The 72,089-nt window shown below is 36.8% G+C and overlaps 4 protein-coding genes and 1 non-coding gene across 5 annotated transcripts; 2 read left to right on the plus strand and 3 right to left on the minus strand.

Moving 5' to 3' along the window:
* Positions 1-3,291: 3,291 nt before the first annotated feature.
* Positions 3,292-5,196, minus strand: LOC110930904. Its single transcript, XM_022174303.1, has one exon. The coding sequence runs from the start codon at positions 5,194-5,196 to the stop codon at positions 3,292-3,294; it is 1,905 nt and encodes a 634-aa protein (XP_022029995.1).
* A 6,784-nt stretch (positions 5,197-11,980) lies between these two features.
* LOC110939624 lies at positions 11,981-12,519 on the minus strand. The gene is made up of 2 exons (XM_022181203.2): positions 12,311-12,519; positions 11,981-12,232 (listed from the first exon to the last, which is right to left on the minus strand). Exons 1-2 carry the CDS (start codon positions 12,473-12,475, stop codon positions 11,981-11,983), a joined length of 417 nt encoding a protein of 138 aa, XP_022036895.1. The 5' UTR covers positions 12,476-12,519.
* A 3,229-nt stretch (positions 12,520-15,748) lies between these two features.
* Positions 15,749-25,194, plus strand: LOC110876907 (phosphoglucan, water dikinase, chloroplastic). The gene is made up of 19 exons (XM_022125072.2): positions 15,749-16,198; positions 16,622-17,228; positions 17,592-17,678; positions 17,766-17,897; positions 18,574-18,699; positions 18,786-18,964; positions 19,042-19,126; positions 19,237-19,404; positions 19,580-19,632; positions 20,090-20,298; positions 20,397-20,515; positions 20,635-20,705; positions 21,393-21,510; positions 21,647-21,733; positions 22,586-22,672; positions 22,797-22,873; positions 23,035-23,167; positions 23,257-23,368; positions 24,172-25,194. The coding sequence occupies exons 1-19, from the start codon at positions 15,981-15,983 to the stop codon at positions 25,068-25,070; spliced, it is 3,567 nt and encodes a 1,188-aa protein (XP_021980764.1). The 5' UTR covers positions 15,749-15,980; the 3' UTR covers positions 25,071-25,194.
* A 619-nt stretch (positions 25,195-25,813) lies between these two features.
* Positions 25,814-31,110, minus strand: LOC110876899 (MACPF domain-containing protein At1g14780). Its single transcript, XM_022125057.2, has 7 exons — positions 30,619-31,110; positions 29,554-29,792; positions 29,251-29,452; positions 29,083-29,160; positions 27,959-28,142; positions 27,490-27,656; positions 25,814-26,705 (listed from the first exon to the last, which is right to left on the minus strand). The coding sequence occupies exons 1-7, from the start codon at positions 30,877-30,879 to the stop codon at positions 25,995-25,997; spliced, it is 1,842 nt and encodes a 613-aa protein (XP_021980749.1). The 5' UTR covers positions 30,880-31,110; the 3' UTR covers positions 25,814-25,994.
* An 18,851-nt stretch (positions 31,111-49,961) lies between these two features.
* Positions 49,962-50,067, plus strand: LOC118483069. The gene has a single exon (XR_004869538.1). It is a non-coding gene; the product is annotated as a small nucleolar RNA R71 (small nucleolar RNA).
* Positions 50,068-72,089: the final 22,022 nt, after the last annotated feature.

Raw genomic sequence — 72,089 nt, forward strand, 5'->3', positions numbered from 1 at the left:
GAGTACTGCATCGATTACGTATGGGCCTTCCCATTTGGGCGCCAGTTTTCCGGGCTTTTCTGCGTTGGAAGCTTCATTGTCTCGTAGGACATAGTCTCCCGGGTTAAAAGTGCAGACTCGGACTCTGGAGTTGTAGTATTTCTCCAGCTTTGTTTTGTACTTGGCCTCGTTGATTGCTGCCATCTCTCTCCGTTCTTCTAGGAGGTCCAGGTCGATCCTCATTTCCTCTTCATTGTTGATTAAGTTCATTGAGAGCATTCGTGGAGATGGTAGCCCGATTTCTGCTGGAATGACTGCCTCAGACCCATAGACCAGGCTGAACGGTGTCTCGCCGTTGCTTGTCTTTGGCATTGTCCTATGGGCCCACAATATGCTGGGCAGTTCGTCTACCCATCCTCTTCTTTTTTCGCCTAACCTTGCTTTGATACCATCAACGATACTTTTGTTGACTGCCTCTACTTGACCATTCCCTTGCGGGTGCGCAACCGAAGAGAACGTATGCTCGATATGTAGTTCTTTGAACCATCGTTCGAGGTCGTCTGCTGCGAAGTTAGTTCCGTTATCGGTGATGATTCTGAGAGGTAGGCCAAAGCGGCATATGATTTGCTCCCATATGAATCGCTTGACGACTGTCGATGTGGTTGATGCAAGTGCTTTCGCCTCCACCCATTTGGTGAAATAGTCGACTGCGACTATTATGAATTTGACCGCCCCTGGTGCTTCCGGGAAAGGACCTACCATGTCTATGCCCCATTGTTGAAAAGGCCATGCGGTTGTGACTGGTACTAGTTCATTTTTGGGGCGCATGGTCTTGGGCGCATGTCTCTGGCAGCCACTGCACTTCCTCAACTCTTTCACAGCGTCCAGATGCATCCCGGGTCAGTAGTATCCGGCATTCATCACTTTTGCTACCACCATTCGAGGCCCGGCATGAATACCACAAATTCCTTCATGAACTTCCCGGATTAGGTAGTTTGCGTCTTCGGCGTTAACGCATCTTAGCAGCGGGCCGAGATACGACTTTCGGTACAGTATCCCATCTGCCATCTGATAGTGTTCTGCTTTGTATTGGATCTTTCGCGCCTCGGCTTTGTTTTCGGGACGTATCCCTGACTGCAGGTACATGATTATCGGTGTCATCCAGGACGTTGTTCCCGTCTGGATGACACTTACTTCTCTGAGTGGAACGGATGGGTTGCTCAAAACCTCTATGCGCACATCCTTTGCTAGGTGCTGGAAACTTGTTGATGCGAGCTTACTCAGCGCGTCTGCTGGCTTGTTCTCGCTTCTGTTTATGTGGTGCACCTTGTAAGAGTAGAAGGTTTGTAGTAATGTTTTTGCTTGGCTGAGGTAGAGTGCCATGACATCCCCTTTGGCTTCGTATTGGCCGTTGATTTGCCCCGCTACCAGCATGGAGTCCACATGTGCTTCGATGTGTCGGACCCCCATTTTGATCGCCAATCGTAAGCCAGCCAGGAAAGCTTCATACTCTGCTTCGTTGTTTGTACTTTTAAAATCCAGGCGTATGGCGTACGTGAATTCATGTTTATCGGGGCTTACCAGCCTTAGCCCTGCGCCTGCTCCGTCTTCGTTGGACGCTCCGTCGGTGTATAATAACCATGGCTCTTCTGTTTGCTTTTTCTCAGCTTTTTCCATTGCTTTACATTCTCTTTCTTTGTCATCTGGGACTTCTGTCATAAAATCTGCCAAGACTTGGCCTTTGATTGATGGTCGTGGTCTGAAAACCACATTGTGACCTCCCAGTTCTATCGCCCATTTGGCTAGCCTTCCTGATACTTCTGGCCTTGCAAGGATGTTGCCGATGTTGTAGTTTGTTAGCACGTGGATGACGTGATTGGCAAAGTATCTGCGCAGCCGCCTTGAAGCATGAATCAATGCCAGGACTAACTTTTCCATGATTGCATATCGGGTTTCTGGGTCGGTCAAGGTTCGTGACACGTAGTAGACTGGTGTCTGAGTACCTTGACGATCGACGAGTAAGACTGCTCCGACTGCCCTATCGGAAGCTGATAGGTAGAGTACCAGAGGTTCGCCTTTGTTTAGTGCGGTTAATGTTGGCAGTTTGATGAGACAATCTTTCATTTCGCGGAACGCGCTTTCTGCTTCCGGAGTCCACTGGAACTGGCTTTTCTTCATGTAATTGCGCAACGTTTTGATGAACGGGAAGGATTTTGCAGCATGATTAGCTAGGAAATGATTGAGCGCGGCTAGTCGCCCAGCTAATTTTTGCATGTCTTTGATATTTGATGGTGAAGGCATCCTTTCTATGGCTTGGACTTTTTCTGGATTCACCTTGAAGCCATCTTTTGTGACGATGAAGCCTAAGAACTTTCCTTCCTCCATACCGAATGAGCATTTTGCTGGGTTTAGCTTGATACTTACGCTGCGCAGCGTGTTAAAAGTTTTCTGGATGTTTTCCAGCATCATGCTCTCTTCCTTGCTCATAATCACCAGATCATCCATGTACACTTCTATGTACTTGCCGATAGCATCACTGAACGTTTCGTTCATCAATCTTTGGTACGTCGCACCTGCATTCTTTAGGCCAAAAGGCATCTTGGTATAGCAGTACAACCCCGTTGGCGTGCGGAAAACGGTTTTATCCTCATCTTGAACAGCCATTTGAACCTGGTGATACCCCTTGTAACAATCAAGAAAGCATTTCCACCTGAATGTTGCCAGGGAGTTGATTTTTTCGTCTATGTCTGGTAAGGCGTAGCAGTCGCGTGGGCATGCCTTGTTTAAGTCTTTGTAGTCGACGCACATTCTCCAGCTGCCGTTTGGTTTCTTCACCATCACTGGGCTTGCTACCCAAGTTTGGTATCTGACTTCTCTGATGATGCCTGCATTTAGTAGTTCCAGTACTTGCTCTTTCATGGCGTCATGCTTTATATCGCCCAGGTGGCGCTTGGCGTGCACCACTGGTTTTGCATTTTCTGAGACGTTTAGACGGTGCTCTGCAATGTGCCGTGGAACACCAACCATGTCAGCTGGTGTCCAGGCGAACACGTCCATATTCTCGTGTAACAACTTCGTGAGCGCTACGCGTGTTAGATCGGACATCGTTGGTCCCAGGGTAACTGTTTGTTCTGGGTGAGTGCTGTTCAACACCCATTTCTCTGCCTCTGCGAGTGGCGCTGGTTTACTTGCTTTTGTAGGCCTTATTTCATCTGTTGCTAAGACTTCCTTGCTTGCGTATATCAGTGCAATGCCTGTTTCCGTTGGGAATCCGACGGCCGAATGTGGTGCAGAGCAAATCATACTGAAGTCTCATTGGGATTCTCTTCCTAGGAGGATGTCGTGTCTTGAGTGTGCAGGCAGCACCATGAACGTGACTTCTTCTGTTCTTGAATTTCGTCCGTCCGAAAGTAACACCGGGAATGATATCTGTCCCAGGGGAAAAACGGCCTCGTTGCAGAAACCAGTTAATGGGTAGTCTACTGGCTCCAAGCGCGCCTTGTCCTCCTGGTCAAATTGATTGAAGCATTGTTCGTATATGATATCCGCGGTGCTCCCCGGATCGATGAAGATGTAGTCTGTCTGATAATGACCAATCACTCCTGGGATAACTATTGGTCGTTTTTCCCTTGGGCCTCCTCTAACAACTGGGAAGATGACTTGCTTCTCGCGCCACGAATCATCCTGTGTGCGCTTGTTGTAATTTTTCTTTGGTCTTCGTGGACCTCCTTGCACCATGTGGGTTTCCAACTTCCTGAGTTTTTTGTTATCTGGTCCTTCGTCTCTTCTTTGGATTTGGCGGTAGTCGCGCTTTCCGCCTTTGACCAGGTGAGTGAGCTTTCCATCCCTTAGGGCTCTTTCAATTTCTTGATTCAGGCTAAAACAGTCGTCGGTGAGGTGACCCGTATCCTTATGAAATTCACAGTAGAGATTGGGATCTTGACCCCTTTTGTTACGCGTCTGTAGGGGTGGTTTAAATTGGTGATTTTTAGTGGCCAAGACCTCCGAAGGGGTCTTGGTTAATGGCGTCCACTGTTTCTCTCTGTTTTCTCTCTTTACTTCTTTTCTGTGTGCTATCTGATTGATTGTGTGTCGCGCATCTTCTCTTGGTGGGCTTCTTTCTCTATGACTGGAAGACCTCCATGACTGGCCTGTGCCTTTCCTGCCGTGTCGGTCATTGGAGTTATGTGCGCGTTGACGGTGGTCGTCACCGGTCAACTGTTTGTCTGTCTGTGCTATTGTTTTGGCGGCCTCAATGAAAGTTTCCCAATCTTTGGGTCCTCCGTCTCTTCCTTTCACGCGCTTGATCAGATCGTCGCACTTAACTGCCCTCATGAAGTGTGCGTGCATCATTTTTTCTCCCACATCTCCAATCTCCAAACATTCCTTGTTATATCTTGTGATAAAATCTTCCACGCTTTCGTGGTCTCGACGCCATATGTTTAGGCAATCTGTTGGGTCCCTGGCGTGCCTCCGCTGTTGAGAGAAGTGTGCCAGGAACTTCTCTCTGAAGTCAACCCATGATTTGATTTTTCCTGCTGGCAAGCTGTCGAACCAGACGCGCGCTGCGCCCACGAACGTTTGTGCGAACAGGTGACACCAAGTTGGTAGGTTCCATCCACCTGTTGCTCCTGCGCCTTTGAAAACCTGGAGATGATCATCCGGATCTGTCAGTCCATTGTATTTGCCAACGTTGTGCGGCAGCTTGGTTTTGTCTATGGCGGCTGTGGCAATCTCCCTGATGAATTTCAAATCTTCAGCCATGTCGTCTGGACGATAGCTTAAGGTATAATCGTGTTCTGCCTTTGGGTTGTACCCTGCGCGCTTTGCGGGCTTGTATGCTTCGTGCTCTGGATGAAGTCTGCTAAACACTGTGGTTTCCCCTTTGTATGTAGGGTCGTCTTCTTCTTCATCCCATTCTGTGTTCATATTGCGTGCGCCCAAACGAGCCTGGATCGGTTTTCTTTGCGAGTTGGGATTTTGCACAAAGTTGCTTTCTGTTTCGCCAAACGTATCGCGCGTGTCGTGCGCGCTTGGTCTTCTCACATTTTGAACTGGTCCTTTCTCCGGACGTAGGTTCCACGCGTTAGTCTGCTGAGTTGTATGTGTACTCAGAGACCTTGGTTGTGGAGTTACAAATGCTGACTGGTTAGCTTGTGCTTGGAGTAGAGCTTGCTGTGCGCTGAGTTGTGTATAAACTAGGTTTATGGACGCCATATGTTCGGCATACCAGGAAGCTAGAGTTTTTCCTTCGGGTAGCCCTAAAAGTGCGGAGTAATTGAGTTGTGCTTGTTCCGATGGAGCTGAGGGGCCAGCTCCATGGCTTGGTGTCAGCATTGATGGTGGTGTCTGTTGCAACGCCCCGGTCGGAGTTTGGAATGCGGCTCCATTTGTGGTTTGAGTGATAATCCTTGCTGGTGGAGTTTGGAAAGTGGGTCCAGTTGTGGTTTGGCTAACAACCCTGGATACACTTCCAAAGATAGGAGGAAAATCGTTGTTCAGTTGTCCCTCTTGGATGGTTTCGTTCCTTTGACCCCTTTGGACGTGTGCTGCGTCCGAAACGAGTTCGAAGGAAGAAACTTCTCCGTCGACTGGGTGTGAGGGATTTTGTTCGGCCATTTTTGACGAGTGTTTTTCAGTAGAGAAAAGAGGTGAGATTGGTTTTGCAAAAGCGGATGGCGCCAATGATGAAACACCGATTAACACGAGGTTTATCGATGGGGTTATTTCGTCTATGGGGTTCAACCTCTTTCCTTACTCGTATCAATGGATCGAGATCTGCAAAACAGTAAACACCGTCAGTCTCGTTAAGAGGGGGAGAAAGGGGATTTCCCTCTTAACCAGGCTCCGGCGTGAGAATAAGTACTGTTCTGAGAGAAATAAACAGTGTGTGTATAGAGTGAGTATGGAGAGTAAAGATCCTGAACCTGAATGATGAAGGGTCCTATTTATAGCCGGAGGGTGAAGAAGGAAGGAGCAGCTGTGCCAGCTGTGGGCGCGTGCCAGCTGTCCGACCAAGGGGAATATCCTCTTGGTCTGCTCTGTCACGGCAGGTGTAGTGGTACACGTGGCGTCCTTACATTTGACCACGCTGGAGACCTCGTACTGGTGTTGTCAGCTCTGCTCCCTGATTTGTCGCAGGCCTATGTGGCGTCCTGCGAGTGGTGACACGTGTTGTCCTTTATGTCGGATAGAGCATCTTTGGCGCTAGCTGTAAGTCTTCCAGAAGTTTCTAGAAGCTTTTGGATTGCTTCGCTGATGTGGACGCCTTGTATGCTCAAAAGTGGTGTGGTCCCTGCCGTGTAGGCAGGGAATTGGGACCATACCTCTTCAAAACATGAGGCTCAAAAAGAAATTTTGTCTAAAAAAAGTTGCCACCGACATCCTACACTTTGGAAATAGTCACGCTCTTCACCCCCTACAGTATTCTGCCGTTTTCTTCTTTGGCATATGTCTTCACCACCAGAAGTGCTATTCATGCTTTAATCCCACGCATCTCTACTAGAGACCCTGTTCAGATCTGAAAGTATGTTCTTGATTTGAAAGTGGGGTTGTCGTTCCTTGAGCACTAGGCTACGAACTCACCGGAAAGCCGACCAGACACGTTTCAGGCAGTTTCGGAAGTACAGAAATCAAAAGCGTTTCGTACGTTTCAGATCTGTGCAGCAGCGAATCAACTTGCGTGTTGCCTGTTTAGACAGAGCCTTTCGGTATTTAGGTTTAATTCACTTCGTGCTAACCTAACTTGTCTGGTCAATATAGGAAGCCATATAAGAAATAAATTGAAGATACACGCAAGGCTCTGGTCAATATAGCAAAAATAAATTTAAGCCATCACTAAGAAAGAGTGTAAGCAAAAGAAGGTTAGCAATTTATAATAACCTAACCTTCTTTTGCTTACACTCTTTTTTAGTCATGGCTTAAATTTATTTTTGCTAATCTGCATGTATGAAAGTTTCTTAGTAATTTCCCTAAGACATATGCTGATCTATAAAATGCACAAATTACAATCTGATGGGCACTACAGTACCTGAAAAGTTTATTGATAACTTTTTTTGATATGAAAGTTTTTTATTTTTATGTTTGTTATAGTTCAACGGGTGATTGTTGTTTATCAGGTTGTAGAAAGTGGTTCATCTTGTGCATGTAAGAAGACAAAAGTCTGATGAATCTATAGATGCATTGCCACCTGACATAGATTCTATTCCAAATAATATTTTTCAGATGTTTAGACTGAAAAGTCAATATAGGAAGCCATATAAGAAATAAATTGAAGATACATTTATTACTTCGTGCATTTTACCCTGGGGTTTCTAATTTGAGCTTTGGATAACTGGTTTGCTGGCTTATTATTTACCAGTGTGGTGTGGGTTCGAGTCTTCAACATGCCTTTTTTTTTGCCATCACCACTTTGGTGGGGTGGTAGAGGCTTTGTGCCTCTTGGGGAGAGACCAGGGTTCAATTCCTGGCATGAGGTAAACTTTGTGTAATTTAGAAGTAGGGATTATGTAACCTTCGTCATTCTAAAAAAAAGGGGAAATGGACTATATCACCCTCAACTATGCAAAATTGGCCGATATCACGCCCAACTTTCAAGTTGGCTCCCACCACTCCCTACTGGACAAGTTGGTGACACTGTCACCCCTTCGTTAAAAAAACACTAACTGAGTTAGTATTTGAAGCCTATGTGGCATTTAAATGATGACTTGGAAGCACACGTGGACAGAACCTCAATAAATACCCCCTTTCCCTCTCTAATCAGTTGCATTTCCAACTTACCCAGTTCACCAGTTCACTTCGATGTTGGCGATCAAACCCTAGTTCCTTGATCATCGACGATTGCAGGCAACATTCAGACTCTCAAGAGGTAAGGTTTATGTTAGGGTTGATTGCATTGTGATTTTACACACTGATTTAAGTTATGGAGCGTATAGATGTTATGCTTTGGTACGGTGGTTGTCTTGATTTCTCTTTTGATCTACCTCAGTATATTGATGGTAATTCTAAGTTAATCCAAATGGATTTTGATCATATCGCATACTTTGAGCTAGTTGATTATGTAATGGAAACCAACGAGTATGAAAATAGGGATTTTTATATGTATGGGATGGATGCGGATAATGGTGATTTTAAACTGTTTCGTGATGATAAAGATGTGTTGGAACTTGCAATTAAGGCTAAAAATTGGAGTGAACCGTTCATTGAAGTGTTTGTTCAACATAGGCCAATTATGTCTGAACATAAGACCCACCACTGTTCCCAACCCAGTAAACCAGAGGCCCAGCCCAGTTGCCAGTCCAGTACCCAGCCCATTAAACCTAAGTCTAGTTCCCAGCCCATTAAACGACAAGCCCAACCCAAAAAACTAGTACCCAAGCCCAGAAAAAAAGTAGTACACGTGAAAGTGGGTAGGGCATCTGGTAAATGTTTTACAACTCCTGAAGTCCCTAGATCTGGAAGTACATCAGCTGTTAAACAGGTAGTTGAAGAACCAGTACATGAGGCTTCATGGGCATTTGATATAGATAAGGAAACAAATCTTAAAGAGGTTGTGAAAGAATCAGTAAAAGAGGTTGTACAGGAAGAAGTCTTTGGTAAACATAGTGATAAAGAAGCTGTGTTAGATCAGGACAGTGAAGACAGTGAAGACAGTGATCACAATGAAGAGTCCAGTGTGTGATGATGATGAGGATTGTTATTCTGATGAGGATGAGGTTTTGGAAGAATTGGTTGGCTTAGATTCAGACAGAGAAGATTTTGAATGGAAACAATCACAAGATGCAATTAAACAAGCTACCAAGGATGAAGAAGCAGCCACAAAGAAGATACTTGAAGAGTGTATCAAACATAATGAAGAAGAAGGTAATTTGCATGAAACTAATGATGCAGGTTGTGCACATGTAGAGGGATACAGTAGTTACGAAGAATCAGATGGTGATATTGCCACACCAGGTGATAGTGAAGAAGATGATATTCGAGGTAAAAAGTTTAGGGAAACTGCTCCTAGTGTAAGTGCACAAACTAACTGGAAGAAGTTTGTTTGGAAAGTTGGGACAAGGTTTGCTTCAAGGGATGCCTTTAAGGAGGCAGTTAGAAGATATGCTGTGTCTAATGGCAGGAATCTTTTCATAGCAAAGAGTGATAGCAAACAACAAGGTCGTGTAGTAATCAAGTGTGTAGCAGGGTGTCCTTTCTATCTATTTTGTTCAATGCACACAGGGAAAGAGTGTTACATGATTAAAAGTGTGAAAAACCATCACACTTGCCAAAGAAACATGATAAAGAACAGGCAACTAACTGCTAAGTTTATAGGTGATGAGTTCCTACCTTTATTTAAGGCCAAACCACACTAGTCTGCAAAGGAAATCATAACTGCTGTCAGACAAAAGTACAAGGTGATTATAAGTAAGTGGTTGGCTTATAAGGCTAAGAAAAGTGCACATAAGAAGCTTCATGGATCAATGAGAGATCATTACAGTAAGATTGGTTCATATCTGAATGCATTAAGGAAAGCAAATCCATCATCAACTTTCAAGTTGGAAACTGGTCCACCAGGTTTCATTAATCTAGATCCAGAGGCCACATGTGAAGCATTCTTCAGACTGTTTGTATGTTTTGATGGTCTTAAAAAAGGGTTTCTAGCTGGATGCAGGAAGGTGTTGTGCTTAGATGGATGTTTTCTAAAGACCTTCCTTGGAGGAATGTTGTTAACTGCTGTTGGGAGGGATGCTAATGACCAAATGTATCCTGTGGCTTGGGCAGTTGTTGAAGGAGAAAACAATGACAGTTGGGAATGGTTCATGCATGAGCTACTGCTATGTTTGGAAGTAAATGATGGTGGGCTTTCATGGACATTGATTTCTGACCAGCAAAAGGTTGTCACTCAATTCTGTCTTCTTAAATCAGTTATTTAGTTATTCATTACTTATGTTTAAATGCTTTGGCAGGGTCTGTTAAATGTTGTTTCAATGATGTGGCCCTATGCAGAGCATAGAAACTGTGCAAGGCACATCTATGCAAATTGGCACAAATCATTCAAAGATGAGGAGCTGAAAGAGTTGTTTTGGAAATCAGCTAGGGCTTACTCTGAAAGTGACTATCTACAAGCAATTGAAGACATGAAAGCAATCAATCCTGATGCTGTAGAGGCCTTACTGAAGCAGAATCCCAACTGGTTTAACAGGTGCTATTTGAACACCCACACCAAGTGTGATGTAATAGTAAACAACATGGCAGAAACCTTTAATGGTTTTATCATTAATGCAAGGTCAAAACACATAATTCATATGTTAGAGGATATAAGGATTCAGGTCATGAGTAGGTTAGTGACAAAAAGGACAGAAATGGCTGCCAGAGATGTTATTATATGCCCTAAAATCCAGGAAAAACTTGAATTTTCAAAAGCTGCTTCTTATAGATGTGAGGTGTATCCCTCATCATATCAAGTTTTCCAAGTAAGGGATTTTGATGATGTCTCTGTGGATCTAGAAAAGAGAAGCTGCACATGTAGAAAATGGGATTTAAGAGGATATCCTTGTAAACATGTATGTGCTGTTGCTGGTTTTTTACATAAGAATGCTGAAGACTATGTTGATGTGTGTTATCACAAAGATACATACATGAAGGCTTATGAGTTCTCAATACCTCCATTGCCTAGTGAAAGGTATTGGACCAAGATCAATCAGCCAATGGATCCACCACCAATCAAATCTGCTCCTGGTAGGCCCAAGAAGAATAGGAAGAGGGATCCTCATGAAGATCCAAAAAGGCATGGGAAACTCACAAAGCATGGGGTTATAATGAAATGTAGTAACTGTGGGGCTAGAGGTCACAACAAAAGAAAGTGCACTGAGAAGGAGAAAACAACTGAAGGTAAATGTGATTAAGTTTAAGTTTATTGTTTTGTTAATTACATGGCTTAAAGTTTGTGTCTCAGGTGGTTCTGCTCCAAAGAGACAGAAAAAGTCAACTAAAAAGGCAACAAAGCAGTCCACTCAAGAGGCAACCCAACAGTCCACTTATGAGGCAACCCAGCAGTCCACTCTTGAGGCAACCCAGCAGTCCACTCAAGAGGCAACTCAGAAATCTACTCAAAAGGGAACCAAGTCAAGTCAAAAGGGAATCAACAAGTCAAGTCAAAAGGGAAAGAGAAAGACCAATCAAGGCTGAAGTTATATGTGATCTTTTGTGTTTGTGGCACTGTTATGTATGACTTAATTAAGTAGACAATGTTATGTATGACTTAATTAAGTAGACAATGTTATGTATGACTCTAATATTTTGTCTAGTAATGTGGGACCAAAATTCAGTTTACAGTTTGGTCTCCTGTTTCTACAAGTTCACTTGCTAGTGCAGTTGCACTTTGCTTCATATTTGGCCAACTATGCACCTAGTAACAGTTTGACTGCAAAATTGGTCAAAGTTTGGCCAAAAATCAACTTACAGTTTGGTCTGCTGTTTCTACAAGTTCACTTGCTAGTGCAGTTGCACTTTGCTTCATATTTGGCCAACTATGCACCTAGTAACAGTTTGACTGCAAAATTGGTCAAACTTTGGCCAAAATTCAGCTTACAGTTTGGTCTGCTGTTTCTACAAGTTCACTTGCTAGTGCAGTTGCACTTTGCTTCATATTTGGCCAACTATGCACCTAGTAACAGTTTGACTTCAAATTGGTCAAACTTTGGCCAAAATTCAGTTTACAGTTTGGTCTCCTGTTTCTACAAGTTCACTTGCTAGTGCAGTTGCACTTTGCTTCATATTTGGCCAACTATGCACCTAGTAACAGTTTGACTTCAAATTGGTCAAACTTTGGCCATTTTGGCTTCATATGCAGTTTGTAACAGTTTGACTGCAAATTGTTTCTACAAGTTTGTGAATTTTGGCTCAAACAGTTTGACTGCAAATTGTTTCAGTCACTTACAAGTATGGTCAACATGTACATTAAGTTAGATGTCCAGTTGAGTCAAAGTAACAAAACACTTCATTTCATTATCAATAAACACTAAATACACAAATACAACAATATGACAATTGCAATTACAAAGGTTAGCAAATATGGTGTCTTCGACTTCGTCTTTGTGTCAAATCTCATTGCTTTCAAGTTCATGTTCTCTTCTATTAACAACATATTCTGTAATTCAAGGTTCTTTATCTTCAGGTCTTTAAACGTCACTTGAGTTGAGGTGCCGTATGAACGTTCAACGAACATCTTATCAACATCTTCTTTCCAGAGGAAGAATTTGCAATCCCCTCTCTACAAAACACAACAACTATAAGGAAATTGCAATGAAATATCTCCTAAACACCAAATTGATATGCAATTTCAACTTACAGGCCAGTGAGAACAGCCGTAAAATTCTTGACCATGTCGTTCACTTTTACGACCAGCTACTCGAAGAACAGCAACAACATCGTGATGACAGTACAAATTGCCTTCCAAATCGACCTTGAATACTTTAGGTTTTCGAATTACAGCAGATGTAGAAGAAGACGACATCTTGACTGAATGTTTCAATGGGCAATTGGGGCTAGATCGGCTATGGGGAGGAGGTATTAGGGCAAGAACGGCGATGACCCTCTATCTGCAATTGATCTTCGTCACCAATTTGATGGGGGAGAAGATGACTTTGTTTAGGAATTAGGGTTAAATGGTTACTGATGTTAAACAGATGATATATCAAGTTCCTGTCCACGTATGCTTCCAAGTCAGCCTCTGCATGCCACATAGGCTTCAAATACTAACTCAGTTAGTGTTTTTTTAACGAAGGGGTGATAGTGACACCAACTTGTCCAGTAGGGAGTGGTGGGAGCCAACTTGAAAGTTGGGCGTGATATCGGCCAATTTTGCATAGTTGAGGGTGATACAGTTCATTTCCCCTAAAAAAAAAAAAATTTACTCTGAGGTTTAAAGATTTTGTAGGATGTATTTATTGCATGTGTTTTACTATTGTAATATAGTAATATATGCCAACTACATTGGTAAATCAAGAAAAGTTAGAAAATTGTGTTTTTGTGACAACATCCTCTCAAACATCAAATTATAGTCGTGTGTGTTTTCCAGCAGATAAAGAGAGATGTTATGGTGTGCTCGACAGGGATGATGTACATGGTATTATACTCGATGGTGGTGATGTACGATGTGTTAGGACTAACAATTTCTAACATGAACATGTTGCGATGACACAGGTCATAGATATATATACATAGATGAACAATTATAAGACTTTGAACACATAAAAAATTTTGTTCTGGAAACGAATCGAGTCAAATAGTTGATAGTATAAATTCAACTTAATTTAAGTTTCGACGCCAACAAAAAAAAAAAAACTAGTTTGTCATAAAACCAATGCAAAGATGGATAAAAATGATATTGACAAAGAGGTGAAAGACTCAATGGAGATGGGGCTATTGGGCCACATGATTTGTGTTATTACGATGATACCCTTGAGTCCTTGACCATGCTAGTATTGACTATTGAGCCATGATGATCCATGGCAAGTGGCAACGCTTATTTTGGAACCTTTTATTGACGTTTTTTGTACTCTTGGATTTACATTATCTAATTAGATTTATCATAAGTTATTACATTTTCAGTTCACATATGTATATTAATAATATCAGTACTTGCTTGACAACTTTTTCTAGTAAAGCAGAAATAAATATAGAGACTAGTCAGGAGCTAGATACATGAAACTACCTAGACACTGTTAGGCTATATATGCGTGAAAACAAAACTACTCCAATGGGACCACTCCAAGTTTGGTATCTTTAACCTGTTTTTCACCCACAAATATTTGATTGTTCCGATTTTCCTCAAAAAGTCTCATTACGCAAACGTTCTTGTTTGAGAAGATGAGTTCGTTGCGAGCTTTCCAAATGCATAAAAATAGCCAATAGGATGACCGACTGCACCATTCTTTTTGTTAAATAATTGGATTAAGTGCTTTTGTGGATCTCCAAAGGGTCAAGAGTTAGAAGACATAGATAGGTGGGATTTTGCATCAGTTACCATCTTTTTGGTATAATACGGTGGATATGAAGCAAGGTGTGAAGATGTGGTTTGCGGTTTCCGGTCCATCACCCCGTAGAGGGCATAAGGGAGGAAATGATGCTTAATCATCTTTTTTAGCAAGGCTTCTCGGGTGGCGATGCAATTCATTTTGGCCTGTCAACCGAATATGTTGATTTTTAGAGGAAGCCATCGATTCTAATCAAAAAGAAAGATTTGACGGCTTGTATTGTAAAGAATCACACCCGATGTAATCACATAAATCAAAACCCCATGTCATACCAAACCACAAAAACACAAAAACCCAAATCCAACGTAACTCCATTGTTTTCATGTAACACATTAAGCAATGTTTTAAAAAAGTTTGGATTTTTTTTTTCACTTGACTTGTATTATAATAGATATTGTGTATATTTTAAATAGCTTAAATACTGTGATAGATATGTTATATCTAGTCCACAAATATAGGTTCTTGATGTAATTATATATACGTGTGAATGCAATGAGAAAGATCAACGATCTTACCATCTATTATGCTTAATTATATATACAGGCTAATACAATAAGAAAGATCAACGATTTTACCATCCATTAACTTGATTAGAGACCGAGCAATTTACATAGACAAGTTGTTCTCGATACCAAAGTATTGTATTTTTTTTTATTGTTAACTAACTAGCTAAACCGAACTAATTAAGAGATAGAGTCATTTTGCATTGAACACCATAAATACCATACACATGTATATAACTTGATTAGAGACTTACGCACCAGCCCAGATTCTTAAATGGATAGACTCGTTGGCTGGATTGAAAGATTAGAAAAATGTCATCATAGCAATTGCTTTCACTACACTATGGCAGATTTAGAAGGCTAGAAACGACATAGAATTCGAGCAAAAGTTTATTCCGATTCACAAACGGTTGAAAACATCAAAATGTATTCTTCTTATGGATTAAAAATAATTTGAAATTCAAAAATTTGGAGTGAGATAGATGGTGCAACTTTAATTTAAGGGATGTAATCTTGTAATTGTCGTATTTCTTTGGGTTTTACAGCTTCTTGCTGGCCTGTTATATATAGCTTTCTGCCGTTTAATATATATATATATATATATATATATATATATATATATAATATATATATATATATATAGGGGAGGGTTTAAATGAGAACGCTAAATATCGCGAGAACCGTGAGAACGAATCTAAAAACCACAAGAACTTTGTCAAAAACAATTCAAATTCAAAATTTCTTTTTACACTTATCATTATTATTCGAATATAATGTTATAAAGTTCATTTATACGTTTAAATTTACGTGAATTCGTAAATAAAGAAAATTTACACATGTGTAAGTTTGTCATTTACACATGTGTAAATTTGTTATATTTACACATGTGTAAAAATTCTAATAAAAGTGATTTTGAGAGGATAAATGAATTATTTGATGTTGTAAATTCTTTTTTTGATGTTGTATTTTAATTACAATGAGGTTTGTATTGAAAACATTGGTTTTGATTGGTTTTTTTATTCGTTCTCACGGTTCTCGCAATATTTAGCATTCTCAAGATAACCCTCCCTATATATATACATATATATATATATATATATATAGATGTTTTCTACTAAAATTGTAATAATTGGATTGGACAATTTTCTTGTAACAATACAACAATAATTCAAGTGGACATGGTTTTTAGGGGAAATGCATCACGAGGCCATGAAATAAAGTGACAAAAGACGCCATGATCATACTCTTCCATATAAACAAATCCACAAATGTAGGGTCATGACCCCTTCACAATTAACACAAAAAAATCTTTAATAGCTTTAGATCTTTATGGGGATTTGATTTGATAAACCCACTTCTCCACGTGTTCATCACCATCTTTCTATCCTCAGTTCTTGATCACAATTCTTCTTCTGTCAGACTCTCTCTCTTTCTAAAGCTTTACAAATCAAGAGTTTTGATACATTTTCAAGATTCTGTAATGGATACTCTGCGTGTGCTCAATTGTTACTCTGCCACCAAGAATCCTTCATCTTTAGAAACCCATTTATCAAGGGAAGAATTCAGATTCTTTCGTCACAATAACCGGCAAAGAACTTTTCGCCTTCTGGGGTTTTCTAAGCCGGTATTTACTGGCCATAATTTGGGATTTCAACACCAATCGTTTCCCATTGTTTGTGCTGTCTCCACCCAAACCAGGTTTTATCTCGTTTTGATGAATTTAAGGTGTTTTTTGGGGTTTGATTTGGGTTCTTTTATGAGGGTATATCAGGTGTTTGATAAAATGCCTCAGACAAACATTGTGTTCATGGGAAAGAGGGAGTATGCCATTTTTTTTATGTTATGAAACTAATTGATTCATACTCTTTCTCACCCATGAAATTTACACTTTTTCTTTTCTCTTTGGGATGTTTCTTGTTACCATTTAGGGCTGTTAACATGGCCAAAATTACTTCAAAGTATTAAACTTCAATTGGTTTTTACAACATGTTATTTTGGGGATTGCTTGTCTGATCATCTTGGTTTCTGTCCAAGTCTATGACTGTAACTATTTTAAAGATATTATGTTTGTAATGATGGAAGAAGGTGTATAAAACTAACCCGAAAGTATGTGTTTTTCAGAGAAGGGGAGACAGGGGAAAAAGAGATGAAGTCGAAGGCACTTCGTGGGATGGTGCAGCTGAATCTCCGGTTAGACCACCAGGTTAAATTCGGTGAGCACGTTGGAGTCTTGGGCTCGACGAAAGAATTCGGTTCATGGAAAAAGAAGAAACAGTTAAACTGGACGGAAACCGGTTGGGTATGCAACATGGAATGTAAAGGTGGCGAGACTATCGAGTTCAAGTTCGTTGTTGAACAAACAGACAAAAGCATGATTTGGGAAGGTGGGGATAACCGCGTATTGAAGCTCCCACAATCCGGGAGTTACGAGATCGTTTTTCATTGGAATATGACTAATGAGCCTCTGAATCTGTTGCCTTTGGATAGCAATGAATATGAGGTGGAAGTGGAAAGTGTAGATGAGAAAAAAGACGATAACGGGTCTCTAGTTGTAGAGGGTGCAACGAGCCCGTTTGTGGATAAATGGCAAGGGAAAGAAGCATCGTTCATGCAATCAAATGAGCACGGAAATAGAGAAAGAGAGAGACACTGGGATACCTCTGGGCTTGAAGGGGTGGCGTTAAAGTTGGTTGAAGGTGATAAAAGCGGCAGGAATTGGTGGCGAAAGGTACCCTTTTGGTTCATGTTGCAATAGTTGTCAATAGCGGTCACTATGGTCGCTATAGCGAATAGCGTAGCGTATAGGTCGAAGGTTTCTACAGGGTATGTAGCCATAAATAGCGGGATTTCAGTTTTTCTTTAAATATATACAATTTTTAAATTTTATTTTCTAGTGTATCGCTATATATAAAATAGTGCCCGCTATTTATCGCTCTTCGCCATGTAACATAGGTACCTTATCGCTATTTGTCGATATTCGCCATTAACAACTACTAGCAGAGGGTGTTTGGATGTGTGCTATAACTTTTTATTTCGATACTAATCTTTACGTGATTTTGCTTTTGTATTTGCGATCATGCCACGGGTGTAGCTTGAAGTTATTCGTGATCTAGTGGTTGAAAGTAAGGATGGGGCCGAACGTTTGGATGCTCTCATATATTCAGCCATTTATCTTAAGGTTTTGTGCTCATTGTGCATCATTTATTTCACCTATCGCGTTCTATTAACTTCTATTGTTATTTTAACGTTTAGTCGTTTACCGCAGTGGATAAATACGGGTCAAATTCCTTGTTTTGAGGATGGGGGTCATCACAGGCCAAATAGGCATGCGGAAATTTCTAGGTTTATATTCCGGGAATTGGAAAGAATATCTAGTAGGAAAGATACTTCCCCACAGGTGATTTACATAATTCTTTTGAAAAATTGGTTCATTCTATTTAGGATTGCAAACGAACATGAACAAGACCTTGTTCGTGTTCATTTGTTAAGAAATATATGTGTTCACGAACTGTTTATGAACACTTACCGAACGAGATTCTATGTGCATGTTCGTTTGTTAAGGAAATGAACTTGTTCGTGTTCGTTTGTGTTCATTTGTTAATTTTAGGCAACAAACGAAAATGAACGTTCATGAACACAAATGGAAACAAACGAACACAAACAAGAAGCGTTCATGAACAAATATATAAAACACTGACACTTAATAAATATTTTATTTGTCGGAATTTTGAAGTATTTAAATAAAATATAAAATATAAAATGTAAAAAGTAAAAGCACTATGAACCGTCGAACACACTCGAACATAAACAAGGACCGAACATAAATGAACGAACGCTGCCTCTGTTCATGTTCGTTTGTCTAATAAACTAAACGAACGTACACAAACGAACTTCCCGCTGAACAGTTCATGAACTCTTTGCTGAACGTTTGGTTCGTTTGCAGCCCTAATTCTATTCGTTTATATCATTTTCTTCAATATAAATGCCCCCCACAAACGGTAAAACAAGAACATAATTGTATGATGTGAACAAATAAAACCTTATTTTATATCCTTTTATTTGACAACATGTAGGAGCTACTTGTAATCCGAAAAATTCATCCATGCTTACCATCGTTTAAAGCAGAATTCACTGCATCTGTTCCTTTAACTCGAATACGAGACATTGCTCACAGAAACGATATCCCACATAACCTCAAGGTAATAACCTAACTGAACACTTGGTTTTGTATGGGTATTTTGGTCATTTAACGATGCTAACTATTTCGATATTGTGCACATTCCAGCAAGAAATCAAACATACGATACAGAACAAGCTTCATAGGTGTGCGGGCCCCGAAGATCTAATCGCAACTGCCGCAATGCTTGAAAGAATCACCAAGAAACCAGGAGAATACAACGAAGCATTTGTCGAACAGTTCAAAATATTCCATCATGAACTTAAGGATTTCTTCAATGCTGGAAGGTTTGCTATTTTTGGATCCCATTTTCATATTTTTTATATTTAATCAATGGGTCCCACAATTGAACATACTTTTGCAGCCTTACTGAACAACTTGATTCGATTAAAGAATCTTTTGACGAAAAGGGTAAGTCAAGACTATCATCATTCTTGGATTGCAAGAAGGTAATTATCAGGCCCGTTAAACGTGTTTCATAGTTCTTCTCTACATATATATCAAAAAAGCATACATCTTTAAATCTTTAATCAATGTGTTGGTTTGATTTTTTTTGTAGGCTTTGGACAATTTCCAAGGTACACCTGATATTTTGAAGGGCAATGGGATAGAAATATTAATCAATACCATACAATCGTTAAATGGTCTTAGAGAGATAATCACAAAAGGTCTAGAAAGTGGTATCCGTAATGACGCCCCTGATACTGCAATAGCAATACGCCAAAAGGTCATGTGCTTTTCTAATTGTTTGGCAATATCTTAAAGTTCATTTGGGATTTTTTTTTTCTTCACGATTGTTACTTCACTCATATGATAGGGATTTAAAGTCGGGACCTTTAGGTTAATGCGATGCATTTAGAAGAAAGCCTCACTCATTGTAAATCTTGTTTTCCTATTTACAGTGGCGTCTAGCTGAGATTGGACTTGAGGACTATGCATTTGTTCTAATGAGTAGGTAAGTAATACTATAGTAGTGTGTGTTTGTGGGGTGTGTGTGTGTGCGCGTGTCTGCACGCTACCTAAATCTCAATATGACTAAAAGAGTGTTTCTTACACTATGCAGTTAATATTGGTGATATATCACCGATATATTGGTTATCGGTCCCCATGTAAAATATCGGTGTCAAATATCGGTCAGAATATCAGCACCGATATTATCAACGATATTGACCGATATTTGACTGAATTGTTAGTTTTAAATTGCTATATATAATTTTGCATGATATTAAAATTACTGATATCCCACCGCGATAACCGATATCTCAAATATAGGTCCTTTGACCGATATCCGATTTTTTACCGCATTAACTGCTTAGTTCTTACATTACATTGATGAAACCTGCAAAGTGAAATGTTTAAATGGAGGTAATGAATAGGAATCTCATGCATTTGAATACGATTGATATGTATAGATATCTCAATGCACTTGAAGCTGCTGGCGGAGCGCAATATCTTGCAGAGAAAGTTAGTTCAAAAAATGTTAACTCATGGAATGACCCGATTGGTGCCCTTGTTGTCGGCATTCGTCAGCTAGGGTTATCCGGTTGGAAATTAGAAGAATGTAAAGCAATTGAAAATGAACTTCTTGCTTGGCAAGAAAAAGGTCTTTCGGAGAAAGAAGGTAACGTTTTCGTTTTAATATCGGTCTTTAAATGATATAGTTTACGTTAGTTCTACTAACAAGTAACAACCATTGTATGATTTGTATGTATTCTTAAGGTAGTGAAGATGGGAAGACAATATGGGCATTAAGGATTAAAGCCACGTTAGATAGATCTAAGAGGCTCATTGATGAATACTCCGAAGCACTTCTGCAAATTTTCCCTCCGAAAGTTGAGGTACCGTGAAAAGCACAATTTTTTATGGGATATCCATAATAGTTGATGGTAATAATGAAAATGGGAATTCTAGAATAATTTTAGATTAACTAAACTAGACTTGCGTATGCTTCTTGTAGCTGTTGGGCAAAGCTCTTGGAATCCCGGAGAATAGTGTGAGAACATTCACCGAAGCAGAGATACGTGCGGGGTAAGATGAGAGGCTATTTATACTGGATAGCGTATGAGGAAAATGGGCAGGTCATGCGTATCGGGTAACGGGTCAAGATGGGTAATTTATGGCACATATTAAAGGTTTAGGCCGGGTGACCAGAAGTACTATTATTCGATTGTCAAAAACTTTTTTTATAAACAGTTTGTATGTGGGATAATATTTCAATAATAATATAATTATTTGAAGACTAAAATGCCATTTTTCATCCCTGAGGTTTGGCCACTTCTGCAACTTTTGTCCAAGGGTTTGTTATTTCGCATCTGGATCCAAAAGGTTTGAAATCTTGCCATTTTTATCTGACTCGTTAACTCCATCCATTTTTTAATGACAAGTCAGGGGTATTTCCGTCATTTAATTTTGCCATTTTGATATAAATAAACAAAACAATAGCTAAAATGACGAAAATGCCCCTGATTCAGCGTTAAAAAATGGATGGAATTAACGATTGGATGAAAATGGCAAAGATTTCAAACCTTTTGGATCCAGATGCGGAAAAACAGACCTTTGGACGAAAGTCGCAAAAGTGGGCAAACCTCAGGGACGAAAATGGCATTTTACGTTTAAAACCCTTCTCAACCAAACACACACTTTTCAGTGGATAATACAGTAGGTACATCTTACGTCATTAATTATCAAACTTAAATGAATTTCTTTGGTCTCCAGTATAATTTTTCAGGTTTCCAAACTCTGCACTATGCTTCTAAAGGCGGTTCGGACCACACTCGGGTCTCAAGGTTTTGATGTTCTTGTTCCTGGGTTGGCTCATGGAACTTTGATACAGGTGAGCTTATAAACTATAACCTAGGCCCAATTTATTTAGATTATGGAAAAAGGGATGTAGTTGGAACATTCTTGCATTTAGTCAACTGAAACATGTTTTAAGTTTGATCCTTGCATTTCTCCATATGTTTTATCAGGTTGAAAAAATAATACCAGGTGCACTGCCATCATCTGTTGAGGGACCCGTTATTCTTGTCGTCAACAAAGCCGATGGTGATGAGGAGGTATCATGTTTGTGTATGGATTTTGCGTTTTCGATATGTTTGCTGCAAACGAACTGAACGTTCAGCGAACAGTTCGTGAACCGTTCAACGGGAAGTTCGTTTGTGTTCGTTCGTTTAATAAATGAACGAACACGATTTGTTCGTTTAGTTAAATGAACGAACACGAATAGAGGCCGTGTTCGTTCATTTATGTTTGTGAACGCTCATTAATGTATTCGTCTGTGTTCAATAGCTCATTAGTGTATTTAATTTATGTATTTTACTTAAATACTTTAAAATTCCGATAATTAAAATCTTTAATAAGTATTAGTATATTATATATTATGTCCATGAACTTCGTTTATTTTCATTTTTGTTCATGAACATTGGTTTGTGTTAGTTTGTGGTGATGACCGTTCGTTTGCGTTCGTTAGCCAAAATTAACAAACAAACACGAACATGTTCATTTCCTTAATGAACGAACACGAACAGAAAATCTCGTTCGGTAAGTGTTCATGAACATATATATTTCCTTAACAAACGAACACGAACAAGGTCTTGTTCGTGTTTGTTAGGTTCGTTTGCAGGCCTAAGTTATTTTAATGTTTGAAAAGAGTTTACCCGCTACTTACGATTATACAACTAATTATCTAAACTTTTTAAACATTTGAACATCTAATTATCCTATTATTACAACTTCAAACAACATAAGCACATCCAAACACTATCTTCTATGGTTTGTTTTATCACAGTTGATTATCTAATTGTTCTTATTTAACATCACATATTCAATATAAAACACACACATAGACGGTTTGGCAACTAAGATGGTTAATAGTTTACAATCTCATAGACGGTAAACGCGATTTGCAGGTAACAGCTGCAGGGAACAACATAGTGGGAGTTATTCTGCTCCAAGAGTTGCCTCATTTATCTCATCTTGGTGTCAGGGCCCGACAAGTAAGTCTTACGGTCCATTTTTTTAGGTCTCCCAATCATTTATTTTTTTATTTATTTTTCTCTTTTTTATCATTACGATTTGTTAATATTGTCGTTTGGATGATCATTGCTTGTAATAACTCAGGAGAAAGTTGCGTTTGTGACATGTGAAGATGATGACAAAATTGCCACTATTAAAAAGCTTGAGGGGAAGTATGTGAGGTTAGTCTTTATAAACATGCAAAGTTTTTCTTTATGGTTCATTAATTGCAACACAAACTTTAAAAGATGGACGTGTTATTCGTCAAACCATCATTGACCCGCTATTTGCCCCGTGACATCAAAACTGTGTACGAGATTTAAACTCAAGAATTATGATGCAGGTTAGACGCATCCCCATCGGGCGTAAATGTGATTCCGTCCACGTTGGAGGACGGAAATAGTAATCTTGTTGTGAAGACTTCATCAGATGAGACACCGACGGATTCTGTTCCTAAGCCAATCTACTCAAGCCAGGTACTGAAAAGACTTTATTGACCTTGATGCAGATGATGAATTGCATTTATTTCTATCTAACAAGCACGATTTGTTTTGTTTAATTGAAGGGTGTTTCTACCGGCGACATTATAGCACTTGCTGACGCAGATGTACAAACCTCGGGTGCAAAGGCAGCTGCTTGTGGCACCTTAGCTTCTCTGGCTGCAGTTTCTGCTAAAGGTAAAAAAAACTTTGGTTCTTGCTCTTTCATTGAAACTAGTTTTCTTACTAGCCGCGCATTGCGGCAGCGGCGTACGCGACGTGATAAATTATAGACTACAATCAACTCGACTCGTTTCCGAGCTAAATTTACGTTGAAACGTAGAGTGATCCAAATTCATACCGTTGAATGAAAATGTAGTATATTTGACCCAACTTGTTTCCAAACAAAATTTACGTCGAAACGTAGACCAACTCAAAACATACACACGTGCGGTGGCGTTGTACGCATTGTGATAAAGTATAGACTGCGATGAACTCGACTCATTTTCGAACTAAATTTACGTCGAAACGTATAGTAACTCAAATTTATACCGTCGAATGAAAACGTATTATATTTGGGCCGATTTGTTTCCAAACAAAATTTACGTCAAAACGTACTAACGTAGTCCAACTCAAAACGTACATAAAAATAAAACATTTTATAATTGACCCGACTCGTTTTCAAACAAACATTACGTTAAAGCGTAGACGAACTCGAATTTATACCGACACGTACATAAAACAAAAACGTAAGAAATTAGTTTTAGGGTAAACTCGAAACTTTAGAAACTTAAGGGGTCAAAGTGACATTTACAAAATTAAAGGGTTACTTTTGACATTATACAAATGTTTTTAAGGGTAGAATGTGTAGGTGGCTTTTGCCACCGACCTTTTGTTTTAAGGTTATATAAAATATCAAGAATGGTATTATAGATTTATATCCGATGATTTTGCTTGTGAAATCATGAATATGATGTTTCTTTTTTACGATTTGATTACAGTTTATAGCGATCAGGGAGTTCCAGCATCGTTTAATGTCCCAAACGGGGCGGTGATTCCTTTCGGTACCATGGAACTTGCAATAGAAGCAAACAAGTCAACGGAAGTTTTTGTTTCCTTACTGGAACAGCTCGAAACAGCCAAAATGGACGGTGGCGTGCTCGACAAATTGTGTACCGAGCTGCAAAATTTAATCAGCTCCCTGCAACTTCCGACCCAAATTCTTGAAAGTTTAGGGAAACTGTTCGAAAAGGATGCTCGTTTAATTGTCCGTTCAAGTGCTAATGTAGAGGATTTGGCTGGAATGTCGGCTGCCGGACTGTACGACTCAATTCCCAATGTCACCCTTTCGAATCCTGTGAATTTCGGAAAGGCTGTTTGTCGGGTATGGGCTTCTTTGTACACTCGAAGAGCGGTTTTGAGCCGTAGGGTTGCTGGCGTGCCACAAAAGGCGGCTACGATGGCGGTTTTGGTCCAGGAGATGCTTTCACCGGATCTTTCGTTTGTGTTGCACACCGTGAGCCCGACAGACAACGACACTAACTTGGTGGAAGCGGAGATTGCACCTGGGCTAGGGGAAACGCTAGCGGCTGGCACGAGAGGCACACCGTGGCGGCTTTGTTCTGGGAAGTTTGATGGGGTGGTTCGAACACTGGCATTTGCGAATTTTAGTGAAGAGATGGTGGTGGGTGGTATGGTGGATGGGGAGGTGGTTCATTTGACAGTTGACTATAGCAAGAAGCCATTGACTGTGAACCCTGTTTTCCGGCAACAGTTGGGGCAGAAGCTCGGTGCCGTGGGTCTGTTCCTTGAGCGGAAGTTCGGGTGCGCTCAGGATGTGGAAGGATGTGTGGTTGGTAAAGACGTGTTCATCGTTCAGACTCGACCTCAACCATTGTGAAGACTTATGGTTTGTAACGGTGTGTGTATTTAAGGTGATTATGAAGTTATCAAACTACAACACTAGTCATGTAATAATGTAATAGAATAATCATAATGAGTAGAAGTATCACAGTTGTTATTTACAGTGTCATTGTCCGAAAACCCGACCTACGGGGCCGCTTGATTTTCGGTATCATTAGGGGTGTAAACGAGCCGAGCCGAACCCGACTAGACTCGAGCTCGGTTCGAATATACTTATTTGAGCTCGAGCTCGGCTCGCGAGTAAAACCCAAAGCTCGAGCTATTTTAGGAGAAATCTCAAACGAGTTAAAATCTTGGCTCGATGTCGCTTAAACAAGCTATAGCTCGGCTCACCAATGTTATTAGTTTAAATCATATTGGCCTAAGTTGAAACCGACTTGGGCTTTCTAGGATTGGGTTATATATGAAAAAGTAAATTTTGTTTGGGCTCGTTTAGGCTCACGAGCCTAAACGAGCTTTGTATTTCATGCTCGACCTCGGGCTGATAACTAAACGAGCTATATTTTAGCCTCGGCTCGTTCGAGCTTTTAACCGATGAGCTGATTCCGAGTAGTTCTCAAGCCTCTAGGCATGTTTACATCCATAGGTATTACAAACTACGTATTAAAATAAAAGAATATTGTCACGGCATGATCATTTGTCTCACTAATTTTGTTGTCAAACTTATAATCGATTCATCTTTAAACTCTCGCCTTCATCATCGACGTCACCAAAACCTGGTTGACGGGAATTCACCAATGCCATTAACATATCATCCACACTAACTAATCATCAATATTTAGTATATAATTACATAAGCAAATCAAAACAACCTCCTATATTCAATATTTGAATTTCTTTATGTACAATACCCTATAAAAAAATAAATGAAAACCTCACAGCCAAACTATATATACAATCATCACACTTCCTGAGGAAAATCCAATAATGCAAACTTAACATGCAGACCAATCTTACCACCATCCATCACCAACTTAGCCGCGGTTACCAGCCAATGGCCCGGCATATCATGTGAGCCGCGAACCACCTCTTCAACGTCCACAAACTTCCTCATTTTAGTGGACCGGATTGGGACCGGCGGTCCTTCAGGATAGACCCCCGAGTTCAGTGTTGCAGGAAGCTGCTTCGGTGCATCCGCTACCGACCTTTGAGTGAAAGAAAAGGTCGAGCTCAGGTTCGTGAAGATACTGGACTTCTGGCCCACTGACGGTGCACCGGCCCATTCGGTTTTCCTGATGGTGCAGTGAGGGAGATGGGTGTAAAGTAGTCGAAGGTGAAGTACGGTTTTTGGCCATTTTCCTTTGCTTACGAGCTGAGCCCCGGTTACAACAAAGACTCCCCCGGAGTCTTGTGATGATAGCCAGTTTGGATCGTGTTTGACTACCGACGAACATATGTTTGAATAACGTTTCCATCTGATTGGTTCTAGAAACTGAGCGGTTGACTCGTATTCGTCTGAGCCCCGCCACTGGCATGGTCTTGTTGGCAGCGATGTTTGTGTCATGATATTAGGAAGGCTCGAGAGATGTTGCACATGGATTGCCAATCGGTTGTTCTTTTTCCCCTCTAAAAATAGGCGTAGCCCGATGATCGGCTTTTTGCTGCTTGAGACCTGAAAAATACCCATTATATAAAATCTTTATTAAATTATATTAGACGTGGCAAAACCCGCTCCTCTTATGGCAATACTTTTTTATATGACCCGACTACAAACGATGCAAACTTTCGGCACACACTTCGTGAACCGTTCGGCTTATATGACCCGACTGCAAACGAACCGAACTTTCGGCAAACACTTCGCGAACCGTTTGGCGGGAAGTTCGTTTGTGTTCGTTCGTTCGTTTATTAAACAAACAAATATGAACAGAGGCCGCGTTTGTCCATTTATGTTTGTGAATGTTCGGTAACGTGTTCGTTTATGTTCGATTGTGCTCAATAGTTCATTAGTATTTTTAGTTTTAATATTTTATTTAAATACTTCAAAATTCCGACAAATAAAATATTTAATAAGTGTCAGTGTATTATATATTTTGTTCATGAACGCTTGCTTGTGTTTCGTATGTTTCCATGTGTTCATGAACATTAGTTTGTGCTCATTAGTGTTTATCAACGTTCGTTTACGTTCCTTGGCTAAAATTAACAAACAAACACAAACGAGCACGAACAAGTTCATTTCCTTAACAAACGAACACGGACATAAAATCTCGTTCGGTAAGCGTTCATGAACAGTTCATGAACACATATTTCTTAACAAACGAACACGAACAATGTCTTGTTCGTGTTTGTTCGGTTCGTTTTCAGCCCTAGACTTTGAGATAAAACACAATCAAAATCAACCCGTTCATTGGTGAATAAATAACGTAATGGATTAAAATAACGGCCCAGAAGCAACTTACCTGAGTAGTACTAAGGTACATTTTGGGGCCCATGAAACCAAACTGGAGCCAAGGATATGAAGTCTTTCGTTGTAGATGTTGAAGAGGAAGCTCGCAAAATAGTGGGGCCCATTGTCTCGGAACTTGAAATTCCAAGAAATATTGCAAATCTTCAGAAGGCGGCTTGTCTTGATTTAAGAAATAATACGTCATAAATAGCTAATAAAACTAATTTAAATCAAAGGACAAACAAAGAAAGATAATAAAATATACGACCTTCGGTCATAAAAGGAATAATTAAATAAGGGCATTTTGCAATAAACCGTTTTTAATGTTCGCGTAAACAGATTTTTCTATCAAAATAATCAAAGGAGAAATGAAACTACATCCACAAGAATGTCCTTTTTGGTCAAGTTACAAAACTACATCCAAACACCCCCTAATGTACTTCAACGTTCCAAAAAAAAATTATTTAATTTGAATAACTTACATCGTAAATATAGATTGATTGCATGGCTAAGATAACCACTCCCAGGAACCCCGTTAAGGAGAGAAGTGATCGGTACAAACTTGAAACGTATTGCTTCGGGACTAGAGCCCACTGTCTGTAGCCATTTGGAGTGATTGTCTGAAAAGACATCCCCGCCCCTTTTAGACCCGATAATTGTCAATCCCTGTTCCATTTTTCGACATTATATTAACCATCCATAGTTGAAGACTTTCTTCAAACAAATTGTTGTAGGCCTAGGTGGGGGGTACAACATGGGTCAGATTTGGGTTCGGTCAAACAACTTTGACCAGCCTGCCAACATTTTTTAACCAATTTTTTGGGTTTTGTATATAGAAAAAAATATGCCTTAACGTAGTACGCGATGGCAAAATCGCACGTTATGTTACCAAAAATGAAAATCGCATGTTTCAAAAAACCCTTGAAATCGCATGTACATAAGGAAAAAGGGAAGTCGCATGTTCAAAAATAACTCAAAATCGCATGTATAGAAAAAAATTGAAATCGCATGTGAAAAAAAAAATGAAAGTCGCATGTTATAAACCAAATTTCGCATGTTGATACTGAATCTCATACGCAGCGTACGTTAAGGCATTTTGTACAATAACCGGCCTCTTTGTATATAATCAATGTTTCATATATGATTAGGAGTAAAAATGCCATTTTCGTCCTTGAGGTTTGGCCAGTTTTGCGACTTTCGTCCAAAGGTTTGTTTTTCAGCATCTGGATCCACAAGGTTTGAAATCTTGCCATTTTCATCCGGCTCGTTAACTCCATCCTTTTTTTTTTTGTTAAGTTAGGGGTATTTTTGTTTTTTTTTGTTAACTTAATAGGCAGTTCGATCTTTTTCACTTTATGTACAAGCATTTAGCATAATGTACAAGCGAGTCCTTAAGTGAAAAAAGACCGAATTGCCCTTTAAGGTAACATTTAACTACATGTTCATTAAATACATCTAACTAAAAACGGCATTTTACTCTATGATTAGAGAACTAGATTATCGAGATAATAATATGATTTCTTTTAATTAAAACGGTTTAGTAAGTTGTAAACATTTAACTACATGTTCATTAAATACGTGTAACTAAAAATACGTTCCAACTTACATCTTTGCTTGAAGTTTCTGTGATGTTGGTGAACTGCATGGTGTGTGGCTGCAACATACGGCTGAAAACTTCCGGAACCTGAAAAAGAACATTTAAGAATCGTGTCGGAAAAGTAAAAACATAGTTTTTTTTTTAATATGGACAACAATTTGAAAAATGAAATAATACTTTTCTTTTTCCATCTTTCGTTTTCCGTTCCGGTAGAGAAGGACTGGCTCCGTCTGAAAATAAACAGTCTCCAAGATCCTCCAAATATCCTCTAAGCTCGGTAGGTGAAATTGTCGATGACGGTTTCTGTTTAACGCAAATAACATCTTGACCTCCGACACCCATCCCTACTATAATGTGGGTCCCGTAAGTCTGAATAAACCTGCCATACATACATATATAATCATTAATAAGCATCAATATTATCGTAACTCCAATTAGCAGTGGAAACTTCGACCCGTTTCGTATAATGGGTCGAGTTACCTGGCTAACAACGCTGGATTCCAATGGGTGGGGACCGCCTTCTTTACACTTTCTCGGAGTACTAACGGAGAAGCTGTAAGGTGCAAAGAGTATAGAGAGATATAATAGGCATCGAACGCAAGATGTTTAACTTCCGCGGCATCGTTTAACCATGCGCCTGTTAGATCAAAGAATGCATTGAAGTACCCTGAAGGCACTTTTCCTTGTACTGATGCGTTTTGATTAAGTAACTCTGACATCTGCAAGACAAAATAAATTAATAATAATGCGGCTTTTAAATGCATCAAAATCGATATTTTAAGAGTAGGGAAAGTATACTCGTTTATTTATGAAAACTTATCAAAATTCCAACATTTCTTGTATTCACTTTCAAAAGTATAACGGCAGTCTTTTTGTAATTTTGGCGTGGGCTAACGCAGTGTTAGTCCGATGTTTTAATAAAATATATGTTTGTTTGCCGTTCAAAAAAAAAAAGTATAACGGCAGTTAAAGAGTGCGCCCGACCAACCTAGAGCTCAACTCAACAAAGCTAGGCTAAGATTTAAACTCGATACGAGAACTCAAATAGCAACAGATATAAAATCAAATCCAGGTTCAATATAACAAGTTAGATTCAAAGAATTTAATGCCTCTAAAAATCACTATGTAAACTATGTTCAACAAATCAAGCTCAATCAAAAAAAAAAAAAAAAAAAAAAATCCAACACACATATAAAACTAAACATTTTACTAAAAGTTTAGATTAAATTTCTTATCAACTCAACATGTGACTTGCTATAAGTTTCAGGCTCATATATGACTAAAATTCAACTTTTCTACAAACTCCAATTTTTTTATATAAAACTCTAGCTTGATATCAACAAAAAGATCATAAATAAGTTTTCAACTCTATAACTAAGAGAACAAAACTAACCATACAATCAGGGCACAAAAATTAAGTTCACTTGAATCAAATACAAATCTAACAAAATAAAGTTCAATTTTTTTTTTTTTTAATAAATTTCTAACTTAACATAAAAAGATCACAAACAAGTTACCAACTCCACAACTAAAAAAACAACTGACCTGATTAAACTCCAAAACATCAGATTTAAACCTAACATGTTCCCCTTTATCACAATGAATATCAACAGAAACTCCAGAAACAGTGACACCACCACATCCAGGCAAAACAATATCCCTTTTTCTTGATTCATCAAGCTCCACCAATCTCCCACCATCAGGGCAAGATTTTGCAAACTTTAATCTAAAATCACTAGCAAAATCAAACCCTAATCCCAATGAATCAAAAGCCCTTTGTTCGATCGGTTTCTCAGAGTAATCCATCGAATTTGTTGCCAAGATTTCAAGAAGATATTTTTGAAGCGAAATTATGGTGACCCAGATGGATTTATGGGTTTATACGCGTGAATTTATTGTAAAGTTTGAATCTTTAATAGCAGGGAGGGTGTAGAGTGTTGACCAGTAGAGGTAAAGATTGAAGAGGGTTGAATTGGGGGTTTGAGATTTTGAATGATTGATGATGTTTGGTGATTAATTGTTTTTAACAAGAGGGTGTTTGGATTGATTCTTTAAAATGGTTTGTTTGTTTGTTAAATACAATACAATAGTGGAATATGGTTAAAAAAAAGACATTTAAACTGATTATTTTGTTTAATATTGCAAGTTTGGTTTTTTATAATGAAGTAAATGGTTGTTAAGAAGTTGATTATTGGTTAAGCTATAAGTGCATAATTATGAGAATCTGAGGTTCATTTGAGAAGAAAATTTAGTTGAGAAGAAAAAAAAAACAAAGGGTATAATTGTAAAATATTAAGTAGTTTTCTTTCGTCTCATTTATTATTATCTTTAACTAATTAATTATTTATAAAGACAATCATCCTCTACACTAATTTTTTTTTGCCTGCACACATAAAAAGTTATCTGACACATTTCGAAATTTATCATATACATATTTAAGTTTATTCTACACAACTCATAATTTATCCTACACATCTTGTAATTTGTCCTATACTCTAAATTATTTTTTTTTTATTTTTGAAAAATATATATTTTGAAAATAATTTAAAAATCTAATGTAGTTTGTTATTAAAGAGGAAGACTAGAAATTAATGATCTATGTAAGTTTACAAATATACCCTTACATTAAAATTAAATGCAGATATTAAAAAGAGTTAATTGCCAAAATCGTCCCTGAGGTTTGGGCACGTTTTTCATTTTCGTCAAAAATGACACTTTTGTACCAAATTGCCCCCAACGTTTGTAACTTTTTGTCATTTTCATCCAAACTACTAACTTAGTTTATTTTTTCTGTTAAGTTGAGGATATTTGGATGAAACTGGCAAATATAAAACCACAGGGACGATTTTGGCAATTTACTCAAACCCTTTTTAATTTCTTTTATTTAATTATTTTTGTTACATATATAATAAAAAAGAATATATATATGGAGTTTTTAGAAAAAAAAAATTAATAGTTTTGTCACATAATTTTTATAAATTTTCATCGAACTCACTAACTCAGTTTATTTTTTCTGTTAAGGTGAAGGATGTTTTAAATTTTATAAATTAAGTCAAAAATTAATTTACAGCTTCTTTACATAAATCAGTTTTATAAAAAGAAAACGTCATTGGTGTGCAACACATAACAATCGATTACAACTTTTAGTATTTATCAGTTATAGAAATAGAAAAAAATTGTAAAACGATACATATTTTTTAAATGTGTTGAGCACCTATGAAATATGTTGGTAGAAATAAAATATTTATTTAATTAAGATTATGAGGGTAACTAACTAATACTTATTCTGAGTGGCTTGAGTAAAGAAACTTATAGTTCATAGCATTATAATTATAATTTGGTGGGTAATTTTAAGGTTTGGTAATGATACGTTGTTTGATGGGGGGGGGGGACTGGCTTCTGTTTTTCCTAGTAGCGAATTTAAAAGAGTAGAAGATGAATTACAAACTTAGTACATATGATAAGATTTTTTTATTTGACCTTTTTCAATAAGGTCACCAGCATTTTAGTTTTATAAAACTTAGAGGTTTAAGTAGATTTTATTTTTATAAAACTGATCTATATAAAAAATTAGAAATAATTTATGTCTTAGTTTATAAATATCCTTCGCCTTAATAGAAAAATTAACTTAGTGGTTGGATGAAAATTTATAAAAATTTTGTGACAAAGCTATTATTTTTTTCATATAAAAATTGCATGTATATTCTTTTTTATTATATATGTAACAAAATTAATTAAATAAAAGGAATTTATAAGAGTTTGAGTAAATTGCCAAAATCGTCCCTGTGGTTTTATATTTGCCAGTTTCATCCAAATATCCCCAACTTAATAGAAAAAATAAACTAAGTTAGTGGTTTGGATGAAAATGGCAAAAAGATACAAACGTTTGGGGCAATTTGATACAAAAGTGTCATTTTGGACGAAAATGACAAATCTGTCCAAACCTCAGGGACGATTTTGGCAATTAACTCTATTAAAAAAAGTAAAATGAAGTTTTCTTATTGGTTGAAACTTTTGTTTTTCTTCTTACAAAAAAAAAAAAAAAAAAAAAAAAAACTTCTCATATGAACCCTCCACTTATAAGAATTGTGTGAATTATTGTATATTTGTATGTAGTTTATATTAAGAGGTTTTTGGTTTTTAAAGTAGTGTTAAAAAGTGTAAAATGGGCAATTGCGTCTTTTCTTTCTTTCTTTTCTCTTGTATTTGTTTGTACTAGCAGGATGTTCACGTGATGCGGTGGGAGTGATATATCGCATCGTGATACTCGTTTTGATAGTTTTCTTATTCATATAATATTTATTGTAACATTATTGTGATACATATACATCAAAAGCGAAGTAATCGGGTAATCCATTTCATTGTGTTGTTCATGGTTCATTCGGTTATTATCCTCAACCGAAGCCGAAACCAAAGTAATCCGTTAGTTTGTTTTATTAACCAATTGGTTTTCGGTTAATCATTTCTGTTTATTCGGTTAGATTGACGGTTTTTTGTTTGGTTCATTTAATTTTAGTTAATAGCAAAAATCAAACTTAGGCTAAAACTTTTGCTTGAAAATATATAAAACTGAGGTATAAATACATGAAATAAAAGTATAAATATATGAAATGGAGATATAAAATATGGAATATATGAACCGGATGTATAAAAGCTATAAATATATGAAAATACGAATGATTTGGTTCGGTTCAGCTAATTTTGGTTAAACGATAGTACAAAAAAAATGATCATCGGTTTTTGGTTAATTCGGTTTTCAGTTTCGGATAATTCAGTTTTTGGTTGACTTTGGTTCGGTTTCATCTGTGTTCAATTTGGTTTAGGTTAACGATTTAGTTATTGCTCACGGATAACTGATTTTGGTTAATAACCGATAGGCGCGCGCGCGATGCGGCGGTAAACATAAACATTGCCACGGTGTGCATTGTTCGATTGGTTAGATTATTATCCTCAACTGAAATCGAGGTCATCAATTAGTCTATTTTATTAACCAACCCGTTTTCAGTTAATCAGTTTGGTTTATTCAGTTAGATTGACGGTTTTTTGTTTGATTCGTTTAATTTCGGTTAATAGCCAGAACCAAATTTGGGTTAAATCTTTTGATTAGAAATACATGAAATTTAGGTATAAATACATGAAATTGATGTATAGGTGCATGAAATGCAGGTATAAATACGTAAAATGGGGGTATAAATGTGAAATGCTTGAACTGAAGGTATAAAAGCAAGAAATATAAGAAAATATGAATGGTTCGGGGTTTTCAATTAATTTTGGTTAAATCAGGGTACAAAAAAATCGATAACAATTTTTGGTTAATTCAGGTTTTGGTTAATCAGTTTTCAATTAATTCAGTTTTTTGTTAATTTCGGTTTGGTTACTCACCCTTAGACATTGTTAATCACGTAACATATCATTTTTTTTTTTTACTTAAGAAAACTATAGCAATACTATAGTCAAATTAAGTGCATGTTTGGCCAAGCTTTTCCAACCAACTTATTGAGTTATTGACTTAATCAAAAAGCGAATAAGGAGTTTTTGTGTTTGGGAAACACAAAAGTCCTTTTTTTTAACGGCAAATTTGGAGCACTGACGGACCACTGGAGTATCATCGTGCCACCAGAGGAACCACCCGATCATATCCATCTCCACTAGGCATAATGTCACACCAATTCAGGAGGAAACCCAATAAACATGGGAAAACCCCCTTGTGGGAATCGAACCCAGGACCTATTGGTCCCAAAGTCTTATCCCACCATCAAGATGCCACTAGGCTATAAAGCCATGGGCACAAAAATGACTTTTTGAATAGAAGGAAAGGGAGATTTTGAGAAGTTAACATGTTGTGGCTTCTTCATCAGCTTATGACTTTTTAAACATCAAATTACCAAATTACCCCTTATAACACCCCTTTTAGTCATTTTACATCAATAAGCTAATCCAAACACTTTTTTTAAAAACTCATTTTCAAAAAGTCATTTTCCCAAAAGTCATTTTTAACTTAAATAAGCTTAGCCAAACATGCCCTAAAGAGAATAAAATACTCGTTTATATGGTGTAATTTAAAAAAAATATTAATGTACCAAAAAGTTATGATCGTTTAAAAATCAAAGGGGTCAGTTTTTTATAAGGGGATAAAGTGTAACTACTAACTAATTATCTATAATTTATTAAAGATGAGAGATTAAAGTGTAATCTAGATGAGAGGATTAAAATGACGGTATTTGATCACTTGACATTCGGTAGCTATCAAACATTCTGAGATAATGACTAAGTACGTTAGGCTTTAATCACTTGTACACTAAGACGTCATCTACTTGTACCTTTTAATCCACACGTCAATATTGACTAAGACAACTATCGAAACGTCGACAAAAATGAGTAGGCCGTCACTGTACTTTTGGATTTTTTTTAAAACATTATAGCTTATAAGATATGACAAATACGTAAAAGAATTATAAGTTTGTTGCGGAGGGGAAAAGTATAACTAAATACCCATGATTATGTTAAAACTCAAGGATTTAAGTGTAATATAATTATTGTTAAAATGGCCAATTTACCTTCATTTTCGAGGTGTATTTATAAATTAAGAGGAAAAAAGTTTTTCTTTTTTGTATCTTATAATGTGTCTTACTCATGCATTATAATATAGATTATATACCTTACCTTACAGTCAAAGCGCTCTACCAAGATATTGGATAATGTTTCATCTTTCACAATCCATGTGATGAACAAAAAAAGGTGCAAGAAGCAGTAGGATTAGAGAGTTCGCCAGTTACACTTATAAAAATATATGATCTTACTCATCGTTGTCTGTTAGCAGTAGTTTACAACTATTATTATTAATACCATCTCATGTTATATGAATTACCATACTGGAAGAAAAGGTTTTTTTTTTTTTTTTTTTTTTTTTTTTTTTTACAATTGAGTATCTCAGCGAAAATAACCTTTCTTCGTTATTAGCAAGAATGTTTATAGGAATAACTGAATATAATTTAAACTACATACATCAGAATGGAAAATAAGAAAAAGAGAGACAGATATGCGATATAGGTGGTTATTTAGTACTTATAAGTAGGTAGAGGATCCTGTAAAAAGTGGGACTTTTGTAAGAAGTGTAAGAAATAATCTTGGAATGACAAGTGTCCCTCTTCTTAATTAATTCAAAAGAGTACATTAGTAATTTACCTTTTCTTATCAATTAATTGTGTGTAACTGTTTTGGAGTTAATTTAGGAGATTATATCATCAGAATCAATCATTAACTAGTATTATATCATCTTCGTTCATTAATTCAGGTTCAAAAGTATTTTTTTTCTCTGCAATTTTGGAGCAATTTTTTTATTACGAAAATCACAAATGGAAGAAAGCGATACAGGTTCATGTGTGGTGTTTTATTGCATAAAACAATTGATTGTATGGTGTCGTTTATATACAGATTGCGTTGAGGAAAAATATACAATAAAACTTACTGTGTTTTCATGGATTTCATCTATATTTTTTTTCATGAAAAAACATGAGTTATTTGATAAAGTTTGTTTTATATAATGTTTGGTATGAAACGGGTTCTATTAAGTTGTATGGTGTTATATTCATAGAAGGTTGCTTGGGATTCCAGATAAAACACCATGACTTGAATCATGGCGTGGTGTTTTATCTGGAGACATTGTTCATGGCGTGGTGTTTTAAACATCTGGAGACAAAACACCACGTCATGAACAATGTCTCCAGATAAAACACCACGCCATGAATAATGTCTCCAGATAAAACACCACACCATGAACAATGTCTCCAGATAAAACACCACGCTATGAACAATGTCTCCAGATGTTTAAAACACCACGCCATGAACAGTGTCTCCAGATAAAACACCACACCATGAACAGTGTCTCCAGATAAAACACCACGCCATGAACAATGTCTCCAGATAAAACACCACGCCATGAACAATGTCTCCAGATAAAACACCACACGATGAACAATGTCTCCAGATAAAACACTACGCCATGAATCTGATTACAGTTCTTCTTAACGTAAAACACCACGCATTGAATCTTATATAAAACAAAGAGGCTTCCGATTTAGATCTTGGTAATTAATTCCTATAATTAAGGAAAAAAGGTGTTTTTGGTTGTGTAGAATACGGTTACCATATTTGAAACATTGAAAAAGACACTATTGCCCTTCAATTTTACATAAAGTCCCTCTAATTAAAACACAATTTACATTTTTATACCCTATTGATCTCAACCATTAGATCAAATATCCAATGGTTTAAAACACTTCTTACCCTTCTTACATTTTAGACACTTTTTACCATATCCCTACCCCTTATAAGTATATACTTTAAAAATCATACAATATCATAATTATATACTTACAACTTTTTCATATTACTAACATCTATTACTGTAATAATTTAAATACGTGATCTCTAACATCTCCTAAACATAAGCACAAACTCAAACTATGATGATTGTCATAAGAATTGTGGAGCATATTATAATTCAGGCCAAATATGAGATCGGTTTGAACACAACTAAGTATATAAAATAGACACGACCCTCATAAACAACTTGCCAGGTTAGAACCGTTAACTCGACGTTAAAAATTAAGATCGTTGGTCTTAACCCCGATTCTAAACCGGATCTGCTTAAGATAGCCTAAGTTGACACTTTTTGTTAAAAATATGGTCAACAATTTTGACCAGGCGTACTTGGTTTACCAAACTGCCCGCATGCCATTGACTTTTGACTATTCCCCACTACCTACCTCTCTTCATCCTCAAGGGTGTTTTTGATTGTTACACTTTTTATTTTTGAACGGCTTTTGATTGTTACACTTGTTTGAGTAATAAAAGACTAAAACCTATTAACTTTGATAGTTACATTTGTTTAAGTAATAAAAGAGTAAAACCTATTAACTGCAAAAATAAATAATTAAAAGTAAATGTCATTAGAAAAAATTAGAATATCTAACACTAATAAAAGAATCCGTTTAATGTCACATGTCATTCTCTTATAATAAAAGATTTCAATGTCATATGACAATTTATCATGTTACCTCAACCATAATAAATAAATAAATTAATATAAATACTATTAAATGACTGAGTTTATATATATATATATATATATATATATATATTAAAATAATCTTATATTCATGATTATATCTCTTTAATATTCTTAATTCTTAATAGTTAATATCAGTTATCTACTTACCTATACTTTAATATAATATTCTCTACTTTAATAAAGAAAAATATACTTATTAAAAGAAGATAGGATAACCAAAAATTTATTCATCCATCACTATTTGACGTAACCAAAAATTTAAAACCTCATCATGTTTATAATTTATTATTATCATTTTCACAAATGTTAAACATCTACACTATATTATAATGCATAAGGGAAGGGTATTTTAAGATACAAAAAAAAAATAAGAACTTTTTCCCTCTTTATTTATAAAAACACCCCTAAACTGAGGGTAACTTGGTATTTTAAATACTAATTATATTTTAGTCCCTCATATTATTATACATAAATCCATTTATTTCAACAAAATTATGTCTAATTAGTTACTTATCCCCTTCCACAACAAACTTATAATTATTTTACGTATTTTTGTCATGTCTTATAAACTATAATGTTTAAAAAAATCTAAAGGTACCGTGATGACCTACTAATTTTTGTCGACGTTTCAATAGTTGTCTTGATCAGTATTGTTGTGCGAATTAAAATGTACAAGTAGATGATGCATTAGTGTACAGGTGATTAAAGCAATGTGTCTTATTACGTTTCAAATGCTCAAGATTCTCTACGTTGTTGTTGTCATCAATTTAATAATATTCCAACAATTTTCACTTCGATTTTTGTTTGATTAAGATTGTTCACCAATTTGTTCGAGCGACTAGATTAAATTTCGAAACCTTGCACATACGGGTTTGATATGAGCTTTGTTCGTATTCTGTATGTTTGTGTATTTACTTGGTTGGGTGCACACACTTACATGGGTTAGCATGTAGTAAACTGACATCAAATAAACTCACTTGTTTTATCTAATTGGTTATATTAAAATAATGTTTTATTAGTTTTCTCCATCTAATAATATTTTATACCTAATGAACTGGCATGTGGTCGTAATGAAAAAGAGAAACCTTAATAGGCTAAAACACATTTGTTTGAGTTAGATGATGTCTCCTAAATAATGGAATAACCTTTTTGTTGTGTTTGATGTTTTTCTTGCCAAAACAACCCAAAACATCATGTTTAAGTCCAAAACATGATGCCTACATGTCAATTCCTATGCATTCTCATACTTTTTACAAAAAAAATATTTTTTTTACAAGAACCTCACCCTTCATGCATATTTATCTATATATATTGATTCACAACATGTTGAGGAATAGTGATTTTTTTTGTTATAGTAGACTTTAAGGGTTTTTTTGTGTTATAGTAGACTTTAAGGATTTTCATTTGAGTAGTAAGATTTGGTTTTTTATAATTTTGCAATAAAGTTAAATGAGTTTAGTCTTTTATTAGATTTTGTTTAATGTTTTTTTTCCGGATTTTGTCGTCATCCAATTCCTATTTAGCACGGTTTTTTGTGGTCACATTTGGTCACTCAGTTTTTTTTTTACTTTATCGGCTTTCTAATACATGTGGTATAAATTCGACTTCGTCTACGTTTTACGTCACGTAATATTATTGAGGTACCATGACGAACCCAATCACTTATGAGCAAACAACATCATTCTCGGTATTTTTCCATAATGGAAATGGTATTGATATTCACTTTTATATTTTTCGACACGCCATACCGATAATGACCAAACTCTTGCCGCTTTACATGGAGAAAAATTAATCACACTCCTGTCACGAAATACGGTGAAAAAAAAACTAGTTAATAATTAAAACGCGGCGGCCTAATAATAATATAGAAGTCGGGGGGCCTGGTTTTTTCTCGACAAATTATTAAAAAGGTTTTATAATAGTAGGACAATGTTGGGTGAGGGCCTTCCCTCTCGGGCCATCACTTGAATCCACCCCTTACATAGACTGATATAAAGAGACTATTTTATCAATAAATAAAATAGAAGCCCCAAATTAAATAATTATTAATTAGTAATAAATGAATTAAAGTCTTTGGCATAATTTTATTTCATATACATACGAAAGACATGGAGGGGAATAGTGATAGGACAATTGGTAAAATTTCATGATAATTCCGTACAACTTAATCACTATTTTTACAATTTAATTGCGTTCTTTTGACGAAACTTATGAATGATTGAGTCGTACAAAGTCTAGCAGTGATAGGACATGTTAAAACATTACAATTCATTTTGCCGATTCGTCGTGTCGCGAAAACAAACAACTATATCCTAAAATGTTGGTAGCAAAATGCTGAAAAACACTATTCATCTGAACACACTATTCATGCCAGGAAGATTCTGAAATGAATTAGAACGACAAGAACGGGATATGAAAACATATCCAAGTCCATACATATATCAAAACCCTAATATAGGGATACAACCAACATAGTATACTTTCCGGTACAATGCCTAAACTAATAAACTGTATAATCCGAACTAAAATATAACCATTTTAATCATCCTAAATGATCATAAGGATATCATTTATATGACAAGGATATTAGTATCAGTACTACGATGCACGCTTTACATATTGTCTGGTAATGACCCGATACCGAAACGAATGACAAATCTAATATCCTAACATCTAGTCTATTAGTCTAGTGAACTAGTTAGAAGTTATATTAACATCCTAAAGACAATTAGCACCCTAATCATCCTCACTTATCCTAATAACCAAAATATCAAAAATTAGAATTACACCACATGTTATATTACTTATAATAATCAAATGTTACACTTTACCCCATGTGGGTCCTACAAGCATTTCCTACAACCAGATTATGATGAATATAGAAGAAAAGCATGGCTCATGAGATTGTATCTTAACTTGTGGAAGATTTGAAATGTTATAACACTATGGATGTTTTACATCAATAGACTCGTATTCTTGTTCTGATCAAAAGCTCTAATACGTTAGTTTGTAATTCGGAAAAAAAACCCTTAACTTCGTTAAATTTTTTAACTTCGTTAAGTTTTTTTAACTGAGTACCGGTTGAGGAAAAAATAAGTGAAAGGTGGGACTGACATGGGGAATATTCAAAGGTGAGACTGACAATGGCCAATGACGTGTAGTTGAGATTATTACAGGTCAATTCCCCTTTAAAAATATAGTATTTCTATTGTTTTAGTTTTTTTAGCAAAAATATGGTAGTATTTTGTTTTAATTGGTTGACTCGGGGGCGGGACTATAGTGTTAGGAGCAGTGGCACGGGCTACGGCTTAACCCCGTATTCGTAGTATTTTATCCGGTTTTATACAAAGGATACCCCTAAAAATATACGAGGATACCTTTAAACAAAATATAGGATACTTGATATTGCTCAAATCTCATTTTTTATAAATTCAAACATTTTACAACCAAAAAACTTGTAGAAAAACTAAGCTTGAATGAGACAATAAGCCCAAATTTTAACAATAAAAGAATTGAAATGAGGCTCTAGATATAATTGATAAAGTATAGCCCAAGACTCAAACAATAATATATTAAGTATTTGTTTACTTTATCTATTTTTTATCATTGTATGATTGCACGGTAAAAAAAAAAAATCGGGATATATATATATATATTTTTTTGAGATCGTGTTATGAGTAGTATGTACAAGTAACCGAAACATAGACGTACATGTTATAACAGAGAAATATCCGGCTTAGTGCCCGCAATATGAGCTGAGCAAAATCTAGTTTTGATACATGGCACGTGATCAAATTGTTTAAATAAATATAGAAGGGCGAGTAGGTGAAGCACAGCCGCAGCCTGCACCGTGCATGCAGTCTTAAAAGATGACAAAGTAATAAACAGATAACTATTAGAAGTTATAGTTTGAGTGTAATACATTTGCTATATGACTCAGGTGCTGTTTGTTTTTTCTGCTGGAAAACCTCTTCTGCTGCAGGCCACATTTGCAGGCATCTGCAGGAGAAGAGGTGGACAAAATGTCTTCAGTCTGCAAGGAGAAGAGGGTTTGTTTTTTTTTATATAAAACCTCTTCACACACAAACACACACAAACACACACAGATCTCTCTCTACTCTCTCTCTACCACCGCCATCTTCACCACCACCACCACTTCACCACCGTCATCATCACCACCGCCATGACCGGCGGAGCCAGCAACGACTCCGACAACCCCCCACACCGGTTCCAGATGCTCCGAGACAGAGAGATAGAGGAGAGAGAAAGTTTCTGAAAGAGAAAGACGTCGCCGCCGGTGATGTTCTCTCCGGTCGTCTTTCCGATGATGCGAAGGTGATGTTCTCTCTCTCTCATCTGTCATCAGATATGCTCTCTCTCTCTCTCTCTCTCATCTTCTCATCAGATCAATTTTGGGGGCGGCGGGTTGGTCGATTTGGGGGTTTTGTTGCAGAGATTGATTAGGGTTTGCAGAGGTGGAGGTGGTGGTCGATTAGGGTTTGCAGAGGTGGAGGTGGTGGTGGCGGAGCAGGGGTGGTGGTGGTGGAGCAGGGGTGGTGGTGGCGGAGCAGGGGTGGTGGTGGCGGAGCAGGGGTGGTGGTGGTGGCGGAGCAGGGGTGGTGGTGGTGGCAGAGCAGGGGTGGAGGTGGAGGTGGTGCCAAGAAGAGGTAAACCTCTGCTTGGAGAAGCTAAGGTCTCATCTCTTCCCTAAGAAGAGGTTGGGGAGAGGTAAAAAGCACTTCTCGAAAAAAAAAACAAACACTCTACAGCACCTAAACCTCTTCCCGCGTCTGCACGGTGCAGACAGAAGAGGCCAGGGAGCTCTTCTTCCAAAAAACAAACACCACCTCATACGCAGGGTCGGCCCAGTGCAAGTGTCGGGTGGGCGATCGTTCTGAGCCCAAATCGAAATAGGCTAGGAAAAAAATTAAATTATATATTTAAAAAAATCTGTATGTTTAAAAAAATCGTAAAGAGCGTGGATTTATGAACTAAAAAGTTTTTTAGGCTTTTTCAGAACTCTGGATTTGTGATTTTGTAGCCCAATTTGTCTGGATTTAAATTTATGGAGATTTGTAAATGGGGCCAAAATTTTATGTCGCACAATGCCAAAAAATTGTGTGATTTTCGTAGACGTCTCTGAACATACGCTTATAAAATTTGAATATTTGAAGATTTGACTCAACGCAGAAAAGAATATCATCAAGCTAAGCCTTTGAAGATTTGAGTATGAAATTTGTATTTTTGGTGTTCACCTTTTATATGGACACGTGATGACATCAAATATTATTGAAAGTGTCAAAATATATTTCTGATTTTCTAAAAGAAAATAACGTGGAGTAATTATTTACTCAAACTTTTATTACAAATTTCTTTTCTGATTTTCTAAAAGAAAAGGAGTAATTATTTACTCAAACTTTATTAAAAAAAATTGATGAGATATTTGTAAGATTAAATATTGTATTCATATGTATTTAATCTAGTAGTCATTATTATCATTTATATAATATGGATCAAAATATATTAAAACCTATAATAAATTAGTTGGTAATTGTTGATGGGCCATATTACCCTAATTAACTAATTGGGTTTCCCCTTGGGTGTATATAAGAAGATTATTAGAGAGGGATTAGGGTTAGACATTCATAACATCAACACTAAAATCGCCCCTCCCCTCTCTCCATTACTACGAGTTCTTCAACCCTAAAGAACTTGGTACTACCATCAAGAAGATACATCCTAAAGGGGAACCAGACCAATCTGACGAATATGACGTCTACTTCCCTCTCTGGTGTGGTGACTGGCTAATCAGGTACACACGTCTTATTTTATTGTTCATGATTGAATTTACATCATTAGGGTTTATGTTTTACCCATGTTCTTATGATATAATCAACATGTGGTATCAGAGCAATGTTGATTACATCAATTCAATCAAATCCCAAACGTTATGCGAACACATAAAATCAGTTTTACTAGAAAACTGTTTTATTCTATTTAGAAGATTGATTGACACTAATGGCTTAATTTGAAGAGACAGGATTAGTAAACTTTTCCAAAATCTGTTTCAACTTTAGTTAGGGAGGTTATGTAATCATCAAAGTTAGTAGGCTTTTAAACCTAGATGACCTCCTGAGCTGATTATTGGGTTTATTAGAAGTTTTAGGGGGCTGTTTGGTAGCCTCTGAATGGTCATTAAGAGGCTACCTCTTAATGGAACCATTAAGAATTTTACCAATGAGAAGGTAGAAGAATGTAACATGTGATGATTTACCATTCAGAGGTTACCTCTTAACCATTCAGACTTGAGGTTACCTCTTATTCATTCAGAAGTTTTAAACCATTAAGAGGTAGCATCTGAATGGTCATTAAGAGGCTACCAAACAGCCCTTTAGTTTTATGAATTAGCTCTTGGTTAGGTAGCTATCATTTCTAGGATTCTAAGTTTGTAAGAGTTGGTGCAGTATGGTGTACAAGAGGTGTAATCGGAGTTAAATTCGAAGTGAAATTTAATGACACTCTTCCCCCCGCCTCTTGTATTCCTTGCAAATCATGATAAGGACTTTGTCTGCTCCCACTGACCTTAGAAATCTTTAGGAACTCAGCATGCGTAGGGTCAAGTTAATGACGTTAGTCGTTGTGATTTCTCTTATTGAGGATTATGTTAGTTTAGGTAATAAATCTAAGTGTGCCCACAATTAAGCAACAATGAAACTTTTGTAAGAGTAGCATTAGATTTTAAGGAGACAAGTTATGATAGAACAGTGTCAAGATGGAGCAGTGTCTTGTACAAGAGGTGTAAATTTAGGTAATGTAAAATTTTCACTCCCCCACCTCTTGCAACTATTACAAGTTATTATTAAGACACTTAATGCTCTCACTGATCTTTAATATCTCTAGAATGCTACAAGAGAAGTTTCAATAAGCTACGTGACGTGAGAACCTATCATATATACGTTAGACTTTATTTGATTTCTTTAATGTCCAGATATCATAAGAAACTTTAGGGACATATTTAATAGAAATCTTATTATATATATATATATATATATATGAATAGATTTCTTCTAAGACCGTGAGCCATATGCGACAAAATTTAGATACAAGTTGATAGTCTTTTAAATGATAAATGAATTATGTCTGAATATTCCATTTGGAATAAGTTCCACGAATGTCAATGAATGACTTATGATGAACCCATACTTATTCCTTAAGCCAAGTAATATTTAGGGCTATAACGTCATGATTTAAAATCACTTAGAATGGGATTAGATAAAAAATCATCCTCATTAACCATGTCATGATTTCTCATGAATTTCGGTTATAATGGATGAAATTTATAAGTCTCATTTTTCCTTTTGTCAAATTCTCATTTGCATGATGACAAAAGTTGTGAAAGTATAAGGCATCATCTAGTTTTATCTTAGTAATGTTTCAATCCAGATATTTAGAACAAATAAAATGAGAGTTTAAGGTAACTGTGACTTTATGTTGACTATGCAAACCTCACAATCTTCATAACATTGCTTAATTATGATACTATATTCTGATTAATCTTCAGAATATATAAGGTATCGAAAAACGTTGTTAAAAGACTGCTGACGTGCTGTCGTAGTCACACGCAAATTTAATCCAATTACTACTAATAGCTAGCGGTAAGTGGGTATCGAACACAGGGAGTTTGTGGAATATGTGTTATTTAGAAGTGTATCTAAGTTAACTAAGATTAAACTAATTACAATAAAAAGTAAATTCAAAGAGTTGGATTGTTTGTTTGATTTTTTAAAACTGAGATTACTAATTAAATTGCGAATTGAGAATTGGTTTTGTAAACAATTTAGAGACAAATGACCATCCTAAGTTTCCGGTTTGCTTTGACATTCATGCTAATATTCAACTAGGATGAACCACATAGACATGGTTCATATGTTATTACTTGTCGTGATGAAAGGGAACTAAGTACTCGGATTCCTAGAACGCGAGGTTGTTACCCGATGACCAATTAATCAATACCCAATCCTAATCCTGCCCATGATATCTCGATTGCCAACGGCACCAAGAACGTATGGTTCAGACTAAGATTAACATACAAATTAACAATTTACGAACAAGCAAACAACACACCATAATAAATAAACCATCATAGCAAGTCTATTATTCTAGAAATAAGAATCAAAACACAAATGTCTTAGACAAACCTTCAACCTAGGATGATCACCATAAGTTTAGCCACTCATGACTTGGACAATCATCATCACATACATATCAATGTTCATAGGAATTAAAACACTAACAAGATGTTTAGAAATTGTTTCAAGCTCTCAAGAACACCCAAAAATCGCCCCTAGACTGCTGGTAACCGAATGAGAATGATTGCCCTTGAAAAGACACAATAAAACATCATAAAATAGGGGCAGTTACACATTTCTCCGTCATCTCCACCGTAAATTACGGTACCACCGTAAGTTACGGTGGACCAAAAAGTGTTACGGTGGGTCTCTACTGCCTTACGGTGGACGAAAAATGCTGGGGTCTACCGTAAATTACGGTACCACCGTAAGTTACGGTAGGCTTCAGCATGAAATTTTGTTTTCAGCATAACTTTTTCGTTTCAACTCCGTTTTCGCCTCCGTTCTCGTAATTCCGTCCTCTATCATGCTATCTTCTTAATTCTTTAGTTCTAATAAATTAGTTTCTTCATGTATGCTCCATCTTTCAATATCTAATCCGACCGCGCCTATTCCGAAGCTTCATTTCCACACTTTTAAGCTCCGAATGTACCTGAAACATAAGCAACTGTAGTCATCTAATTCAAGACAATTACATGATTAAATGAGGGATTAACTTGTCATTTAACACCATTAAGGGTTGTCCTATGGACCACCCATCACATCCCCATACTTAACCGTTGCTTGTCCCAAGCAACCCATCAAAAACCATTTTCAAATGCACAAGCGATCAACATAAATCAAGCATAAACATATCATCCTTTTACTAGCCCTTTTCCTAACACCCAAACAACACACCCCTCGCTATATCTCTCCTCTCGGCAACAAGTAAGCACTAGCAAAGATAAGCTAGACACACAAAAGGCACACGGGTAATTGCACAACTATATGCTTGTACCTGAATCGGTCCTTCATCTAACAATTGTCAAAACATGAATGCAAATCAAATGGGCTTTAAGGTTGTAACGTGGCTAGGTGTACGGGTAGGAAATGGAATATATTTGTAGTAGCGAATGACTTTACCCGGTCTTTTATTACACAATGAAACAAATAAACACCAAACTTAAACTTCTATATACAAGACAACTCAACATCAATTTTTTTCTTTTTCATTGCTTTTTCGCTTTTTTTCTTTTTCTTTCTTTTCATATCTCTTTTTTTTCTTTTTCTTTTTTTTAATCAATAAGCAAACATTCAACATAACATCATAACATATCTACACACTACTAAAACACTACTAACACTATAAGACCGGGTCAAGTTGGGTAAAATTTTAGGAAACTAGCTAAGGGGTAACAAATGATAGGCTTTAGGCACAAAATTGGGCAACTAAATGTCCAAACCCCCGCCCCTCTCACTACCAAGCTCATATATATAATTAATGAGGTCCAACCCCCCAAATCCCACACTCGCACTCTAAAGACGAGGCTACCTAAATGACCTATCCTTTTCACATTCACGTCCAACTAAGGACTCAAACCGCATTCAAGCACAAGTTCTAATGCACTCCCGCCGTAGCCACTCTCATCAAAGATAAATTTTATTTATGTACAGGTGTGGTTTCAACTCTCACCAAGAAAAAAGGTAATTAAGGGTTGCCGGTGTGTCACTCGGGGTTAGTTCAAAGTGTTCGAATTTCAACAATATTTCGCTTGATTTAAAAATTTTAAAAACCGTCAAAATTTTCCCCCATCCCCACACTTGGGATACATTGACCCCAATGTATGGTTTTGGAAGGAATTGATCACTAAAAACCCATTCAACATCAATATTAGCTCAAAATCTCAAACCCCAAATTTCTTTTTTTTTTTAATTTTTTTCTTAATCTAAAAGCAAACGAACTAACTACCAATATTTCAAAGCTAAAGAACATAACAAGACTAAGGAAAGAGTACATTGACCTGGTGAAGTTTGACACAACAGATGTTGTGGATAATCCGAATTCCTAACACCACCTTCACACAAGTATCCGCACATCTTCCCCACACTTGAATGTCGCCATGGCCCTGAAACATAGAAAAATAAACACAGAAAGATCAATATAAAACCCCGGGTTGCCTCCCGAGCAGCGCTAAGTTTCGAGTCTTCAGCCAGACCATGCCACCCCTATTTATGGTGGCTCAAAGAATCGGTTCCTATCACCTCCCCCACTGTAGCTTGTCATTGGTTGAAATGCATCCATCAAATGTCCATTCGGTGGATAGTCAACTACATACCTGCTCGAACCTTCATACTTCTTTTCACACCCCGGTGGTTTGTTTGTTTTTATTCTCTGATGCACAGTTTTCATATGGTTACTAGACTCTCTACCCTTCTCTTCAATAGGTTCATAACTAATCTCCCTAGTATGAATATCAAAGTACAACTTACGGTTCTTTTTGGTCATAGTAATGATCCCGCCTCTACAGTTGATTTGAGCACTTGCCATATAAAGAAACGGTCGACCTAAAATTACCCTTTGTTGTGATGTCGTTTTGGTAGAAACATAATCTAAAACCAGAAAATCCACCGGATAGTCAAATTCTCCCAACCGAATCATAACATTCTTAACCATTCCCCGTGGACGCCTCTAACTTTCATCCGCCAAACTCACCATGGTGTCTATATCTTGAAGCGAACCAAAGTCGTACATATCGTATAGATCTCCTGGTAGCACACTCATACTCGCCCCGTAGTCCAACAATGCTTGAGGAATTTTTAATTTTCCCACTTGAATAGGCACGAGTGGTGCTCCATGCTCTTTGTCCGTTTCAACCTCGGCATCCCTTCCTATACCTGCACTCACTTGACAAGAAGATGTTAAAAATGTTTCATTGAATTCACTATTAGGAACGATACTTACCACATTGATATTAACACTTTTAATGTTTTTGGGATTTGTCACCGTGTCACTTTGTAGTTGGCCTTTTGATTTCTTCAATATTGGCACATCGCTCGCAAGTTGACTCATTTGGGTAGTCAACGACTGAATTGCTTTATCACGGATTTCGTCTTTTTGAATGCGAGCATCATCAAGCTGATTCCTTCGTTGCATCTCAATTTGCATCGCCTTTAACATCTCCATTACCTCGTTTCCACCCGAAAAACTTTGACCCGTTTGATATTGCCTTTGAAATCCTTGGTTTCCTTGGAAGTTCGGGTTGGCTTGATTTGACGAATTCCCGTATCTAAAGTTCGGGTGATTTCGTAAACCGGGGTGGTAAGTATTGGAATTCATGTTGTAGTTTCTACCACCCCCTCCTTGACCTTGTACCGCATGAACTTCTTCATATTGCCCTTCAACCATCCCTTGGAAATTTTCAACCGCATGACTTATTTCATTACAAATAGCACAAACATCATAAATTTGGTTAGAAGTTTGAACATTACCATCGTCAACTATATGAACTTGTGATCTTGTGACAGCCGGTCGCGCTCTCCTTGATGCTTGAGCTTTCCTCTTTGATGTAATGGCCATTTGCTCCAAGAACTCCCAATCGTCATGCTCATAGTTTGTGCCAAAAGTCCCGTTTGTGATGGACATTAAATCACGAGCATCTTCGGCACTCAATCCCTCGTGGAAGGCGTTCATCAACTCCCAAAGCTCAATTCCATGGTGAGGACAATTTTTAATCATCATATTAAATCGCTCGAAAGCTTCATGAAACATCTCGCCTTGTTGTTGTTGAAAACTCCTCAACCCCTTTCTTGCATCGTTGGTCTTTTGGGCGGTGTAAAACTCATCCAAAAAGGTTTGTTGCATTTCCCCCCATGTATATATAGATGCTGAAGGCAAAGTGTAGAACCACTTCTTTGCCTTATCTTCCAACGAAAATTGAAACAAGACCAACTTGACATCATCGGCCGAAAAACCTTGACTCCCAAGAGTATTGCAAATTGAGTCATAAGCTTCCAAATGGAAATAAGGTTCCTCCGTCGCTAGAGCCTTGTATTTCGGCAAACTTTGCAAAGAATTTGTTCTAACTTCAAAAGTTCGTCCTTGGTCGTTGTGAGGAATAACTACCGGCCAGGGATTATGAGTGATTATCGGCCTGAAATGCGCTTCTATACCTCTTGCGTGATCTCGAAGATGCCTTCTTGGTACACCCACCCTAACTCTTGGATGCACCGGACCCATTGGTCTTGGCATATGCCCTTGTGGTGCAATTGGTTGTTGAAACTGTTGTTGTGGCACCGGTGGGCGTTGAATTGGCCTTTGTGGGCGAACTTGTTGCAAAGGCACCGGACGTTGCAATTGCGGCCCTTGTGGCCTTGGCCTAATGTGTTGTGGTATAAGCTGTTGTTGTGGCACTCCACCAACACTTGGCATTACTTGAAATTGACCTTGCACATAATCGAACTCTCCTTGATCCCCATCACCTCCATAAGCGTAACCATCTTCATCATAACCTTCAAAATCTTCATATCCCTCGTCATAACCATCTCCCTGAATTCCCGAAGTTTGCCCAAATGGGAGAGTCGAGTACTGAAAACCCAATTGGTATTGTGGTCTAAAGGATGAAGTAGCATGCACAATAGTTGAATTTGGTGCAATTGTGAAGTTCGAGGATGATTGACCCGTAGTTGGGGGAAAGAAATGGGAAAATGGTGGGATTGTGGTAGAAGGGTTAAAGGTAATGGTGGGTTCGACTTGGGTAGTGATCGGTTGAGTGACATTGGTTGGTGTGAATTCGACAGTGGTATTAGGTAAAGTGGTGTTTGGTGATGGTTGGGTGAAAGTAGGTATAAAGGATGAGGTCGTATGACCTGTTGTGGGTGGTACTTGAGATTCTTGCATGATGTTTCTTGGTGTAATGGGTGAAGTAGGTGAACCAACAATTCTGTTTTCTCATAATAGAACTCTGTTTTGCCTCAATGTCCTTTCAATTTCCGGATCGAACGATAGTGGTGACGACTTGTGAGAGCCTCTAGTATGCATACACCTGAAAGTACCTGCACACTAAACACAACCAGCGTAAACCCGAAAATAACAAACAAAACTACTAAATTAACACACGTTGCGCACTACTCCCCGGCAACGGCGCCAAAATTTGACGTGCTGTCGTAGTTACATGCAAATTTAATCCAATTACTACTAATAGCTAGCGGTAAGTGGGTATCGAACACAGGGAGTTTGTGGAATATGTGTTATTTAGAAGTGTATCTAAGTTAACTAAGATTAAACTAATTACAATAAAAAGTAAATTCAAAGAGTTGGATTGTTTGTTTGATTTTTTAGAACTGAGATTACTAATTAAATTGCGAAATGAGAATTGGTTTTGTAAACAATTTAGAGACAAATGACCATCCTAAGTTTCCGGTTTGCTTTGACATTCATGCTAATATTCAACTAGAAAGAACCACATAGACATGGTTCATATGTTATTACTTGTCGTGATGAAAGGGAACTAAGTACTCGGATTCCTAGAACGCGAGGTTGTTACCCGATGACCAATTAATCAATACCCAATCCTAATCCCGCCCATGATATCTCGATTGCCAACGGCACCAAGAACGTATGGTTCAGACTAAGATTAACATACAAATTAACAATTTACGAACAAGAAAACAACACACCATAATAAACAAACCATCATAGCAAGTCTATTATTCTAGAAATAAGAATCAAAACACAAATGTCTTAGACAAACCTTCAACCTAGGATGATCACCATAAGTTTAGCCACTCATGACTTGGACATCATCATCACATACATATCAATGTTCATAGGAATTAAAACACTAACAAGATGTTTAGAAATTGTTTCAAGCTCTCAAGAACACCCAAAAATCGCCCCTAGACTGCTGGTAACCGAATGAGAATGATTGCCCTTGAAAAGACACAATAAAACATCATAAAATAGGGCAGTTACACATTTCTCCGTCATCTCCACCGTAAATTACGGTACCACCGTAAGTTACGGTGGACCAAAAAGTGTTACGGTGGGTCTCTACTGCCTTACGGTGGACGAAAAATGCTGGGGTCTACCGTAAATTACGGTACTACCGTAAGTTACGGTAGGCTTCAGCATGAAATTTTGTTTTCAGCATAACTTTTTCGTTTCAACTCCGTTTTCTTCACCGTTTTCGCCTCCGTTCTCGTAATTCCGTCCTCTATCATGCTATCTTCTTAATTCTTTAGTTCTAGTAAATTATTTTCTTCATATATGCTCCATCTTTCAATCTCTAATCCAACCGCGCCTATTCCGAAGCTTCATTTCCACACTTTTAAGCTCCGAATGTACCTGAAACATAAGCAACTGTAGTCATCTAATTCAAGACAATTACATGATTAAATGAGGGATTAACTTGTCATTTAACACCATTAAGGGTTGTCCTATGGACCACCCATCAACTGCTTATTATGGTTCTTATAGTCTTAATATTTAATTTTGCCACTAATTCTCATGTTATTTATTTGTTGAGTTCTGGTAAGGAAACGTATGGAACTAGAATCAACTAATCATGTGTTAATTGGAATATTAAAATTAGCAGACTTGAATATCTTTAGTAAGTGACTACCTAATTAACTTATCCATCTGTTCTTCTGAATAATGGATAGTCTCGTTGCTTATGCCTAGTCTAATGACATAATTATGTTGTGAGATTTTCCCTTGAAGAACCTTAGAGTTGGAATCTTTTACTTGTAATTTGTCTATGGACCTTAGAAGTTAGAACAATCCTCTTTTAAAGTTTTAAGTGGTTGTAAGGTGAGTAACAACTTATTTTCCAGCTTCAAACATTTATTTCTTTGTACATATGTTGCTTATCAACACACTCATTATACTTTGGGACTTTTGAGTGTTATAGTTGATTTATAAGGCATCAATTGTACAAGTGAAAATCTTAGTATGGAATGTACTGGAAAAATGTACGTATTTCCATGCGTAAGCCCTTAACTTTATGGGTCATGGTATTGTACATTATAATATATTCACATAAACCACTTAACCTTATAGTTTAGAATTTTAAATGAAGGCATGCATCTTAGGAATTCTTGTGATTATTCCATAAATAATAGATTAGTCTTAGGAAAGACTTAATCTGGAATAACTTTAGTGATAGCATTATGTTAGAGAGTTCTTGATTATCATAAGAGACATCATGTTCGATTTATCCTATTCATCATGCTCTAGTTTTCTTCTGTAGTACTTATATCAGAAGAGAGCAATAGGATTATCGTGTCTTAAGAGATAATCAAGGATTTAATTTAAGAGCTAATTCTTATAGAAACTTTAAATAAAGCAAAACATTGTAGGTTTAGGAATTAGAGTGGATGAGATACTTATTTATAGAAGAAAATTATAGTGAGTAAAATTTATGGGTACTAAAAAATAAGGCAGACAAAATGATCATAAGATTAATGAAGGATCATTAATGTGAGGATCATTATATGAAGAAGTTGTGATATGTCTATTACTAACATCAAAATAATAGACTTAGTTAAAGTTCTACTTAAACGAAGACACATCAGCTTTGGCCAGAAGTGTAATCATTTAAGCATGTGTGCAAAGTTATCGTGACAAATCAGCTTTGGCCAGAAATGTGACAATCACTTTAGTTATGCACTTGTTAAGTATGCCAGACATAAATCAATTAAATCAGCTTTGGCCAGAAATAAGACATTCATGTTTGTAATGCATAGTTAACATAGCTTTTATAATACTTGAAAAATAAATAGATGCATCAAATCAGCTTTGGCCAGAAATGATACATCAGAAGCTCATTCAAGTTAAGCTATTTTGGTTTTTGCAAAATTATCTGATTAATTAAGTATTTACAAAAACCAAATTTTAGTTCACATTAACAGCTTAATAAAGTAATGAGATTTCGAGTTCAGCCTTAGATTTCGAGTTAGTCTTAGGTCTCGAGTGAGATCTCGACTCAGTTATGAGGTCTCGAGTCGGAACCATGGTCTCGAGTACTGAATTTTATGAGATCTCGACTCCATAATGAGGTCTCGAGTCACAACCATGGTCTCGAGTTGTGAAGATTTAAAACCCTTAGTCGAAACCTTATGGTCTCGAGTCGAAATCGTCGTATCGAATCGAAACCGTTGTCTTCAGTTGTAAAGATTTGAGAACCCTTATGAATTCGAGTCGAGACCTTGTGTTGTGGTCTCGAGTCGAGATCTTGGTCTCGGGTCGTTAAAAGAGTGATCTCGAAACTCCTGTTAACAGCTGTTGTTGTGAAAATAACTGAAAACTCAAAATTTTAGCGATTGTGGGATAGTGTTTCCAGTTTTATTGTTGATCTAAACTTATAAAAGATTTCGAAAATTATAACTGGTTGCCTTTTAACAGTTTTCGAAAATTTTAAGAGATAAAATTCAGATCAAAACAGGAAAAAACACCCACTAATCTAGATTACATTCCAAAACTTAAGGAATTTTTCGAGTTTCTTAGAACATGTGATGACAATTAATTAATTTACATAATAAAACTATGAATCTTTCAATTAATGAAAACCAATATCTGTTTAACTTTAAATAATGATTTCAAAGCAAAAGTAAAATAAGGTATAATGGAAAGATAAGAATTAATATGTGGTAAAACTGAGAACGTGAACCACTGATTTCACAAGCAATTCGACCACCATCATTACTGGTATAATTTTGATTGATTTTAATTTTCAAATTACTTTGAAGATCATGAAAAAATCGCAAAACAGAAAAAGAAAATCAATCTTAATGTTTTAAATCCTAAAACATTGAGTTCCTTGTTAATGGGAGCAGGCAAACTCCTTATCATAACATCCCTAACTAAAGTTGAAACAGATTTGCAAATTAATTCTAAAGTTGAAACAGATTTTCAAATTAATTCTAAGGTTAGTGGGAGCAGGCAAAGTCCTTATCATGATTTGCAAGGAATAGAAAAGGCGGGGGGAAGAGTGTCATTAAATTTCACTCCGAATTTAACTCCAATTACACCTCTTGTACACCATACTGCACCAACTCTTACAAACTTAGAATCCTGGAAATGATAGCTACCTAACCAAGAGCTAATCCATAAAACCAAAACTTCTAATAAACCCAATAATCAGCTCAGGAGGTCATCTAGGTTTAAAAGCCTACTAACTTTGATGATTACATAACCTCCCTAACTAAAGTTGAAACAGATTTTGGAAAAGTTTACTAATCCTACCTCTTCAAATTAAGCCGTTAGTGTCAATCAATCTTCTAAATGGAATAAAACAGTTTTCTAGTAAAACTGATTTTATGTGTTCGTATAACGTTTGGGATTTGATTGAATTATCTAAGAGTATTCATAACTAAACCAAATCCTAATATATAAACGTTAAGACACTAAGAAGCATGATTGATTGTCAAAGGTTATACTTAGGAAGAGATAAATTATCAAAGATTTCTTTGAGGATCATCACTGTTCTAGTAGCTTATAAAGTTTAAAGCTACATTAAATAAACATTAAAAACATTTTTCCTAACAAATGGCTGGCATATTTATATATTCATAAAACAACCTGAAAGTTCCAAACTGAAGGTTAAAGAACACTTTATTTGTAAGCCAATAAAATCCATGTATGGGTTAATGCAAACATCATAATGCGATGAAAACTTAGAGTAATTATTTTCATCAAGAACCAAGTGGATTAATGTAGCTATCTCAAAATGAGAGGGAGCAACTAAAATAAACTTGTCTATATAGATTATATTCTTTTGACAAGTATATATGTTACATAAGTCAAAACATTGTTAACACAAACTTTGATATAATAGATCTCAGAGATATCTCTTAAGTGATAGATATCATAACATACCGAGGTAGACCTAATGGGACATTAGTTCCGTTCCATAATAAGTTTAATATTAAATGGGTCCTTACATATGTAACAAAAAATACTGCTCTTCTTTAGAGGATAATAAGATAAATGAGATTATTTCCTTACGCTTCATTAATTAGAAGCCTTATGTAAGTTCAAGTCTATACTTGTTTAGATATTACTCACATTGCAACACACTAGATATGTCTAGATTAACGTGAAGCATTTAATAGAGTATTACAATATCTTTAAAAGAAAAGAGAGGCTATGATTTGAAGAAGAAGTGAGAACTCAAACCGGTTTATTACTCTAACTTTGTGATATTCAAAGATGACAAAATGTAATTTCGGGTATATCCTTATGTCAGTAGACAAAACCTATCTCATGGGGAGTCATAATAAACTGATAACAACAACCTAAGTTATAACGACATAATATAGTCACTAAATGTTGTTGGAAATATATCAGTGGACTCATAAGTTTATTAACTCCATATAATTAATGTTTTGAAGACTTAGTGTGATAAAGTCAGCTACCATAACACCTTGAACAGTAACAGTTCAAGAGGTGCTGCATTAAATTTTCGATACGCAATTAATTATTCGTTTATGAACGAATTGAGGAAACTAAGTTTTGTATCGAATACATTCATGATATGCTTAAGGATCCTATAACTGAAGGGCTATTACCCATAAGTCTTATTAAGAGAGCTCATAGACGGGTATTAATTGATGGCCGTGCGCAACTGCATATCGTACTATGAATGAATAACTATTAGTTAATTTTCCTCATCAGTTTGATTTTGTATGTCTCTAACATATGTTCTGCCGGTATAATGACATATAGACAAATGTAAATACAAATCAAACGTTGAAGGGCTTGCTTATTTTGATCATAACTGTTAGGTTTTAAATTGAGGTTGTAGTATGATTAATGGGGGTCCTGAGTCGAATGATGATTCAACGGCTGTATTTCTCTGCTACGGTTCTTGGTTTAAAGCTAAAATGAGTGTTAACTTCTGATCAGACTTATCTAGTGCTCATGATAAATGATTATTCGGCTAAGTGGGAGAATGTAAGATTAAATATTTTATTTATATGTATTTAATCTAGTAGCCATCATTATCATTTATATAATATGGATCAAAATATATTAAAACGTATAATAAATTAGTTGGTAATTGTTGATGGGCCATATTACCCTAATTAACTAATTGGGTTTCCCCTTGGGTGTATATAAGGAGATTATTAGAGAGGGATTAGGGTTAGACATTCATAACATCAACACTAAAATCGCCTCTCATCTCTCTCCATTACTACGAGTTCTTCAACCCTAAAGAACTCGGTACTACCATCAAGAAGATACATCCTAAAAGGGAACCAGACCAATCTGACGAACATGACGTCTACTTCCCTCTCTGGTGTGGTGACTGGCTAATCAGGTACACACGTCTTATTTTATTGTTCATGATTGAATTTACATCATTAGGGTTTATGTTTTACCCATGTTCTTATGATATAATCAACAATATTTTTTTTTGAACGGCTAACAGAATCAACCCCGAGCTCTTTTGGAGCACCCACTGAGTCCATCACTAATTCCGGAGAAAACACGGTAACCCACCCGCCCGTAGGCACGAGTCACGACGGTGGAATTACCGGTAAAACCTGTTTTGGCTCAAGGATCGAACCTAGATTTCTCTGGGTCTCCTCTCACTGTCTACCGATGTCTCGCTTTGCACCAAGTGGGATTCGAACCTGCATCTCTCAAGAAAAATGCAAGCCTCCCACCACCTGATCTAGATATCATTAGCTAAATTGATGAGATATTAATTTGGATTACCACTATCTAATATTTGTAGTAGTTACTAGTTGATGCCCCCGCCCGCGTTGCGGGGCGATAGCCGAATAATTCTCAATCAATTAAAAAAACACTATTATAGTTTTGTTAGGAAAAAAAACTAAAACGATGACAAGACCGTAGTTCTGAGCTCAGAGCAAAACTGTAGTTTGTAAAAATTAATGATCGAGTGTTAGGCAGCTCTTTAACATGAAAAAAATTAAATCCAGTCAACCAATTAAAAAACACTTTTATAGTTTTGCTAAAAAAAACTAAAACGGTAGCAATACTGTCATTTGAACTAAGATCAAAGTTGTATTTGTTGACTTGGGTAAAATCGTAATTTGGCAAAAGTTAAAGTGATGGCAACACTATAAATTTGAACCGGAGACAAAATCGTTATATAACTTCGCACTAAGGACAAAATCGTAATTTTAAGCTGGGGACAAAACTATATTTTTAACTTGAACCGGGACAAAATCAAAATTTTGAACTGAGTGCAAAATCGTAATTTTGAATAGGGGCAAAAACATACTTTTATTTTGAACCGGGCAAAAACATAATTTTAAACTGAATGCGAAATCATAATTTTTGAAACAGGGCGAAAATGCAAAGTCGTCATTTTTAGTTTGGGGCAAAAGCGAAAATTTATTTTGAACTAGGGCCAAAAATGTAATTGTAATCTGGGGATAAAATCATAATTTTTAACCGAGGGCAAAATCGTAATTTTGAGTGAGAGACAAGAACATAATTTGATTTTGAGCTGGGGTAAAAACGTTATTTTATTTTAAATTAAGGACGAAACCGTAATTTTAAAACGAATATAAAACAATAAATGGTTGGTCGAATAGGGAAGTGCCACGCAGCTGTGTGTCACTATTCCCCTACCTTACTTTTGTATATGTAGAAAACTAGAAGTTATTGATCTTATATATTAGAATTTATTTATATTGGTAAATAATTAAAAGTTATGTTTTTTTTTAGTTAAGTCATAGAAGTTCTATATAAAAAATCATTTTAAGTAGAGAACTTTAGTGAATATAAACTGGCCACCTGGGCAAAAACTTATTGGCGCAAGGCTTATCGACGCGTTGTGAACACAGACAACTCTACAATTCCAGAGGTAACACATCACTCGAAGATCCTCTGTAATAAAACCCCTGCTTCACCTGAAGTAAATTACATCAAATGAGACATCAACCCATAACCTACACATTGGAAAGTCATCAAGTTACCTCCTTTCAAATCAATTGATCTGAGACTCATTAATAACAAATAAAGAACTTTGAGAACAGTATAAACAGCAAACATATTATTTAATACATGAGAGATTATGTAATTAGGGAGAGGTTCATTTGAGAAGAAAATTTAGTTGAGAAGAAAAAGAATAAAGGGTACAATTGTAAAATATTAAGTAGTTATTTTTTCAACTCAGTTATTACAATCTTTAACTAATTAATTATTCATAAAGACTATTATTCTCTACACTATTTTTCATTGCCTACACACATAAAAAGTTATCCTACACATTTCGAAAATTATTCTACACATACTTAAATTTATCATATACAACTCGTAATTTATCCTACACACCTACTAATTTGTCCTACACTCTAAATTAATTTTTTTTTAATTCTTGAAAAAAATATATATATTTTGAAAATAAGTTACAAATCTAATGTTTAGCTATTAAAAAGGAAGACTAGATATTAATGATCTATGTAAGTTTACAAATATACCGTTACATTAAATTTAAATGCAAATATTAAATGAAGTAAAATGAAACATTCTTATTGGTTGAAACTTAATCATTTTTCTTCTTACAAAAAATTTCTTCTCATTTGAACCTTACCCTATGTAATGTAACGGGGGAGGTTCATTTGAGAAGAAAATTTAGTTGAGAAGAAAAAGAACAAAGGGTACAATTGTAAAATATTAAGTAGTTATTTTTTCAACTTATTTATTACAATCTTTAACTAATTAATTACTCATAAAGACTGTTATTCTCTACACTATTTTTCATTGCCTACACACATAAAAAGTTATCCTACACATTTCGAAAATTATTCTACACATACTTAAATTTATCCTACACAACTCGTAATTTATCCTACACACCTAGTAATTTGTCCTACACTCAAAATTAATTTTTTTTTAATTTTTGAAAAAATATATATATTTTGAAAATAAGTTACAAATCTAATGTTTAGCTATTAAAAAGGAAGACTAGATATTAATGATCTATATAAGTTTACAAATATACCCTTACATTAAAATTAAATGCAAATATTAAATGAAGTAAAATGAAACATTTTTATTGGTTGAAACTTATTCCTTTTTCTTCTTACAAAAAAATTCTTCTCATTTGAACCTTATCCTATGTAACTAATTACCCACTCCCTTTCAGACTTTTATTATATCTACAACACTATGTAAACATGTATTATAGGATTATTAAAATCTATACTATATAATAAAAGAAACCTGTTTTGTGACACTTGTCATTCTCTCATTTAATTGATTAAAATTATTAATAATACTAATAATAATAATATTTAATCTAAATTACTACAAATTTTTATTATTAATAGTATTTAATCAAATCTAAAATCTAATCTATTACAAATTTTTATTATCAATAATATTTAATCAAATCTAATAAGAATTCATACGAATTCCAAAATAATAATAATATTTATGATAATAATTCTTTTCATCTCATCCTACGAGTATGCATGTGCATGTATATTGAGTTAGAAAAAAAAAACTTAATTTCCTAGCCCAATTGCCACTTAATGATTATCGGTCCAACTCCTTTTGAGGACCAAATCGTCCCAACTCTCTTGTGTTCAACTGTTGCGCATGCATGTTATTTGATCTGATTCCTCAAAACAAACTTCCGAACTTAAGGCCCTAATCCTCAAACCGCCCAAACTGTCAAATTAATTTATAAATTACGTGAGAGCATGTTGTCTTCTCTATAACTATCCAAAACTCTCATCAAACCCTACCTGCAAGTATACTAATCTACGAGTATAAAAAATCTCTCTCTATCTCTCTCGCTGCGGAATCGGTCCCAAGATCACCACGCAATCGGTTAGTACAACTCACTCCGCAGTTTTTAATTAAGTTTTTGTTGTTTCGGTTTCGGTTCGATCTCGACTTTAGTTTTAGGTGCATTCGTGACATGAACTTGACTTGGTATGAAACTGTGACTTTGACTTGGTACAGAAACTATGCTTATATGTACGAACACATGCTACTTGGTATAGAAACTGTGATGTGTATGTTATGTGATGTGCTTATATATGATGCTACTGTGATTATAAGGTTTTATGAATGGTAAGAAAATAGTATTAACCTAATTTAAAAAATAATAAAAAAATCCATTTTGACTTAGAAAGATTTTTTTAACAATAGATAAACCTGTGTAAATACACATGGTTTTTAATGATATAACATTTCTTTATTATTTGCTATATAAAATTAAATTTATTAAACCCGTACAATACACGAAGTTTTTTTAAAGTATAATTTTTCTATTATTTAGTATATAAAATTATATTTCTTCCACCCGTGAATACACATGGGTTTTTTTAAATATAAATTTTTTATTGTCTGGTATATAAAAGTACTTTTATTTAACCCGCACAATACACGAGGTTCTTAAAAATATAATTTTTTATTATTTAATATATAAAATTATATTTACTCAATACATGTAATAAAAGAGGTTTTTAAAAATATATTATTTTTATTTAGTATATAAAATTATATTTATTAAACCCGTGTAATACACGGGGTTCTAATCTAGTTTTCTATATAGAATTCTAAAAATCTTCTATTTAAAATTAGCAATGTTTTAAAATCCGGTTTTTTAATCATATCGGATTAGGCACAAAAATGGTCTAACCGGTTGATCCGGGTTGTATCGGGCGGTTCAACCGTATTGACTAGTTAACTGTATAATTCTATAAATTACAACATCAACTCAACAAATAATCCAAAATTGGATGTAAATGTAAATCTAGAACGAATGATGGAGTGATGGAAGTCTGGAACAAGTCATGAATGATGGATTGATGAAGCAAGTTTTGAATTTTGATCGATGGAGATAAAATATTAAAAGTCGTTAGGTTAAAGTTGAGAGTAAATAAGAAGATGAGTCGATAAAAAGTAAAATCTTAACCCAAAAAAAAAGACCTGAGCCGGTACCGGTATAACGGTTCAAACCGGTATACCGGATTTTACCAGCGGTACAAAGTCGATGTCGTTTCTCCTACTTACCGGGGTGTTTCGGACCGGATTTAAATCCGAAAACGGTAATATCGGTATAACCTGCCGGTATTTACCGGCTTTTAAAACATTGAAAATTAGCTTGTTTTGTATGAGTCTAATCAATTCTCATTGTTTAGGGATTTTTCCGTTTCATTACTTTTTCGCACTAAATAATAACAATATACCTTATTTTGACAAAATATGACATAAAGTGTAGCATTTTATCTTATGACATTGTCATTTATTAATATGCTTTACAATTTTTATATATGCTAATTTTGAGGGTGTTGTTGAGTCGCAGACGACCTTGTCGGCACGCATAATGAGCCATTGAGAACTATAAACTACTGTGAAAGAAAAGAAAGTTGTCATATTGTGGTGGCCTACGGCAGAACAATTGCGGAGGAGCCGAGGAGGTGATCGACTATCTTTGTTGTCAACACTTTTGTGTTAGGGGTGATTGTCGAGTTCTAGGTTGGAGGTGGTCGTCAGCACATTCTTGATTAACGAATAAAAAAGAAAGGTGGTTATAAATGTGAGATAAAGAATTTAGAGTAAACTGCAATTTGTGTCCCTGTACTTCGGCCCAATATGCAACCTGACTCCCTAATTCTAAAAAGAAAATGTTGGTTTAGTCGTTCTCTTCCCAAATATATTTCAACCTACGTCCCCGGCTCATGGAGAATTCATTATTCTGTTAAAAAAGATTTTAAAAAGACCATTATATCCTTATACGTTTTTTTTTGCAATATTTGTCCTTGTGCTTTGCAGAATCTTCTTTAATTTCCTCAATTTTCTTTCCCTCCAAATTCAAATTACACTCGATGTGCAAATTATCAAACCCAAAATCAATATGCAGACTACTAAGTTAAATGATATACACCATTGTTAGCAGATTATCAAAACCAAATTCAATATGCCAGATAACTAAGTCAAATGACATACACCATTGTTAGCATATTATCAAAACCAAAGTTAAATGACATACACCATTGTGTTAGCATATTACTAAATCAATTGACATACTAAATCATGATTAAGATATTATAATCATAATTAGTAGATTATCAATGTGCATATTACTAAATCATTGCAAGTTACTAAACTCCTATTGTTACCAACAACTGTTTGACCTACTAACAAACCCTAGTCCCCCAAGAAAATTAACAGGTAAATAAGTAGATGCAAAAAGAGTTAAAGGGAATTGTTTATGGTGCAATGACCAACCCAGGTCATAAATGTGCGACTACGCAACTATATGTAACTAAAGTTAATAATGGTCCTAGGAAGTTGAAGAACAAGAGGATACTAGTGTAGTTTAGAAATATCATATTTCATTGAATGCCATAACTTGTATATTTGTTTTTTCTACTATGCAAGTTGATGCTAAAGTTGGGACCAAAAAATCGCATATTCTAATATATTCAAGTTCTACTCATAATTTCCTAAAGGATGAAATATTCACCATGAAAAATATAACTAGATTACTAAGTCATTGCACATTACAAAATCATGATCTCCATGTTTATCATCAACTACGATTAGCAAATTATCAACATGATTTATGTAATGCATTATGATTAGCAAGTTATCAGCATGATCCATGTAATTCACTATGATTAGCAGATTATCGACATGATCCATGTAATGCACTTCATTAGCAGATTATCAACATGATCCATGTAATGAACTTCACTAGTAGATTATCAACATGCTCCATGTAATGCACTACATTACATTCACACTTCATGATCTATGTGCATTAATAATCCAAACTGTCACACCCCAACCGATGGCGGAAACATTGGGGCGGGACGACGACAAGATTGTTCGAGACTTCATAACACTATTGCGATAATATTTAATTCAAAACCGATTTCATTTCATAAATAGTCAAATCAAACTTGTGGAAATCCAAATACAACAAGCTCGGAACAATACAACAAGTTACTATAACAAAATACAACAAGAATTCTAGTAGTCTATGCGTGTATCTAAGCATCCCTACTAGATTCCATCAACATCGATATCATCAACCTGCAATGTTTTAAAATATGGTTCAATACAAAAATGTATTGGCGAGTATACGAGTTTAATAAGTAGCATACGTATAAAAATGATTTAAACGAATCCACATGGAAAAACTTTGTTATCTAGATTAACGTAAAACTGGCATGTGAATAAATGTCAAACCAAAGATTACCGCTAGCGTAATCCTATCGTAGCAACGATAGGACCGTTCTGTTTTAACTTAACATGACCACAAGACTACGGGCGGTGCGTTACTCCTATAGCACTATACATGTTAAGGGGAGGCTCGTACGAAGTTAATGACAAGTTCATCACATAAGAATCTTCCAGCAACACGAATCAAGTATAACGTATTAAGCATGCATGATTGGATTGTTTGTGTGACTGCATAAAGTATAACTGTGACTGTGTAGGTTAATAACGTAAAAATATTGCACCAAAGTGTAAAAAATAAAAAGGGCGTTCGAGTATACTCACGGTTTTGCAAATCTTCGTTTGTTATTCCCGCGAGTAGATGAGTTGTTGACGAGAGGAACACCGAGGTTACCCTACATGGGGTAAATAAAGGTGTGAGTCATTGGAGTTGAACCGAGGATGCGGAATTGGAATGTAAAGTATATAAGTATATAAGTATAAAAGTATGATTAAACAGAAATTATATTTCGTCTAGGCACTCGTTATGACACTAAGTTATTGTGATTTCATGGGTCCTGATTTGCCCATTAGAATCAGTAACGAGGAACGAAGAATTAAAATAAATGGAAACCGACACATCACAGCTCAATTCGTGCGAATGGGTTGTTTCCCTTCGTGCGAACAGAAAGGTCCTTTCGCGCGAGTGGGCCTGTTTATACGAACAGAAATTCGTTGAACTTTTTAACCATTAACCGGTTATGTCATGTGTTCAGTTATGTTATATATTGTATTATATCGTACAATAGTAGTCCAGAATGTCATGTAGTTCACAGAAGTCATGTATGGAGGTAATAAACTCATTATATGTTTCACCAAACCTCAAGTTGGTTAACTTAGTTAACAAACCGGTTGGTCATGAATTCAACAGAAAGTAAATAGCAGAATGTAAATACCAAACAGCCAAACAAGGACAACCCAGGTGTGCCGTCCCAACATAGAAGGTATGTACCAAGTGTTGGAGGCTGGACGGGGTTAACTCATTCTATGTCTAGGAGACTGTTTGGGTGTTCGTTTGCAAGTTCAAGTGAGGTGTGGAACTAGATTAAAAACCAAGGTTTCACGGTTCACACTACTGTTAAACACAGATTCACCCATATTGAAGACGGGGAACACAAATAACATTCAACACTTAGAAGAATGTCGGAACTGGAGGAAACAAGGCCCTTCGTGCGAATGGACTGGTCCATTCACACGAACTGACTTGGTCAGTCGCGCGAGTGGGGCCTTCCCTTCGTGCGAATGGGTCTGTTTTGGGACGAATCCGTTTAGTTTTGTTTGAACAGGCTCGTTCTCTTGGCTGGAATCAACCTCAACACTAACACACAGCTATAGATTTAGCTTGTGAGCTTGGTGGGTTCATGATTCTACCAAGTTTTGATATCAGAAAGTTGTTTATAAAATTTTTGAAAAGTATAAACTCCAATCTTCAATTTGGACCTCATTAAGGTGAGCTTCATTATTCAGACGGCCATGGCAAGTCTGTGAATGCTTCCTAGAGGATAACTAAGCTACGAAGGATTGAAGATAAGTAAGAAAAGTAGAAGAAAACAAGAGAAAAGATAATGTTAGTGAGTTTAGAACTCACTTAGAAGTTCTGGAAATGCCTTGTCTGAAATGCGAATTGCAGAGAGAATGAGAGTGAGTGGAAGGTGAGAAATGAGGGTTAAGGTTCGTATTTATAGGTTGGAAGGTGTGTTTGGAGTGACTGGGCTTTAGGCGAATAGGCCTTTGTGCGACTGGGCTTGGCCATTTGCACGAAGATCCAGTTTGCCGTTTTCCGCATATTTAGTCGGTTTTAAGCGTGTAAGTGCAATGTACAAGTAAAATGTATATATAAATGCATGCATAAACTAATTTTGTAAGTATAACAAGTATGAGTTTGCGTATAAGAGTTTGCATGTACAACGAGTATCTAACGAATGTATAACAAGTATGTATAAACAATGTATAAAATGATCGAGTTTTATTATGATTCAAGTCCCGGGTTACAATGCTTGGGAATGAAGGACGAATACAAAAGGATTACAAGTTTCCATAAATAGAAATACAAGTAAACTTTCTAAATAAGGAAAGTTCCAAAATGCGAAGCGTTACACAAACCATGTCCATTATTTATTTAAACATAATCCAAACCATGGTACTTTCAATATAAATTTATGTACTTTTCTAACACAGGATCAAAAGAGTTATGGGTCACTACTCATTAGCCAGTAAGGAGCAAACATAGATTTTTTTAAATGAATTGGTGAAATGTAAAAAAAATTACCATACCATATGAACCATCTGTGTCATTTACTCGTAATTTGAATATCACTTACTACAGTAGAGACTTAATTCTTCTATTTTCTAGAAAGGTTGCAATAAACATAATGGGCGACAATTCCTAATACGACACAGAAAAAAATAGTGTTTAAGTCAACAAATATAACCCATTTAACTAAATAGGTTAACATGAACACTATGTTTAATACACGGGTTCATATAAACATGAACTCTTGAATAAAAGGGTTGAGCTGTAACTCATTAATATTTAAGGGTTTTGAAAAAAAAAGTTCATTAATTTGAGTTGGAGTTATTGTATAACAACCCTCCAAAATTATTTCCGACACCCCTAATATATTTAAAACATCCCTATATGCCTTAAAATATATTCGTATACGAATAATGACCCAAAATACCTTTATATAATTAAAAATAAAATAAAAACAAGAAAATATAGGCGCTCGCGGGCCGCGAAGACTATGTCTTCTGGCTACGCGGGGCGCGACAGCTCAAGGTCAGGGCGACACCATAGCGTGCCACGTGTCAGCATCGTGTCGAGTTTACAACTGGCGAATCAGCAACCCTAGCCCCTATAACCCTACACCGCGGGCCGCGAAGGCTAAGCCTTCGGCTTACGCGTGTGTCACACCCCAACCCATGGCGGAAACATCGGGGTGCAAGCACTAAGCGTTCAGATTTCTCATGAGAATTCCATAACACTATTGTTTCAATAAAAGGCGGAACTACACACTCTGGATTAAACGTCACATAGCACAAAGAATCAAGAATCAAGAATCACAAGTTTCACGTTCACATAGGACAGAGTTCAAGTTTCAAAGATTAAAGTTTAATTTTCATAGAATACATGTTACACCCCAAAATTTTAAAGTAAAAGGGGATCGAGTATACTCACAGTGATTGCTTAACAGTCGCAACTGTTATTGGATCAAAGGGAGCTCTTTTTAGAATTAGCCTGATTAGATTACAACAGGATAAGAGTCGGGCAGAATAACGAGATTGCTCAAAGTGCCAAATCAGTCACTGGATCGGATGGCTGTCCGATCGGATGGCCGTCCGATCGGATTGCCATTTGTTTCAAAATCCACAAGGTGATGGGGATAGGGTGGCTGCCCGATCGGATTGCTGTCCGATCGGGTTGCCACTCGACCCAAGTGCTAAGTGTTCTGGTTCCTCTAACCAGGTGGCTGCTCGATCGGATTGCTGTCCGATCGGGTTGTCGTTCGGTCAAGGTTCCAAGTTTCAAGTTTCAAGTGCCTTGGTCATCTCAATCGGGTGGCTGCTCGATCGGGCGGCTGTCCGATCGGGCTGCCACTCAATCAAGGTTTCCAAGTTTCAAAAGATTCTAAGTGTCTGAAAAGTTTCAAAGTTTCAAGACTAACGGACAAGTGTCACCTGATAGGGTGGCTGTCTGATCGGACGGCTGTCCGATCGGGTGGCTGTTTGATCGGGCGACCCTTGTTCTTGTTTACCATTTTGTAAATTAAATCTCCTAAGTTTCTAGCTTAATGGTGACGGCATGACACGTACTGAGACAACGGTAAACTTTTCAGTACCCAGGCATCCTGATCGGGTGGGAATCATCCCTGTCCGGTCAGTCGTCTGTCCCTAACGAGTTTATGTCGGAATCCGTTGCCATGCTCGTCTTCACCGGTAATAACTCGGATTCAAGCCGACTTTAGACTACTTATCAAGTCTACAGTTCATTTAGACCCGGTTTCCACCGAATAAAGTAAAAGTTGAAGAAAAGATGAAGAGAACTTAAGTTCTATTATCAAAACTCTTAGATCTAGTTTAGATTTGATGAAAAACGTATGAAATAGATCTTAGCTAGATCTTTCAAAGAATGACATCATATAGTAGTTTGTATAAACCACCATGATGACATCATCTTCAAGGTCTCAGATCCGAGAGATTCCACGGTGAAAAAGGTGATTTCAAAGGTGAATCACCTAGAGGATGAAGTGTAGATCAAGAAAGTACAAGAGTCTAGCCTAAAAATGTACCGGAACCATCAAGAAAATGGAAGAGAAAGGAGTTTGTGCGTCTGAGTCGAGCAGGGATGTCACATCAGTGAAGGACTGATGTGACAGCTCCTATTTATAGTGTAAGGGTGAAGAGAAGAGGAGACAGTGCAACGAGTCGGGTGGCGTTCCGATCGAGTAGCCACTCGATCGGGTGGTCATCCGATCGGGTGGTAATCCGATCGGGTTGCCACTCTGGCCAATCCCACCCTTTCGCGTTCCCGTCTTTGATTCGTTTTGCGAGTTAGATTAAGCGTTGCGTATTATTGAGTGATAGTTTAACTAGATTACATCATAAACATCAACAGTTTCATAGATTCCTCCAGTGACAAGACTTCAGTCTCTCGCTTAACCAAGAATCAAGTTTCACCAAATAAGTTTCAAGAGTCAGAATCATAGTTTCTCAAGTATCAAGTATCAAGAGTCTAGTTCTCCAAGTGTTAAGTATCAAGAATCAGCATAAAGAATCTAGCTCTCAATATAATAAGAATCAAGTACCTAGTTTAAATCTTTAAGAATTGGGTGTCTAGATATATCAAGAGTCAAGTATCTAGGTTAAGAATCAAGCATCACAGTGTTAAGCATCAAATATCAATAAGATTTAAACCAAAACTGCCAAAGTATCATCATCACATAACAACAGGGACCAAAATTGTCAATTAATAAAAGTTTAGGGACTAATCTTGCCAAGAGTCTAAGTTTTAGGGACGCTGGGCGTTACAGTCTCCCCTCCTTTAGGAGATTTCGTCCCTGAAATCTTAGAAGAAGACTGCTCGAAGAGATGCGGATACTTGGCCTTCATATCACTTTTCAGTTCCCAAGTGAATTCGGCGCCACGCTTTCCTTCCCATCGAACCTTAACAATTGGAATTTTGTTGCGCCTCAGACGCTTGACAGCTTGATCCATGATTTCGACCGGTTTCTCCACAAATTGAACAGCTTCATTTATTTGCAAGTCTTCAAGGGGATCCTGAAGTTCCTCGTCGGCTAGGCATTTCCGTAGATTAGACACGTGGAACACCGGGTGCATATTGTTTAGTTCTTGTGGCAGGTCGAGTCTGTACGCCACCTTGCCAATCCTTTCAAGTATCACGAAAGGACCTACATATCGAGGAGCGAGCTTTCCCTTCTTACCAAAACGAACCACCCCCTTCCAGGGAGATACCTTGAGTAGAACTCGGTCACCAACAGCAAATTTCAGAGGCTTGCGCCTTTTATCGGCACAGCTCTTTTGTCTGCTCCTAGCCTTGATCAAGTTATCACGGATCTGAAGGATCTTATCCATTGTTTCTTGAATAATCCCAGGGCCAGTGAACTGCTTTTCCCCAACCTCATGCCAACTGAGAGGAGATCGGCATTTCCGTCCGTATAGAGCCTCGAAAGGAGCCATCTGAATACTGGAATGATAGCTATTGTTGTACGAGAATTCTATCAATGGTAAATGTACATCCCAGTTACCACCAGAGTCGATGACACAAGAACGAAGCATGTCCTCTAGGGTTTGAATAGTACGCTTGGTCTGTCCATCCGTCTGAGGATGGAAGGTCGTGCTAAGATTTAAGTGCGAACCCATGGCGGACTGAAAGGCTTGCCAAAGGTGTGAAGTAAAACGACCATCACGGTCAGAGATTATGTCAAGCGGAATGCCATGACGGCATATAATCTCATCGGTATAGATCCTAGCAAGTTTCTCCACTTTACAATCCTCACGAATGGGGAGAAAGTGGGCTGATTTAGTTAAACGGTCGATGATTACCCAAATACTATCATGACCGGCAGGTGTACGGGGTAACTTAGTAATAAAGTCTATAGCCAGACTATCCCACTTCCAAATGGGGATTTTAGGCTGCTCTAAAAGTCCAGAGGGACGCTGATGTTCAGCCTTCATCTTCAAACAGGTAAGGCATTTAGAAACATACACAACAATGTCTCTCTTCATACCAGGCCACCAATAGGTCGTACGCAAATCATGGTACATCTTATCAGCGCCCGGATGGATGGAATAACGGGATTTGTGAGCCTCATTCATAATGAGCTCACGGAGATTATCGCGATCTGGCACCCAGACGCGATTTAGATAGTACTAAAGACCATCAGATTTAGTTTCGAGCTGATTAACGTTAGCGCCAAGAATTTCAACAGATAGACTTCCTTCATTCGCAGACGAATACTGGGCTTCACGAATACAAGCATGCAGATCACTAGATATACGGATAAACTTGACATGAGTCTTACGACTAAGAGCGTCGGCCACTACATTCGCCTTGCCAGGATAATAGCGAATTTCGCAGTCGTAGTCGTTAAGTAGTTCCACCCAACATCTCTGTCGCATGTTCAGCTTTTTTTGGTCAAAGATATGTTGAAGGCTCCTATGGTCAGTGAAGACCACACACTTGGTACCATAAAGGTAGTGTCGCCAGATCTTTAACGTAAAAACAACCGCACCGAGCTCCAGATGGTGAGTAGTGTAGTTTTTCTCATGCACTTTAAGTTGACGGGAGGCGTAAGCAATGACCTTGTCCCTCTGCATGAGCACACAGCCCAAGCCGCGGTTCGAGGCATCGCAATACACCACAAAATCGTCGTTCCCATCGGGTAAGGTTAAAACATGAACATGACACAAAAGGTTCTTAAGGGTCTGAAAGGATTCCTCTTGTTCGGGACCCCAAACAAAAGGTTTCTCCTTTTGGGTTAGAGTAGTAAGAGGAACAACGATTTTAGAAAAATCTGCGATAAACCGGCGGTAATAACCCGCCAATCCTAGAAAAGAACGAATCTCTGACACAGATTTAGGCGTACACCACTTCTTCACTGCCTCGATTTTCGAAGGGTCAACATGAATACCCTAACTACTTACAATATGGCCAAGAAACTGCACTTCATTAATCCAAAACTCACACTTAGAGAATTTAGCATATAGGCGTTCACCACGTAGAAGTTCAAGCATGAGACGTAGATAGCGAGCATGATTGGCTTTAGACTAAGAACAAATAAGAATATCATCAATAAAGACTATTACAAAACGATCCAAATAGGGTTTACAAACACGATTCATAAGATCCATGAACACTGCAGGTACGTTGGTCAGGCCAAAAAGCATGACCACGAACTCGTAGTGCCCATATCGAGTACGAAATGCAGTTTTCGAAATATCATCTTCGAGGACACGTAGTTGATTATATCCAGAACATAGGTCAATCTTAGAAAAGGAGGACGCGCCTTGAAGTTGATCAAATAAGTCGCCGATGTGTGGTAGAGGGTAACGATTCTTCACAGTAAGCTTATTAATTTCACGGTAGTCGATACACATA

The sequence above is a fragment of the Helianthus annuus genome, chromosome 1 (assembly GCF_002127325.2).
Source record: "Helianthus annuus cultivar XRQ/B chromosome 1, HanXRQr2.0-SUNRISE, whole genome shotgun sequence".
NCBI classification, from domain to species: domain Eukaryota; kingdom Viridiplantae; phylum Streptophyta; class Magnoliopsida; order Asterales; family Asteraceae; genus Helianthus; species Helianthus annuus.

Bases quoted from the DNA above. Each gene is read 5' to 3' on its own strand.
- LOC110930904 (XM_022174303.1), bottom strand. From the start codon at position 5,196: ATGGCGTCCATAAACCTAGTTTATACACAACTCAGCGCACAGCAAGCT.
- LOC110939624 (XM_022181203.2), bottom strand. From the start codon at position 12,475: ATGTCGTCTTCTTCTACATCTGCTGTAATTCGAAAACCTAAAGTATTC. The intron at 12,233-12,310 runs GTAAGTTGAAAT...TGTGTTTTGTAG, and splicing joins ACGGCTGTTCTCACTGGCCT to AGAGGGGATTGCAAATTCTT.
- LOC110876907 (XM_022125072.2), top strand. From the start codon at position 15,981: ATGGATACTCTGCGTGTGCTCAATTGTTACTCTGCCACCAAGAATCCT. The intron at 17,679-17,765 runs GTTTTGTGCTCA...CGTTTACCGCAG, and splicing joins ATTCAGCCATTTATCTTAAG to TGGATAAATACGGGTCAAAT. The intron at 19,127-19,236 runs GTAATTATCAGG...TTTTTTTTGTAG, and splicing joins CATTCTTGGATTGCAAGAAG to GCTTTGGACAATTTCCAAGG.
- LOC110876899 (XM_022125057.2), bottom strand. From the start codon at position 30,879: ATGGATTACTCTGAGAAACCGATCGAACAAAGGGCTTTTGATTCATTG. The intron at 29,793-30,618 runs GTCAGTTGTTTT...TTTGTCTTGCAG, and splicing joins ATGTTTTGGAGTTTAATCAG to ATGTCAGAGTTACTTAATCA. The intron at 27,657-27,958 runs GTAAGTTATTCA...TCTTAAATCAAG, and splicing joins AATCAATCTATATTTACGAT to ACAAGCCGCCTTCTGAAGAT.